The sequence below is a fragment of the Solanum pennellii genome, chromosome 5, assembly GCF_001406875.1.
Source record: "Solanum pennellii chromosome 5, SPENNV200".
NCBI lineage: Eukaryota > Viridiplantae > Streptophyta > Magnoliopsida > Solanales > Solanaceae > Solanum > Solanum pennellii.
In genome coordinates, this window is record NC_028641.1 from 28,075,885 (window position 1) to 28,147,973 (window position 72,089).

At 35.3% G+C, this 72,089-nt stretch overlaps 2 protein-coding genes and 1 long non-coding RNA gene across 3 annotated transcripts; all 3 read left to right on the plus strand.

Annotated features, from left to right (window-relative positions):
• The first annotated feature begins 8,317 nt into the window (after positions 1-8,317).
• LOC107019409 lies at positions 8,318-11,332 on the plus strand. Its single transcript, XM_015219919.1, has 6 exons — positions 8,318-8,669; positions 8,872-8,903; positions 9,800-10,146; positions 10,267-10,470; positions 10,594-10,792; positions 10,868-11,332. The coding sequence occupies exons 1-6, from the start codon at positions 8,318-8,320 to the stop codon at positions 11,330-11,332; spliced, it is 1,599 nt and encodes a 532-aa protein (XP_015075405.1).
• A 14,815-nt stretch (positions 11,333-26,147) lies between these two features.
• Positions 26,148-36,739, plus strand: LOC107020404 (ABC transporter G family member 32). Its single transcript, XM_015220751.2, has 24 exons — positions 26,148-26,425; positions 26,508-26,628; positions 26,709-26,797; positions 26,872-26,956; positions 27,027-27,186; positions 27,256-27,332; positions 27,451-27,504; positions 29,225-29,315; positions 29,410-29,711; positions 29,791-30,072; positions 30,240-30,556; positions 30,659-30,819; positions 30,904-31,007; positions 31,433-31,592; positions 31,737-31,859; positions 31,966-32,057; positions 32,194-32,526; positions 32,600-32,890; positions 34,833-34,916; positions 35,016-35,149; positions 35,227-35,454; positions 35,556-35,727; positions 35,819-36,073; positions 36,255-36,739. The coding sequence occupies exons 1-24, from the start codon at positions 26,148-26,150 to the stop codon at positions 36,525-36,527; spliced, it is 4,266 nt and encodes a 1,421-aa protein (XP_015076237.1). The 3' UTR covers positions 36,528-36,739.
• Positions 36,740-64,224: 27,485 nt separating this feature from the next.
• LOC114077294 lies at positions 64,225-66,065 on the plus strand. Its single transcript, XR_003578447.1, has 2 exons — positions 64,225-64,335; positions 65,996-66,065. It is a non-coding gene; the product is annotated as an uncharacterized LOC114077294 (long non-coding RNA).
• Positions 66,066-72,089: the final 6,024 nt, after the last annotated feature.

Genomic DNA, 72,089 nt, shown 5'->3' on the forward strand with positions numbered 1-72,089 from the left:
TTTAAAAAATATAATTTTTATAAGTCAAAGAATTTCACTTAGAAAATAGGCTAATATTTCATCTTATAAGCAATTTCAAATCAATTCGAAATTAATTTGAATATATTTTAGCTAAAGAAGTTAGTTGTCAGAAAATCGTATTAACGAATATTTTAGGTGCCTTAAACACCTTCCTAAAACATAAATAAGAATCCCCAAACCCCCTTAAGGTTTTCAATAGGTTTTCTGTTTAAATCTTTTGAAAACTAAGTTTTCTTAATTTTTCTTTAAAAATTAAGTAGCGACTGTAACAAATCCGAAAACAAATAAAACTAATTTTCCTTTTAAATATAATAGGATGGAGACTCCGCCAGGGATTTGGAGGATTATAACTTTAAAACTAAACTTATTTGTCTATGTGTAATCAACTATTTACTTGTTTGACTTATCGCTTTATTAAACTGTTGCATTTCGTGACATATCACATTCCATCAAAACAACAATTTGTTCTATTTATCACTGAAATGGCAATTATGCAGGTTCGCAGTCGTTCGTTCCTTAACCAAATTTTTGTTTGGGTACCCTGACGAATGTAGTTGGCTACTTGATAGACAACGGTCATTAAGTGTCCCAGCCTAAGTAGTCCGCTTAGGTCACCTATCCACTATAAACAAAACCACTCTTAGTCAAACTAAGATAGAGCATAACCAAATTCCGAAAATTAGCGCATTGGTTTAAAATGAACCAACACCCAATGCGTGTGGGGCCCATTAGATAAACCACCTTGAGTTCAAAGTACCTACGACACGAACAAACGATCATGCTTATGTGTTATTTGAAGGATATTTGCATTGTTTGACAGAATATTGTGTCTTGGGGGATGACATCTAACTTTTTGCATGTTTTTGTCGACGTCAAGTCAATTTCTAAGTTTCAAAATGGTCACCGAGACACTCGATCTTCTTTGTGTATGGTGGAGAAACCTCAAAGACTGTCAAAATAGAGAGATCTCGATTCACTTGGGTCTCCTCCCTTCGATAATGGACTTTAAAGTTTGGCCCGAGTTTATTAAGGTAATCACTCGATTTTGGGACGATAAAAAGATGATTTTCTATTTTGGGGATGTCAAAATAACGGACTTTAGAGGAGATAAAATACTGTTTGGACTCCATCGGAACGTGAAGCAAGAGGAAAAACATCTAAATCATAACATCCTGCTACCGGATAAGCCAACTAGTCTAGAACTGAAGAACGTGTTACTGCTGGTGAACGCGGACTGGTTAGATACTCAAAGTATGCCGGTCATGAGATTCTTTGAATAATGGGGACATGATAGCTATTTCAGAAAATTTCCAAACGAGTTCCATAATCATAGTACTTGGAGACAGACTCAGGCTATCGCGTTCTCCGCATGCCTCTTAGGAACGATGGTATTTCCTCAAGACGAAATGAATGAGATTGACACTCGGGTCTTGATGGTTACTAACACCATTTTCAGAGGGATTGGTAAAGGAGAACAAGTTAAGAAACACTATTATTTTTCCCCAGTTATACTACCCAACATTTATCGATCTCTGAGTTTGTGCAATAATGGATTTCCATATTTTTTAGGGTGAAACATTTTGCTTCAGTGGTTGATCACTGAACATCTGTGTAAGAAAGATAATACTCAAAAATAGGAGTTTTCCAAGCCGACCCAGACGAGTCCCCTTGACAACTACGAGTTTTATCTAAGCATTCGCAAGTTCTCAATTCATACCACGAGGGATGCATGGGCGAAAGTATTTTATGACCTGAAATAAGGAGACACACAGTGGATGTTTCAAGATTTTATGTTAGAGAAATAGTGGTTCGGGGGGCTAAGTGTCCTTTTTTGGTCCTTCCCGGCATTAGGGGGATGCGACCATACAATCCGAGCAGGGTAATGCATCAATTTGGTAGAAGACAAATTTTGCCTATCCAAGGGGATGCTAGCTCCTTCGTTATTGACTACAACGGGTGTAACCATACACCTCTCGCCAAGACCGTTCTCCAGGAATGGGCCAGGCTGGTCAACTTGAAAGAAAGTATGGTTGAAAACAGGTACGAAGCTGGGTATTTTGATGAGTACAAAAGATGGTTACAGGATAATCAGCGTGGCATAATGAACCCGATACCGTACATGGGCCGAGAGATTTAAGATGTCCAAGTAAGGCTGCAAATCCAAACTTACCTCTTCCAACAAGAACGGGACCGAAGAGAACAAGAGTTTCAGCAGAAAGAGCAAGAGTTCCAGCGTAGGGAGCAAGAACACCTATGCAGGGAACATGAGTTCTAATACAAAGAGTTTGAGAGCCAGAGTGCCTTAGCATTTGTCTCACAAAAGTTAACCAATGCAAGGTTCTTCCTAATGCGTCTTGTTTGGACGAATAACTCGACACTCTTGGGGTCGTGCCGCCGTCTTCCAAAGATGTGTTCACTGAACCGTATATGGTGACAAGCAAGTACCTTATCCGCTAAGAAGTAGAAAAAGCAAGAGGATGAACAGGACCTTCAACTTTCTAGTTGTCTTATTCCCCTGTGTGGAATTGATTGTTTATTGTATTTGCAATTTATTCCCCTTCCCGCAAATTGTATCCCGTTTGATTAATACTCTGTAACGAATTCTCTAATAATTTGTGAAGCTTATTTTTGGGGTACAATAATCTGTTTTAAGTGATGCAATACATTCTTCAGATCGCTAGGCCTACCTTTGGCACAAAAGGTTCACATGCATGATTAGGACACGACATATGTGTTTTTTAACTATTTATATTGCTTTGAATGAGGACTTCGCTAGCCCACTTCTTTCCAAAAATTTCCGAAAATATACACAAGTCACTATTACAAAATATCCGACCAAATTTCCCAAGTCTTAAGTTTCCCAACCAAAAAGTAAATTTTGAGCACCCAGATCCTAAACATTACTCTATTGTCTCAAGAATGGTAACTTCACCGCTATGGATAAAGGAAAGAATATCAAGATTGAATCAATAGAAGAGGACTTACAGTTGCTTGAACAGAGGCTCCAAGAGACTATGGAAAAGATATTCGCGATAAAGGTCGCCGCCGCGGCCTTTAAGGCATCAAGAACGCCACTAGATGAGGAGCTGACAGTTAAGATATGGAGACACGCTATGCTGGAGGAAGAGATGGTCGACATACAGAGGATACGCGGAGAATACCCTCCTCTATATAGCACACTCTTTTCCCCTGAGACCACTCTTTTCCCCTGAGAACATTAAGTATGAGGTAATGGAAGAAGATTCTGAAGAGGGGAGGTGTCCATAAACTTTATTTCCAAGCACGTCTGGCAGAAGGGGACCACAAAGTCACTCTCAAAATATATCTTTAGGCACATCGGATCAGTATGGAAGTCATCCCGTGCACCCACATCTATGAGCGTTTTCAGGCTAGGCATATTATGGAACCTAGCAAGAGAATCACCTCCCAAGCGGGATCGGAGGACATCCGCAAAACCTGTGCATATCATCCTACCAGAAGGGACACACGATAAAAGAGTGCGTGGAGTTCGAGACTGCAGCCCACTACATGCTCGATGTCGACATAGCCCCGAACAGGTGGATTTACAACATTATCATTGCATGTGATGAACCAAGGTTCGACATACCGGTCACTGAAAAGATCGAGTTTTGCCATTTCTCCTTCACGCTGTTCAAGAAAAAAAGCGAGAGGTCTACTTACAATTGGTTCGAAAAGGAGTCATTGTCCCTCTTCATAAGAACGTGGAAGTGTTATACTCCCTTGGAAACGAAGTTTGAAAACGTTTCCCCTACAACCAAGACGCTGATCATAGCATTGAAAAATGCCTTGCATTTCACCACGACTTGGAAGCCCTCTTCAACATGGGAAAAATTCAAGTTGAGTTTGTTCCCCGTGACTAATGCTACAACAAGGAGAAGAACGACTGGGATGGAGTCACATTTATCTTTAGGAGCTTTGTTGTTGTTTTTCAAATATCCTTGTACTCGTAATGTTTGAATGAATGAAAACAAATATTTCCTTTTGTATTTGAAGTACGTAGGGCCTGAATTCTCCTTGTGAGATACGTAGGCAACCTCCAAAGGCCCGACCCCTATCTTTCAGAATTTTCATTCTCCCCCTTTCATTCTGTAAGGAAATATGAGGCTCAGAGAAACGGACGTTGAAAGAGATGCAGAAAAGAAGACCTTAGCTCAACGTCATTTAACCTTTCTGAGATAATTCCAATTGAAAACGAGCAAACTTCTGCTTATTCAAAAAAATCAGTTTCCCCTTACTCGTGGGTTAGCATGTCCTCAAACAAAGCAACTTTGTGTGTTTATCTGTTCTCTATGTGATATCTTGCAATATTTATTCCGAACTCAAACTAACAAACTTGCTTTTGAGTTATTTTCCTTCCTTAGATACTTAAAACTGGTCTGTGTCGATAAGCTGACTGATCATCCTTACATCACATGATCTAAAGGCCGTGTAGATTCCTTTACTGGTAAAAGTTCAGATAAAGGAAAACCAATGATGGGGGATAATAATGCAGAAATCAGCTTGACGACGTAATGGTGGCTCAACCTACCATTGTAGATCAAAATGAACTGATCATGCAATTGATGCAGCAAAATCACTAAAATGAGGGTTGAAATGCAGAAGAGACAAGATCTGCCTCCGGCGGGATTTACTACTAATGCTTCGACAGATGGAAGGCATCCGTTGTACTTTCCCTCTTCAAATGTGGAAGAAGCTTAGAATCCACCGTCCACTCCTGCTCAGAATCCCTCAGTTATCGACTTAACCACACAATCCTCAATACGCCTCAGCCTCCTATCAAACTACACACCCTCCTCAAAATAACAATCCTCAAATGCCACTTCCCCCTCAAAATACCAACCACCAAACAACTCCATTCCCAAAAAAACAAAACATATATAACCCTCAAACGCCCCTCCATTACTAAAATCAACACACTAATCCCCAAACATACCCCTAAAATTACCAAAACACCCAAAATGCCCCAAGTCCCTATGTCGCTCCACTGCTTCATCGAAAAACCACTTTCCAAATTCCTGTTCCAAACGAGCACGGTGTTAACGGTTCTGAGCTCGACCATTACGAAGAGCAGGAAAGAGAGTGGAGGTTGAAAGAAGAAGCTGCTAAGTTAGATGTAAAAGAGAATATACGAAAGGCAATGAATGAGCTACAATGCCTTCTTGAGGTCGCCGGTTTCAACTAAGAGGACTTATGCATTCATCCAAATTTGGACCTCCCAGAAGGGTTCAAAGTGCCGAAATTAAACATATTTAGAGGAATAGGGAACCCCTTAGCGCATCTATGGGCCTACTCTGACCAGCTCGTGGGAGTTGGGAGAGATGAAGCTGTATTGATGCATCTCTTTAGCCGAAGTCTGAGTGGAGAGGCTCTGGGGTGGTTCACATCACACGAAACAAGACAGTGGCCTATCTGGAATGCCCTGGATAAGGAATTCATTGAACGATTTGCTTGCAACGTGGAGATTGTCCCTAATCGCTATTCCATAGAAAAGATGAAGCAGAAAACTAATGAGAGTTTAGGGAGTTTTCGTACAGATGGCGAAAGGAGGCAACCAGAGTTCGACCACCTATGTCTGAAAAGGAAATTGCTGAAGTGTTTGTGCGGGTTCTGGAACCCGAGTACTATAATAGAATCATTTTGCTCGTTGGAGAAAGGTTTTTTGAGATAGTCAAGGTAGGTGAGACTATCGAAGATGGATTAAAAATCGGGATGATTGCTCGTGTTGCAGCATCACCCAAATCATCGGGTTTGTCAAAAAAGAAGAGAGAAGATGTGTCACTTGTCTATTATGAGGGAAGAAGACCCCAAGAATATCATCATCATACCAAGGTTGTTCTCGACCTTCACAGAGTCCATAACAGGCTTGCTACACAGAATCCGATTACCAAAATACCCCCCCTCCCAATTATCAAGCTCCACCTCCCATATACTAAAATTCCCCTCCGTCTTACCAAACTCCCCCTCATCATTACCAAAGTGTCGCTCTCAACTATGCCAACGTGCAATCAACTTACCGAGCGTCTCCCCCAGTATATCAAAGTTTTCCAAAATACCCCTCCGAACTAGCAAGCTCCATTGCCAAATTACCATACTAATGCCTACCCAAGATATCAATCTCCCCATCCTAATGTCCAAAATTATCGTCTGATGGCTCATCCTCAGCAAGGAAACTAAGATCCTCCTCGTCCCAGATTCAAGAAAAAACCTGCCAGAATTTATACTTCACTTGCCGAAAGCCGAACAAAGTTGTACGAGCGATTAACTGCTGCAGGTTATATCTATCTAATGGGGCCCAAGCTAGTGGACAGTAGCTCCAGATTTTACAAACTTGACCAGAAGTGTGCATACCACTCCAACAGCATTTGACATGATACTTAGGATTATATTAACCTCAAGTACAAAATCCAGGATTTGATCGACCAGAAGATGGTCTCCCTCCAGACAGTCTTGCCCAACGTCAACAATATTCCTTTGACAAATCATGGGGGCATCAATATCAATATCATAGAGACAGATGACGATTGATGCGCGACAAAGATGATAGTTCCTATTGTTCAAAATGAACTAGAAAGGCTTGTAGCTTCATTGAGCATCAAGGAGAAGAAAGAGTTTGTGTTTGTGACACCCGAGAAGGTTGTTTCCTTGGTGCCAATAGAAACTCCTGTTCGACAAAGGTTCGTGATCGAAACTTCTTTTGCTCACGGTATGACGAGGTCTGGTAGATGTTATACGCCGAAATAGTTGGCTCACGGAGGAAAAAAGAAGGATAAGGCAAAGAGGCCAATAAGTGAAGTTTAAGCTGAAGAGTTCTGGAGAAAAATGCAGCCTAAAGACTATTTGATCGTGAAGCATTTAGAGAACCCCAACTCAGATTTCTGTGTGGGCCCTATTGATGAGTTCGCAGCTGCATAGGCAAGCCTTGATAAAATCTTTTGATGACACGTATGTGCCTGTGGGAATAAGTAGTGACAATGTAGCAACCATGATTAATGAGGTCATCCATGAACATCGAATCAGCTTCTGTGATGAAGAGTTGCCCTTCGAAGGGAGGATGCATAACAAAGATTTACATGTCACCATTCTGTGTCGAGACAAGGTCATAAATTGTTATTTGGTTGATGATGGATCTGGTCTTTACGTTTGCCCGCTATCGACTCTGAGGCAGTTAAAGTTTGACTTGGGGAAGCTTTAACAGAACCAAGTCAGTGTGAGAGCCTTCAATAGGGTGCAAAGGGATACATTGCGGCAGTAAAATTGGTCATTGAGATGGGTCCTGCAGATTTCAATAAGGAATTTCAGGTGTTGGATATCAACACTAGCTACAACCTTCTTTTGGGAAGGTCGTTCTTCCACATGGCTGTGGTTGTGCCTTCTACCCTTCACTAGCTGATGAAGTTTGTATAGAAGGAGCAAGAATTTGTCATCCGTGGTGAAGGAAGACATTCTGATGGGTATGCATCGATCGTCGATGAAGTGTCCTGAGGTTGTGATTTCTACACGGTGGAGCTGAAAATGCCACCGGTGATGATTTGGCTTCGCAGCCCCCTATGCGCTCTGTATACAAGATGATTGCTACGGTGATGCTCCAAAATGGATTCGATCCAGGTTTTGGATTGGGAAGGAATTTTTAGGAATTGTCGAGCCTATTCAAGTTCCCGCCAAGGGAGCAAGGTTTGGTATGGGGTACGTCCCCAAAGATGATGAGGCAACGATGAAGAACAAGAATGGTGATGAAGCATTGTCCAGGCCAATCCCTCATTTGTACCAGTCATTTTCAGTTCGAAAGTATGCCGATCGTGATGGCCTTTGGGGAAGGAATCTGGGGACTTTTTGAAGAGATTGACGCTGTCATAGAGAACTCGGTCGTGCTAGCTGGTATCCGCGATGCTGAGCCTGGAGAGTAGATATAAAATTGGACCTCCACGCTAATCTTGATTCTCCGAACATCTTGGTAGAAGGAAATTTTTATGCCCATTTTAAAAAATAGCGGTAGTCCGAAAGAGGCCCGAGACCCGTCCTTTTACAATTTTCTTTAATTGTTTGAATTTTGAAATTCCCTCGTAATGTTTAAAAAGGCAACATGACCCTTCGCCATGGCCAAAGTTTGCATTGTTTTCCAATTTGGTGAAAGCCTCTTTATTTAAGAACTTATCTATTTACTTACTTGCTATTAATTTTTCTCTAACTTCGTCTGTTTATGATTTCAATAATATTAATTTTAAACTTGCCAATGTCATGTCATGTAACGAGCCCAACGAACAAAATGAGGCAGGTGATGACGATACCAGAATATGTTGCTGAGGAATTTCAGCAATTTGAGAATCAACATAAGCCGAATTTAGAAGAAACTGAGATTGTGAATCTAGGAGACGAAGAGTGCATCAATGAGGTCAAAATTAGTGTCTATCTGAATGAATCCCAAAGAAGGGAGTTGATTCATTTGCTTACTGAGTACATTGATGTATTTGTCTGGGTTTACAGCGACATGCTAGGACTGAGTACAAATGTGGTGTCTCACAAGTTGCCGATTAATTCGGGATTCAGCCCAATGAAACAGAAGGCTCTGAAGTTCAAGCCTGAGTTAAGTATAAGATTAAAAAAGAGATCACCAAACAAATCGAGTCTCGGTTAGTGGAAGTGACGCAACATCCAACTTGGTTGACCAATGTTGTTCCGGTCGCAAGAAAGATGGGAAGGTCATAATTTGTGTTGATTACAAGGATCTCAACAAAGCAACCCCAAAAGACAATTTTCCGTTGCCGAACATTCACATTCTGATTGATAACTGTGCTAAGCATGAAATGCAGTTGTTTGTGGATTGTTACGCAGGTTATCATCAGATACTAATGGATGAAGAAGATGTAAGAAATACAACTTTTATTATGCCTTGGGGTGTATATCATTATAGGGTGATGTCATTTGGTCTCAAAAATGTTGGTGCTACTTATATGAGGGCTATGACAACCATATTTCATGACATGATCCACAAGAAGATTAAGGTGTACGTTGATGACGTCATAATCTAGTCCCCGCGAGAGTTCAGACCACTTGAGGCATTTAAGGAAGTTCTTTGATCGTTTGCGTCATTCAACTTGAAGTTAAATTACTCCAAATGCGCTTTTGGGGTGCCAGTCGGCAAGTTGTTGGGATTCATAGTCAGCAAAAGAGGCATTGTGCTCAACCCTTCTAAAATCAAGGCAATTCAAGAGTTACCTCCTCCAAAGACGATGAAAGAAGTGATGAGTTTCTTAGGGAGGTTGAACTACATTAGTCGATTCATAGCTCAATCAACTGTGGTCTGTGATCCTATCTTCAAGCTGTTGAAAAAAGATGCTTTGACAAAGTGGACCGAAGAATGTTAGACTGCTTTCGATGCCACCCAGAATTATTTGTCTAATCCACCAGTGTTGGTAACCTCTAAGAGAAGGCATCCCATTGTTGCTATATTTGTCTGTCTCAGATAAAGCATTGGGATGCTTACTTGGTCAACATGACGAGACAAAAAAGAAAGAGCGAGCTATTTATTACATAAGCAAGAAGTTCACTTCTTACGAGTCTCGTTACACTCTTTTGGAAAGAACATGTTGTGATTTAACTATTTTGGAAATTGAGACATTATTTGTCTTCTTATACCACATACCTCACTTCCAGGATGGACCCATTGAAGTATATTTTCCATAAGGCGATGCTGATCAGAAAGTTGGCTAAATGACAAATGCTTTTGCGTGAATTTGATATTGTGTATGTGACTCAAAAGGCGATAAAAGCACAAGCCTTGGCTGATCATCTGGCAGAGAATCTTGTCGACAAAGAGTATGAACCGTTGAAAACATATTTTCACGATGAATATGTATCGTTTGTAGGTGAAGATATTTCTGAAACATACCTAGGTTGGAGAGTATTCTTTGATAGAGCGGCAAATCACCAAGGAAGATGTATTAGAGCGGTTTTAGTGTCAGAATTTGGCCAGCATTATCCTATGTCGGCCAAACTTCTATTTAATTGCACGAACAACATGGCTGAATATGAAGCTTGCATTCTTGGGTTGAAGATGGACATTAACATGAATGTTCACGAGTTTTTGGTTATTGGAGATTCAGATTTGTTGATTCATCAGGTTCAAGGAGAATGGGACTTGAAAGACCCAAAAATGACACCGTACGTGTAGTATATACAGAAGTTGTGTAAAAGATTTCGCAAGATTGAATTCAAACACACTCCCAGAACACATAATGAGTTAGCCGATGTTCTCGCCACCATCTCTTCAATGATTAAACATCCAGATACTAATTATATTGATCCTTTGGATGTAGAGCTCAAAGAACATGTAGTCCATTGTTCACAAGTTGAAGTGGAACCAGATGGTTTGCCATGGTATTTTGATATCCATTGTTCACAAGTTGAAGTGGAACCAGATGGTTTGCCATGGTATTTTGATATCAATAATTATTTAGAAACCAGGACTTATCCTGAGAATGCGACGTTCAACTAAAAGAAGTTGATACGTCGTATGACTCTCAATTTCTTTCTATGTGAGGAAATCATTTATAGGAGGACTCCTGATTTAGGTCTTCTCAGATGTGTTGATGCTATCGAAGATGCGATGCTTTTTGAACAAATACATGTTGGAGTCTGTGGTATGCACATGAATGGACTCACTCTAGCAAGGAAGATCCTACAAATCAGTTATTTCTGGATGACTATAGAGCATGATTGTGGCAAGTTTGTGAAGAAATGTCATAAATGTCAAGTACACGGTGATTTGGTTCGAGTGTCGCCTCACGAACTCAATGCTATGAGTTCACCTTGGACCTTTGTTGCTTAGGTCATGGATTTCATCGGTCCAATAGATCCATCCGACTCTAACGGACACAAATGTATTTTGGTTGCCATTGACTACATCACCAAGTGGGTGGAAGCAGCTTCGTACAAATCGGTGACTAAGAAAGTTGTAGTCGATTTTGTTCGCAATAATTTAATATGCAGGTTTGGAGTACCGGAATCCATCATTACAGATAATGGAGAAAATCTCAAGAGTTACTTGATGAGAGATATATGTGAGCAGTTTAAAATTACTCACCTAAACTCAGCCGCTTATCGTCCTCAAATGAATGGAGCTGTAGAGGCTGCCAATAAGAATATCAAGAAGATTTTGAGAAAAATGATTGAAAATCACCGAGGTTGGCATAAAATGTTGCCATATGCTTTGTTGGTACAAAATGACCGTCATAACATTGATTGTAGCTACCTCATACTTGCTGGTGTACGGAACAGAAGCACTCATCCCTAATGAAGTTGAGATACCTTCCTTGAGAATAATTCAAGAAGCTGATTAAGTAACAATGAATGGGTCCGTAAGCAAATTGATCTAATAACATTGATCAATTAGAAGAGGATGGTTGCCGTTTGTCACGGTCAACAATATCGTGCTTTCCACAAGATAGTTAGAACCATAATTTTTGAAATCGGTCAGTTGGTCCTTAAACACATTTTTCCTCATTAGGATGAGTAGAAAGGAAATTTGCGCCAAACTAGAAAGGACCTTACATGGTTCGCAAAGCATTATCTAGAGATGCTTTGATCCTATCGGAGATGGATGGTACCGCATGGCCAAAACCGATCAACTCTGATGTTGTTAAGAGATATTATGTGTGAAGCTTTAGTTTGTATTCCTGTCATTTCCTTGTAATTGTTCTATTTTCTTGTATTCGCTTTGTTTAAAATTTAATCCCTCTTGTAATGAAATACGTCTGACCTGAATTCTCGAGAATGAGATACGTAGGCGGCCTATATCGGCCTCGGTCGATTTCTTTGTAAATTTCTTATTTTGTTAACCTTTTAGGGGAAACTACATTTGACCTGATTCCTACCTCAACGGGATACGTAGGAGCCACAAGGGTTCGGTCCTATCTCTCGTAAGATTTCTATTTTTCCTTTATAATAGAAACTGGGACAGAATTTGTGAGAGGGGCTCAAAAATTCTCGAGAAAAAGATTTTTCCTCAACAAAGCAAGACTTAAGTTACTGTGAGATTAGCAAATGGGACAGAAGTTTTGAGAGGATCTCGAAAATTGCATGATTTGCTCATCAACATTTTAAGATAAGTCAAGACGCTTAACTGGGACAGAAATTTTGATGATGGCCTCAAAATTTCGATATAGGTTTATCGGTAGTATAAAGCAACCTGAATGTTTTTTGGCAAATAATCAGATAAATCTCCAAGCATCAGACTCAAAGATGTTTGCTAGGCCTAACGTGACGTGATATTTTGCAGTGACCTTTTCCAAATACTACTTTGAAAAGCTATTTTTCATAAAAATTTTCCTTTATATTTTATCTATTCGTGTATGAAATATTTTGTCTTATATATCAAGAGTTGAGAGATCAAAAAAATCAACCGAAGATAATAGTATACAACCGAAGAGATCGACATAGATCAGTTCATTTTAAAAACTAACAATTTTTCTGCGGATACAGGATTATAGGTTTACCTCAAAATCACTAGGTTTCTCCATTCAAGGAGTACAGAGAAGTCAAGTGGCAAAGAGCTCCCCAAAACTGACAATTTTTCTTTGGGTGCTAGAAATATTTTATGCTGCTTACATCAAAAACCTGAGAACTGAATAAAATTATTTCATTCAATTCCCAACGACATGAAGTCTATAATGAAAGTCCAACTATTTTCAAAGATGAGTCAAATGAAAACCCCGAGAAAGACATTTTACGATTTTTCGTCAAGGACGTCATCTGCATCATATTATCAGACATGATAGTGTTACTACCCGTAAGGTCATTTTATTCGTATGATTGATTTATTATACACTAGGGTCATTTCACCGTATTGTCAATTGAGACAATATCACTATCCAGAAGGCACCTAGAAGGTCACTATGTTGCTTGGTTGAAGCACTTTTTTCATTTGGTACCAAGGATGGAATCAAGAGAAGATACTCATGCATTGCTGAAAATGCCATGCATCGTGAGAAGTTATTCATGCATCTCGGAAAGTCATGCATTGCGAGAAGATATTCATGCATTGCGAGAAAAGTTTTGCATCACGAGAAGATATTCATGCATTGTGGGAAAATGTCATGCATCGCGGGAAGAAGTCATGCATTGTAAGAGAAAGTTCATGCATCGCGGAAAAGTCATGCATTGCAAGAGGAAATTCATGCATCGCGGGGAAGTCATGCATTGCAAGAGAAAATTCATGCATCGCGGGAAATTCATGCATTGCAGAGAAGAATTCATGTGTTGCAAGAGAAAAGAAGTCATGCATTACAAGAGAAAATTCATGCATCGCGGAAAAATTCATGCATTGCGGAGAAGAATTCATGCGTTGCAAGAGAAAAGAAGCCATGCATTGCAAGAGAAAATTCATGCATCGCAAGAAAACCATGCATTGCAAGAGAAAATTCATGCACCACGGGGAAAATCATACATTGCAAGAAAAGGAATTCATGCATTGCAAGAGAAAAGAAGCCATGTATTGCAAGAGAAAAATCATGCATTGCAATAAAAGGAATTTATGCATTGCAAGAGAAAAGAAGTCATGCATTGCAAGAGAAAATTCATGCATTGCAAGAGGAAATTCATGCATCCCGGGAAAAGATCCATGCAAAGCAGGAAAAGAGTAGTGCACTGCAAGAGAAATATTTACCTATCATAGAAAAATCGATAGCGATTGCATCATTTTCTTTGCAAAAGTGACATCAAGCGAACCATTAAAATGACATGGACAACGACATCAAAGGAACTGTCGACATATTGCATCATCCTTTTATTACTTCGACGTCAAATGAAGAGTACATTGAAGATTATATCGCAAATATAAGACACGAGCTTTGTTTGATTTACGTCATATCTAAATGGAGTTGACATCAAATGTTGAAGGAGAGCAATTAAGTGTCGACACGGTACAAGACACTATCTCCCTTTTGAATTGCAATTTTATGCTAATGAGTTTTATCTTAGTCTTTGTCGAGAGCATCCGACATGATGTTCTCCAAAACAAACCACAGGTGCGGACGACATCAAAATGGATGCAGCACAACGTGAAACATTTTCTTAGCAGCGAACTGGGACATAGTCCAAGAGGGGTATCAAACTCTTAGGACACAAGCAGAGGAGCGACTTCCACCACAATCAAACCATACCCCTATCATAAGGAATGTGGGTTTTTCTTTAGATTTCTTTGTTTCAGTTTTGCATCCGGAAATTTTGGCCTCTGCCGGAAGCAAGTTTCTAATCCGAGTAACAATGCACCAAGAGCTTTGGAAATTATGTCCCTGTAAGTTCTTAATGATGGGTGTGAAGTGAACCACATTCATGGCTAAAAGGTTACAATCATCCTTTTCATCAATTTAACTGTCACTAATTATTTTATTTCGTTAAAATTAAGAAGTTCAATAGTTGATTATATAAATTCTTCCTATTTAGTTAGCCGATTCTAGATTCACTTTGATTAAGTTATAAACTTAAATTTGCTAATACGCAATCGATTGATCATTTTGCTAATTCAAAGCCAACCATCTCTTGGCCCCACCCTAAACCTTTTGGGATAAGGCCATTTGGGCTGTTTTCACTTAGCAATTGAAGCTCTTTTCTTTATTTATTTCACCATCAAATATGTCGTCCCAGCCCACTCCAACAGTACCCGACACATCACCAACCTGCCCATTTCGGTGACCCAATTTCTCCAGAGACAATACCCGAACTATAACCATTTTCATTTCCCTTTTCTCTTCTTCACGCGAAGGAAACCCAAAAGAGCATGATATACCGTAGTTTCACGGTATTTTTAATGCTTTTTCCTTAAGTTTAGTGTGTGTCCAAAAGCCTTTTTGTATTATTTTTATGTAAGTTTCTCTTTATTTGCAGGAAATATGTCCAAAGATGAACTAGGAAGTTTTTGAGCAAGAAATGCAGAAAAGTTACCACCTACGGGGCTTGTGACGGTCCGTCGAGCTTGTGACGGTCCGTAGGCGGCATCGTAGTGAAGCTGCTAAAGGAAGATGGGGAAGTCTGACCTAAGTGTGGGATTACGAAGTTCATGACGGACCGTCATAGCCACAACGGTCCGTCCTGCTGGTTCGTCGTGATGATCAGAGAGTAGTCCCAGTACCCAAATTCTAAGAAGTTTAAGTGTTATGGAACGGAGACCCGCGACGGACCGTCGTGCTTGGAACGGTCCGTCATACCTGTCCGTCGAGGGTAATGAAGAAAGCAGCAGAAGGATTTGTAAAGTATAGGATGATGGAGGCCATGACGGCCCATCGTGACCACGACGGCCCGTCACGAGGTCCGTCGACTCGGACGCGTTTTGACAGATTTTCAGCAATTAAGTCCTTCTTTTATTAGGTTTTTGTTTTTTATAAATAGTTGGAAAAACCTCGTTTTTGGGGTTAGACTCTTTGTTAGTTTGACTCTTTGTTAGTTAGACTCTTTGTTAGTAGACTCTTTGTTATTAGACTTTTTGATTGTTAGACTTTTGGAGAATCTTTAGTCCTCGATTAATTTCAGTAATTGAGACACTTTTTTTGGAATTGATTGTTGGTGCATTTGTTGATTAATCAAGTGAATTGCTGGATTTTATTCTTTCTCATTGAAGTAAGTGCATGAATTCTTATATTACATATATGAATATTGTGATTATGACTGTGGGTAACTAAACTCCATAACTAGGGTTGTGGGAACCATGAGTGAATAATGAGGTAAAACCTAACTGAAATAACAATTCTAGAATAGTGTTTTGCATGTATTGATAATTCTTTCGGTTAGAAGTCTTTTTAACGGATGGCCAACGTTAGAACTCGCCTTAATGCTACTTGCCGGACCAAGGAGGTAGATAATAGGAAAAGAATTATCAACATAGATTTAGTATATACTATCTAATAGGCTAGTGTTGATTGGTACGAGGTAATAACTTAGTCAAATATCGAATACAATGCTTAATATGAGGTAAAGGTAAGAGTTAGTAAAGCAACACACGTAGCCGGACCAAGGTGCGGAGTGAAATTTTCTAGATGCCGGACCAAGAATTTAGAAATACATAACTTATCACTTTGCACGCAAGATACTAGGAAAGAATTGTTATAGTTAGAATTATCAAGTTAGGAACCTGTGGGGAACACGTAAACCCTAGTTACTTTTATTAATTAATTAAACTCCAATATTTGATTCTGTTAGTTGGTTACTTTAATTTAGTTAGTTATTTTTCATTCATTTAGAAATAAAAACCCCCCATTTATTGTCTTTTGTTTTCTAAGGAAATAATTGACTAAATAATAGTAATAATAGATTAAAGTTAAGTCTGAACTATTTTCCTCGTGGGAACGATCTCAACCTCATTAGTTGGGTTCTTTACTTGATACAATCACTTTACTTCTTATTTGAGAAGTAAGTTTGAGCGTATCAGAGCACGACAATAGTAACACGTATCAAAAGACCCCTACTTATTTCTCTTTCTTCTTTACGTGTAGTAGCAACGAGTGAATTGCACTAGAGACCCCATTCGTTTCTTCTTCCAGCGAAGATCAATCACGAACTAGACTAGAAAATCGACATAGCTGAGAAGCGCATGAACGATGTGAACAAAGCCCATACATGCTTCACGCGAAAGAAAACCTGAAAAAGCAGTAAGCTGGTACCTGCACATTTTGTCCTCTTCATCCCGTCCCACTCAACTCTTACGGTTGCAGCGGCTAAAGGCACACGAAATCGTCCTTGCGGCTTCAAGATGGCACCGCGGGGCACTCCAAGGATGTGAGATGCACCAAATTCGTCCTTTTTCCTTTCCTCATCCAGAATAGAGCTAAACCGTCAGAAAAGTTTGTCTCTCCAAAATGGTGAAAGAAATTTTTTAGTTTCAATTTAGGATTTGTGGTTATTTTTCAATCAAGTTCCTATCCTTTTTATTTTGGATTCCCCCCAAAATTGTAAACCTAAATTCCCCCTCTATATATATTCTCTTAGTGTTCAATATTGGGGGAGGATCTTGAAGAGTGAGAGAATTTTTTTTGGAAGATAAGAATATAATAGAAGCAGAGTGTTGACTTTTCCTTTTGCAAAAATTGTATACTTAAGAAATTTTCTTACTGTTCTTGATTTGGAAGAAAGAAAATTTTTCATCTAAAGTTGGTGCAAATTTCTGATTCGGTCTCTCGAAGTCGAAGGTCGACTTTTAGGTCGTGTGTGTGGTCGTTGATCCCCTGCTCGCCCCGTCCTCAGTTCGTTGCACCCAAGAAAGGTAATCCGCCTACCCCGATAAATTTTTCTCCATCGTTTCTGATATTTATTTCTTTGATGTTAAAAATCACTATTAGGTTAGCTGTTCGCTGATTGATCTTTTTTTTTTGGATTGATATTTGTCTCAACATGAAGCATACATTCTTGATTATTTCCAAAGGATTAGTTGTAATATTGTTTTTTTAGGGATCTGCCAAGTTTCATGTATAGGATTGTCTCTATTTTCCTTTGCTCAAATGTGTTTGATGTCCCCCTTTCTTGAAACCGGTTCTTGAGTATCATCAAGTATGTATCACGTCATCTAGACTGCTTTGAGCTTCAACTATATTACGTTTAGGGTCATCATTGTTGAGGCTTCTCTCTTAATGTTTGGGTTTTGAGGTTTAACGAAAATGGTTAATGGACTTGGTTTAGTTGCATGCCTGTTTCTCATTAACTTGTTTCCTTTTCTTAGGTCTATAGATTCTTCCTGACAGAAGACTTCTTTGTCATTAAAACATGATTGACCTTTTGTTAGCATACTCCCTTCACATTTGAAGTTATTTATTGATTACTCATTGTTTTTTCACCTTAAAATGATTTCCTGCTAGAATACCATCTACAACTTCCTTTCATGGATTTTATTTTTCTGATTATGTAAATATTTCACAAATCTTCAAATATGCTTCCTTCCTATTAATAATTCAACATCCAAGTTCTGTTGCTCACTTAAGTGTCGATTACCTACATGCCCGTTTATCTTGTCATTCAGGAAATCTTAAAGTCTGACTGTTAATTATGTCAATAGTCGATTTTATTTTTTTCCTGGGAAGAGTAGTGGCTATTTATTTTTATTTTTTTATTTTATTTTTTGTTTTTTATTTTTTTTTATGAAGAGCTACAAGTAGATTATTCACTGCAAGATGGATGAGATATCTCATTGCTCAAACCCATTTTGTTTGATTTGTTTGATCGGATCGTGTTTAGTTGTGTTCCCTTTCGGATACTATTTCATAGTTGATGAATTTTGTTATTGCTTAATGTTATGGTTATTTTTATTTTATTTCTATTTATTATTTGAGTGATATTATGAAATACTAATTCTTATATTTTCTTGATGTTGCTGCATGAACTCTCCGAGTTTTATTGGACTCCTATTTTCCCTTTTTCTGCATTTCGAGAGAGTTGTAAAGGCTCAATTTCCTTCGTTCACAATCAGTCAATTACTAGATAGAGGAGCAGGTTATCAGAAAGTAGAGTCTGTATACTTAAGTACCTGATAAATCGAAGGATTTGGAAGAAGTTGAAGATGGTAGACCATAAGGGTCCAAATTTATTTTCTTAAAATGTTGTATTTTGTTATTTTCGGGCCCAAGCCTATGTAATTTTTTTTTTATTATTTTGCTAGATTTTACAGGTGAAAAGTTGGGTCTTAGGCCCAAAGAAGTAAAATTATCACCTTGATTAGTTTAGGACAGGTACAAATCAAAATGGGCCTACGGCCCAAACAACAAAATGGGTCCAAATAAACGGTCCATGCGGACAGAAATCGGATTTGGACCCAACTCTCTCCCTCTCTCTCTTTTACTTACCGCATTTATTTCTTGTCGATATTTATCGTTAGTTTTAAGGTTGAAACACTCAAATCCCCGCAAGACGCCTTATGTTTTAGATATTTAAAACTATCCACTCTTTACAGATTTAAAAAAATATAATTTTTATAAGTCAAATAATTTCATTTAGAAAATAGGCTAATCTTTCATCTTTTAAGAAATTCCAAATCAATTCGAATTAATTTGAAGATATTTTAGCTAAAAAATTTAGTTTCCAGAAAAAAATCGTATTAAAGGATATTTTAGGTGTCGTAAACACCTTCCTAAAATATTAATAAGAATCCCCGGACCCCCTTAAGGTTTTCTATCGGTTTTCTGTTTAAATCTTTTGAAAACTAAGTTTTCTATATTTTTCTTTAAAAATTAAAAGAAGACTCTAACAAAATCCGAAAACTAATAAAAATATTTTTCCTTTTTAAATAAAACACGAATGACAATTCTCTTATGTCTAAACTAAATTTACTCAAGCGACAAAAACTTTTAAAAATTTGTTTATAACTACTTATTAAACACTATAAAAAAAATTAATTACATTAATTAAACAGTTTCAAACAAGAAAATCTCACAATTTGGAAAGGTATCCCAGGGTTGTAGCATAGATCGATCTCTGGTATAGTATTGATTTATCCTATTATTCAATGGGTTAACCTTATTATGGATTTGTAAGGTTCATTTTATGATCACGATCTTCTGACCTCTAATCGCCTACCACTATTGACAGTCTAACTATATCGTTGAGTGGGGTTAGGTATGAAACAATGACATAGCATTATGCATTCATCTTGCATAATAACTAAGTGTGGTACATAAGTATAAGATTATCCTATATACGAAACATTTTAGACTTTACCCTAGAATGAACACACTTCTGACATTCTTTGGTCTATCCCTCTATTCATCTTTCGAGCTCAAGATCGGACAACAAGTTTATTCTAATGTTGATCATGCATTAAAATTTTAAAATAAGAATACAAGCACGAATCATAAGATAACCCTTCTCATACTAGAAACAAATTATATTACACCACTAATCGTAGCTACAACCCTAGATTAAGTGATTTTAGCTACCCATAGCACATAAGATGATGAAACAATGTTTAGGAATCATACAAAGTTTACCAAGATGAATAAATAGAAGAAAATTCCTAGAAAATTTAGCAAAATCGCCTAACTCCCAAGTGCTTCCGTCTTTTTGGAACTCGATAATATAAAAGTAGCACACTTAAACACATTTATAGTCTAAAAAAACATGTGGCCCAATTATGGTCGCCTAACTTTTCACACAAATGAAATAGGTCCGCGACGCGCTCCCAACATGGACTGCACTGTAAAGTGAAATTCCTCTTCTGCATACACAGATTAGCTACGCGACGCAGAGGTGCTTTTTGTAGTGTATTCTCCAACTTCTTGGCTCATTTTCTCCGCAACTTTGTCTTTTATTTTTCGACCTCTGTCCAGGTGCCCATTTTGGCTCATTTTTCTTTGCTTTTCACCCTGAAACATCTAATCATATTTGTTAGAAGAAGCAACATCAAAAGACTCTCAAAACTTAATTCCAACACCGAAAATGCTCTCAAACTTAGCTATATATATGGGTTAAATTGGTTATTATGTGCATAAATACACCCAAAATCATGTAGTCAGCCATGATGAGGGTTTTCTTGGGTACTAACTATGATTCTCGAGTGCCGGACAAGTCGTGACAATGAGAATCTTAGCGGTTGGCGTGTTTTCCCTTTTGGGTTTAGAGAGGTTCGCTACACGTATGACTATTGGGAAAGGGTAGAAGATGTTATTGACTGTTGCGAGTAGACTTTGGACAACATCAAGACTTATGATGCTATCTTTGCTTCTATGGTCACATATGAGCATAACAAAAATGGTCTCCATGCCTTTTGGAAGAATTGGTGTCCATCCACCAATACAATATCTATCTTTCTTGGAGAGTTATCTATATATTTATTGGATTTGAGAACCATTGCAGGCCTTCATGTTCATGAGTCTTGCTATGATGAAGTTGTACCCTTGGGTAAGAAGTTGACACACGTAGATGACCAAGGAATATATTTTTCTCCTAGGAAAATGCACTTACTTGTTTTCGGCGTTTTACTAACTTACCAAAGGTTTCATAGACAAAGTCTCCTTTTGAAACTGGACAAAGTTCCGATTTAGAGAACCGAGAAAATATGTTGATCCTTCACCAAGGACGTCTAAGAATCGTACAAAGCCAGTGATGAATGATGATCCTTTTGAAAATATTAACATGAGTTTTTTTTTACCGCGAATCAAAGAGGAGAATTCTCTTTTTGTCGAGCTAGGCATGGAAGACTCACATAGAGATGAGTCTTATCTTATGACTTTTCTTGCATGTGGGCTTTACAAGTTTTTGCTTCGTAACAAGAAAGTTGATTGCATTCGTGCTAGTATCTTCAAAGTTGCAAGGTTTATGACTCATCTGCAGAAAAATTCTTTGACAATTATGTTCATTGCAAGCATTTATCGTGCCCACAGGGATATATCACTTCTTAAAACTTAGGTGCTTGCGACATACTACTACTCATTCATTATGTATATGGATGGATAGGTGAGTATTTTGTGACCTATTATTGTGTTTCTAAACCCAACGAGGTGTATGAATTTGGCAGATTTCTGGAGAAAAGATGACAAAAAATATTTTGACCTTGTTGATGCTGCCAAGATATTTCATTAAGTGAATGTACATAACCTCCATAATTTGTCCATGTAACAAGCAAAAAAGCTACTTATTGATGATAGTGAAAAACTGTCCAATTTCTAGAGCGATTTTCTTATAGGCCTTTGTTCAAGTTTTGTCACTTTGAGGCAGGATGATGATCTGATTGTGGAGCCTTATAGCCCTCACCGGTTTAGTCGACAATTTGGGTATTGTCAAGATGTTCCTAGTGCTCTTCTAGAGTACCATTATTATGGTTCACTGCTAGGTTTGGTCTTTTGTTTTTAGTTGTTTTGAGTCAAGTATGTGATTATGCAAATCCTATCTTTAGTGTAGTTTTCTTGGATGCCAACATGCTTTAGAAAAATAAAGTTTGACGGATTTAAAGTAAAATATCACTAATTTACATCAACAAGGAAACTGACATCCTGCATGAACCAACAAGAATCTCAATGGCTAAACGCCAGCTTGAATAGGGCAAAACTTCCTCAGTACCGGCGCTGTAATTGGCGTTGTAATGCTCTTGTGAAAACTAAAGGTCAAAGCGGGGAGGTGAATAGCACTTCATAACTTCTGATCGACAATCTTTCGGTCTAATGCAAGTCTTAAGATGGAGGCTGAAGGGCAAACACACAATTATGAAAAATTGTGCTTTCCTTGGGAATGTTCCAAAGCTATAATATGGATTTGTCTAATTATGTATCACCATCTTCCCAATTAGGGATAGAAAGGAGAGACCAATTATTGTGAAAACTATTGATAGAGTATATTCAAGAGAGGAAGAAACTTTAATTTGTGTCAATCTAAGCTTGAAATTCAGTTTTTGCTTATCAAAATTAGCTTGGAGTGGAGATTTTCTGCCTGAGTATTGTCTCAGTTTAGCTTCTTTTATGAGCAGCTAGACTCTTAACTAAGGGTGTGTATGCTAGATAGGGGTGTAAAACACTGAATGAATATTCATTAATTGACTCTAATTTGATTGTATGACATGGATCTATTGTTGTCTTGAAGTTTTAATTTAAAATATGTGGTTGTAAAGATTGATTGAACCCTCCAACACTATTTTGACTTAAAATGCAAAATAAAGTTGGGTAAGACTCAATAGTGAGGACTTGCTGAAATTACTCCATGGGTTTGAGCCAGGGTTAGGACATTTCAAGTGATCTCACATTTAATGATATGAGCTAGCGATAGTCTATCTACTCAAGTAATGTTTTATGTTTTGTTTGAAATGATCTTGGAATTTGGAAGAATTCATAGGACATACACTTGATAGTTTGGGAGAATATCAAAGTGTAGCCTAGAATAAGTGTTATCAATGTATCAATTAACATTGTTTCACTTAATCATTGCCTATGCGGTTTGAAACCAAAATGGCAACTTATGAAAGTCCCAATACATAATTTGTGTGTTATAATTTGTAAGGATATACTTTTGTTTTGCCTATCATTCATCTTATTTGTCCCTTTCTCTATCATTTTGAATTCATACTCTTATGTCATTTCTTCATAATTGAGATAGTTATAACGTTAATAAAATAATAATGTTTATATTAATGTTGTAAATAATAGAATAAATAATTTGACAAGGAGGAAGTATTATCAAAGGTTTGAACTTTAGAAAGAAAAGGAAAAACAAGTTAAATGATAAGGTATCCGTAAATTGAACGAATGTGAAAAAAAATGTCTAAAATGGTCTATTAATTATATTTTTGTTGGAAATAGTTCTTTAACTATTTAAAAACTTATTAATTTTGGTTTCTTAACTATACACTTATCGATTTTATTCTTTTAAATATTTTTAAACTTGTCTTCTTTGTTCTCTCAACAATACACTTACTGATTTTAGTCCTTCGAGTATTCATAAACTTATTAGCTTTGATTTTTGTCCATATTTTTTTTTACAAATAGCTTAAGCTTATATTAACAGAACTCTTTGTGAAATTAAGTCTTTAATCCATTTTTAAGTTGCTTATCTATATTTGCTACTTTTTCTTGAAATTAATCTTATGAGAAGAACAATAAATGATTCAAAATAAAATTAATGACGAAAGAAGATATAATTTTATTCAATGGAGGATAAAATAGAACATATCATTGTTGCTAATGACTTGAATATGTCATGTTCCTTTTTTTAACGGTTAATGGGTTATAACAATGCGATTTTTTTTAGTTTTATTTTTCATACAACAGAAAAATAAGAGATTTGATCTTATTACTCAAATTTCTCTCTGTTAAATAAAATGAACAACATAATAAAATCAATCTATTAAAAAATGGAAAATGGTCTGAAATATATTTGAACTTTAATCGAAATTACTGTTACAATACCAAACTTTGAAAATGACTTTTTACCCCCCTGCACTATTTAATTGTGTATTTTAAAGGCATATATGTACTCACATGGACGTAAAAAATATTGCATAATTATAAGTAATATGATTCCACGTGGGCACATATATACCTTTAAAATATACTATTAGATAGTTCGGGGGTAAAAAATATACTATTAAACAGTTCAGGGGCAAAAGGTCCTCCATAAATTTGATATTGTAATAGCAGTTTCGGCCAAAGTTGGAGTATTTTTCAGACCATTTTTCCTTTAAAAAACTAAAAAAAAAGCTGCAAATCTATCATTTTATAAATTTCAACTTCTAAAAAATTAAAAAAAGAATTCTTCATTAAAGTTGTTGGAGTACAAATTTTGAATTCAACGGGTAATGTTTTTTTTCTTTTTATAATAAAGTTTATCACATTCAAATCATTAGTGGCAATAATATGCTTCATTTTATCGTTCGTTGAATAAAATTATGACTTATATCTTCTTTCCTCGTGAATTTTATTTTTAAATCGTTGAGGTTAAAGTTTTTTGCATAAGACTAATTTAAAGTAAAAATAGTGGAGAGAGAAACACAACAAAAAAAATTGATAAATGATTTAATTTCTTGAGACATAGATTCAGTTAATCTAAATACACAAGTACCTATAACTGAAATCCCAGAGACACACCTTAACTAAACTAATCTCCTATTACCCCCTGAACTTTTTTTTTTAGTAATTTGTACACCTTTTGACTTATGTGGCATCCAAATATCACCCACGTGCCTCAATTGCATGGAGTCACGGAGTGTGCCACGTAAGACAAAAGGCGTAGAAAATTATCAAAAAAATAAGTTCAGGGGGTAAAGTATGGACTTTTTAACAAAAGCAGGAGTCAAGTTCCGAGCCGGAATTCTTGGGCTTCTCTCGAGAAGATAAAAAAGATCAGATGTTAATGATAGCATTGTCGACATCTGTCCCTTGAGAAAGAGTAAGATAGGCAAAAAGGCAAGGACATTAGTTTAGTTAAGGTGTGTCTCTGAGATTTCGGTTGTAGTTTAGGGGGATATTTCTGCATTGTCCCTTAATGTAAACCTATATATATAAAAAATGAACAGAGATCAAATCCAATAAGAGCCTGTTTAAAGTGACTTAAAACAAATAACTTTTAAAAAATACTTTTGAAAGTGTTGAAACTTATTTTTAAAATAAGTAGTTATATGCTTGGATAAAAGTGTTGCAGTTGAAAAAAAAGTTGTTGATGTTTGACAAGTAAGTGTTGGTAAACATTTTTTTATCAAAATGTCTAAAATGCCCTTAAGGATGTTAACATGATAAAAAGTTGATTAATTTAAGACTTTATACTTAAAAAAAAATTAAAATAAAATCAATTTATATTTTACATCCATAGGTAATATTTTCTATCATTCACATATTTCTTTATCAGCACAAATTATTATTATTATTATTATTATTATTATATTAATAATAATAATAATAATATAACAATAATAATTAAATAATAATAATAACAACAACAACAACAACAATAATAATAATAATAATAATAATAATAAAAGAATTAAGGGCAAAATGGTAATATATTTGGTCAAGATAAAATGACTTTTAAGTTGGAAAAAAAAACACCTCTCACCTACCTTTTAGCAATTGGCTTAAAATAAGTTATTTTTGATTTAAAATAAATCACTTTGATAATTGACAAACACTTGTTTTTAAGCCCATCCAAACAAGCTCTAAATTTTTAAATAGTTAAAGAACTAAAATCAAATAAATATATAATTAAAAAACTAAAATCAATAAATATATAGTTAAAAGAACCAAATCTAATAAAAAAAATATATAATTAAGAAACCAGATTAGACTATCCTATAATTAAAGAGATTTTGTGTGGAAAAAGTAGGCATACTTGACAACCGTTGGAATTGAAATCCCGCCATGGATTTCTGGTCTTCCCGGCATTAAATGGATACTGTCTGTTTTTCACAGCATAATTTCAAAATGAGACAAAATATATTTGTTTTAGAGGAAAAAAGTTGATAATGCAGAAGAAGTGTGCTGGAAATAATTAATACAAAGAGAGAGATAAGATAGTCATAAATGCATACCTCAACTAACTCAGTAACTAGTTCACATATTTAGGTGTGTCTATCCAAATTTCATTTAAGCCTTTCTCCAACCAAATAAATCAGTAGTAATTATTGCATGCTTTGACGACTGACTCATCGATTTCATTCAATGTGGGGTTCCGCTGAGAATCTGTCGGTGCGATCAACCTCATTCCGGGAGGATCGTGATGATGAGGAGGAGGCGTTACGGTGGGCTGCGTTGGAACGGTTACCTACCTACACTCGTGTACGTAGAGGAATTTTCAGGAATATTGTTGGTGAATCATGGGAGGTCAATGTTGATAATCTTCAACATGATGAACGGAAAGTTGTGTTGGATCGTTTGTTCAAATCTGCTGATGATAATTGGGATAACTTGTTTAATCGCATTAGGCTTCGTTTCGATAGGTCAATTATCTTCTCTCGTGAATCAAAATTTTTGTCTTCTATGTCACATTTTATTTCACTCTTTTTTTCATTTCATTTGCAGAGTTGATTTGGAATTCCCAAAAATTGAAGTAAGATTTCAGCATTTAGCTGTTGAAGCTTATGTGCAACTTGGCAGTCGAGCACTCCCAACTATTTCTAATTTTGTCTTCAACATGACTGAGGTATTCATTTCCGTTTATCTCATCAATTACGGTAACACTTATACTTTTAACATCTGAAATTTATCCCTTCTCTATCATAGGCTTTCTTAAGGTATCTAAGAATATATTCTGGCAAGAGAACAACGCTCACAATTTTAGATGATATTAGTGGGATAATCCGACCTTCTAGGTATGAATGCATAAATCAATCTATTGAAAGTATGTATGATTTATTAACTAAAGCATTGTCGTGTTATTTTCTAGATTAACGCTTTTATTAGGTCCTCCTAGCTCTGGAAAAACCACATTGTTATTGGCACTTGCTGGACGCCTCAAATCTGACTTGCAGGTACTGTCTATTCATTGATTCTTCTGCGATATTATGGCAATATAGTACTAAGACATTGTTCAATTTGAAGATGTCAGGGGATATTACTTACAATGGACATGGTTTGAAAGAGTTTGTTCCTCAAAGGACATCCGCTTATGTCACTCAACAGGATTGGCATATCGCAGAGATGACTGTCAGGGAAACACTCGACTTCTCAGCACATTGTCAGGGTGTTGGATCCAAATATGGTAAAGTTGTATGAGATTCTTCTAGTTCTTTTGACATTTCCTTAACTGAACTGTTGAATTTTGCCACAGATATGCTTTTGGAGCTTTCAAGAAGAGAAAAGATGGCAGGAATAAAACCTGATGAAGATCTTGACATATTCATCAAAGTAAGTGTGATTTCGATGCAGATGTCAATGAGCGCTACTTTACTTCGTTAAATAAGTATGCTGACTTTTTTCTTAACAAATTTATGACAATTCATACATGATATGTATTCTTAATTAGGCGTTAGCTTTGGAGGGGAATGATGCTGGACTTGTTGTTGAGTACATACTAAAGGTATTTTGTAAATTTGGTTTAGATTCATGTGATGCTTTGATATTTGCATAGATTGTACTACTGGCTTTTTACATTAATAATGTGTTGGCTTTTTTAAAGATGGTGCAACAAAGAGAAGACTATCTCTCAATAATTTTACTAAGCAACATAATCAACAGAAATCTGCACAACAGGAATTCAAAAAAAAAAAAAAAGAATATCTAAACAAACTAAAAGGATCTAATAGAAATTTAAAATTGAAAAAAGTAGATTCATCCTAAAACTAAACAACTTATCATGCTAAAAAGATTACTGCATTCACTGAAAACAAATTTCAACACTTCTCCTTAATAACAAAGTTCAACTACACTCCCAAATTAGAGATCTAGGCGATCATCTGCAAAACTATACTCAACTTACGAGGTCAGGGTTGAATATTTTTTTTTGTGTGTGTGTGTGTGGAGGGGGAGGGTTTCAATAAGGGATAGACACTACACTAAGATAACAAAAGTAAAGATAGATTGATCAAAGACCTTTTGACCCAAGGATAGCAAATAAATTCTGGAATGGGAATTCAATTCATGCTCAAACATAACCAAATATCATCAAGATAATCGTGGGTAAGTCAACTATGCATTGGATTCTCAAGGACCCACTTGTATCTCTTGATCACAAGCAAGTATATCTGGACTAATTCTCTCGAACTTAGCAAGTATAACAAACTAAACAATTCAATATGGCAACACTAGGATTATCGTACCTATAGCGAGATGAGGGTTAGAAGGGATCTAGACTTTCTCAAGTTCTAGTCCTTTTGTCAATCCTCAAATCGTGCTAATCAATCTTTCCTACTCTTAATCCTCTTCCCTAAGCAAGATCAAGATAAATACAAGTCCTTGGGTCGATCACTCCCTTGGAAGACAATTAAAACATGAGATCAATTAAAGAATCAAAGACTCATATCATAAACAAGATAGTATTCAATTAATTGCAAAAGCACAAAACTAGAATCAAAACCACAATGTCCAAATCTGAAAATCAGACACTACAACTATGAACAATTAAGCAAAACCAAGAGTTGAAGAAAGATCTTTAAGGTTTGCAAATTTAAGCTCACACAATCTTCGCTCTTCAAGTTGAGTGGTGGCTCTTTCCTCCCAAATTAGGATTGATTAGCTACAATGTAGGTCAGTGCTAGGTCCAAGATATGAGATATATTCTCATGAGCTAGTGTCGGCTTTTATATGAATTTGAGGCTGAAACGATGAGATTCCAGTCATTTACAAATATCTCAACAAACTAGAAATGTGTAATAGAAATTTTGAAATTAAAAAATGTGAAAAATGCATCCTAAAACTAAAAAACTTATTATGCTAAGATAATTACTGCAATAACTAAAAGAAAATTTCAACAGAGAAAGAGATGTGATTCATCTATAATTCAAACTCGGCATACTTGTTTGTATATCAAACATCAATGTGGATCACTCTCTCTTCCTGTTCTTGTTGCTAAACTCCTATTTTTCTTTTGTAGTGTGATGATGCAATGCGTACTAATTTAATGTAATATATGCTTGGTATGCGTTTCTATTTCTTGTTGTTACAAGTGTCTTAGAATCATGATTATGCTATTGGCATTTCTGCAAGAAGTGCAACAAATTCATGTTACAAGTGCATAATATGTGGATGTTGTGTCGAGTAATTTTTAATTTCATCTGCTTACTAACATTTATCTAACAAAGATTCTAGGTTTAGACAATTGTGCGGACACCTTGGTCGGGGATGAAATGCTCAAGGGGATCTCTGGAGGCCAGAAAAAACGGCTCACCACTGGTGCATGGATTATTTATGTTTTTTTCATTTGGATTATGAAATGATCAATAGTTCTAACTTCTAAGCATACTAATATATTTGATGGTTGTTATAGGTGAGTTGTTGGTGGGTCCATCAAGAGTGCTCTTCATGGATGAAATCTCAACAGGGCTTGATAGTTCCACAACATACAAAATTATTAAATATCTTAGACATTCAACGCATGCACTCGATGGAACTACTGTTATTTCTCTTCTTCAACCTGCTCCAGAGACGTATGATCTATTCGATGACATTATTCTTTTGTCTGAAGGCCAGATTGTGTATCAAGGACCTCATGAAGATGTCCTTAACTTTTTTGAATATATGGGATTTCATTGTCCCGAGAGGAAGAATGTCGCAGACTTCCTTCAGGAAGTAAGTGTGTAGCTCTGGATTGTGAATAAATTTGATGGCGTCTTAGCTTCTTAGGTAAATGTTTTTTTTTCTCATACAGGTTGTCTCTATGAAGGACCAAGAACAGTACTGGGCTGTTTCTCATCGCCCGTACCATTACATACCAGTGACCAAGTTTGCTGAAGCTTTTCGATCATACCGCACTGGGAAGAATTTATCTGAAGAGCTAAATATTCCTTTCGATAAACGCTACAATCATCCTGCAGCCTTGTCCACTTCTAAATATGGAGCGAAAAAAACGCAACTTCTTAAAACTGGCTTTGACTGGCAACTTCTGCTCATGAAAAGGAATTCGTTTATTTATATTTTCAAATTTTTTCAGGTAGATCCAGCATGAGTGTTTTGAAGAATTACACCAAAAGAACTAAAACAGGATTATCATATATATATATATATATATATATATATATATAAATAGCTTTTGGAGGCTTCTGAATTACATTTCCAAAAGCACATTCGTGTTCTTACGTTCTCTATGTTGGTTTTCAGCTCTTCTTGGTTTCTTTGATCACCATGAGTGTTTTCTTCCGCACAACTCTGCATCACAATACAATTGATGATGGAGGCCTATATCTTGGGCAACTGTATTTTTCCATGGTTATTATTCTGTTCAATGGTTTCACGGAGGTCTCCATGCTTATTGTCAAGCTTCCGGTCATTTACAAGCATAGAGACTTGCATTTCTATCCATGCTGGGTCTACACACTTCCTTCTTGGGTATTGAGCGTTCCAACTTCCCTGGTAGAATCTGGTTTATGGGTAGCAGTGACATATTATGTTGTTGGATTCGATCCAAGTGTTGCACGGTAAAGTATAGACTTTCAGATTCACATTTTATCTTTATCTGAATTCTATACCCACTATCTTACCTGTTGTTCTCTGATTTTATTTTTTCGTTAACTCTGCAGATTCTTTAAACAATTTTTGCTATTCTTTTTTCTGCATCAAATGTCTCTTGCACTTTTTCGTCTAATGGGAGCCTTGGGTCGCAATATGATTGTTGCAAACACTTTTGGATCTTTTGCTATGTTGATTGTCATGGCTCTTGGGGGATATATTATTTCAAGAGGTGAAACTGAATACTCGTATTGCTTTTATCTTGCTAAGATCCACGATAAGTTGATGATTCATTTCATATTTTCTGTTCTGACAGATAGAATACCAAGTTGGTGGATCTGGGGCTTTTGGATTTCTCCCCTGATGTATGCTCAAGATGCAGCTTCGGTTAATGAATTTCTTGGGCATGCATGGGACAAGGTCTTCTTTTATGATGCCAAGTATTTTAAATTGGTCTTATGTTTGCTTAAGTTATTTACTTTTCTTGACATAACTGTAAAAAAGGCAAGAATATGTACTGTACTTGAGGTAAACTTAGAGCTAACTTTTGAAATGAATTCTTACTAGTATCTGCAAATTTCATTTTACACATTGTAAAAGTAGACAAAACAAAGATTATGAAATGAAATGATTGCATCGAAGAATGAATTCTATGTGTTCTATAGAAGAACTGAGCTGTAATGTTTTGATGAACATGGAAAACCATTACACCACCCTTTTACTTAGTGAGTATTGTCATTTCAACTGTTTGGCAATCATCCAATACATGTCCTTTAACATCATATCCACTGTTTCCTTGTATTAAATAAGAAAACAACTTAACAAGTTTTCTCTTATGCATGCAGAGAGAAAACAAGAACTCTGATTTGCGACTAGGTGAAGCTTTATTGAAGTCACGCAGTTTATTCCCCCAGAGCTGTTGGTACTGGATTGGTGTCGGTGCTTTGCTTGGATATACGATTCTATTCAACATGTTATTCACATTCTTCCTGGCCTACCTCGACCGTAAGACTCTTATCCTATATGTGATTCTCACATAGTTTGAATCATCAAATGAAAAAAGAAAAAACTGGACATATAGTGGCATGTTGCTATGTAACAACAAAAACCAATTTTGTATTTTTTTTTTCTCATTTTACTTTTCTTCAGCTCTTGTCAAGCATCAAGCTGTGGTTTCTAAGGAAGATCTTCAAGATAGAGGCAGGACTAAGAAAGACGAACCTGCTGTCATTCAGCTACAAGAGTATTTAAAGCATTCTGGCTCGCTGACTAGTAAGAAGATTGCTGATTAGTTAGGGCGTGTTGCATTTTACGAGATTTGAATTTCAACTCAGACTTTTCGGTATGTATAATGAGATTTCTACTTAATACTATTCAGGACAAAGTTTCAAGAATAGAGGCCTCGTTCTACCTTTTCAGCCACTTTCCATGACTTTCAAGGATGTCAACTACTATGTCGATATACCTCTGGTATATTCCTCAACCTCTTCTTTCCAAATTTATCTGAGCATCTTTTTATCTCTGAAGAACACAAATATCATGGATCTTGGGCCGCACTTTATGGCATTTCCACTATAAAAAAAATCCAATCCCAATGTTACTTCAGGAACTGAAACAACAAGGCATGGCAGAAGAGCGGTTGCAGTTGTTGGTTAACATCACTGGAGCATTCAGGCCTGGGGTTCTCACTGCACTGGTGGGAGTTAGTGGTGCTGGAAAAACCACCCTCATGGATGTATTAGCCGGAAGAAAAACTGGTGGTACTATAGAAGGGAGCATCCACATATCGGGTTACCCAAAGAAGCAAGAAACGTTTGCTAGAATATCTGGCTACTGTGAGCAAAATGACATCCACTCACCTTGCTTGACCATTCTTGAATCACTACTGTTTTCTGCTTGGCTACGTTTGCCATCAAAGGTTGACGTAGAGACACAAAAGGTAACACCTCGGATAATTTCTGATATTTTCTATACTGGACTCAAATAACTTATAAGGAGGACATCGGTTTCAGGCATTTGTTGACGAGGTAATGGAGCTTGTGGAGCTGAGTCCACTAAGAGGAGCTTTGGTTGGTTTGCCTGGAGTTGATGGACTGTCAACAGAACAAAGGAAACGGCTAACAATTGCTGTTGAACTAGTAGCTAACCCTTCTATAGTGTTCATGGATGAACCTACATCTGGATTGGATGCAAGAGCTGCAGCTATTGTAATGAGGACTGTACGTAACATTGTGAACACCGGCCGAACAATTGTTTGCACTATCCACCAGCCCAGCATTGACATTTTTGAATCATTTGATGAGGTATTTCTTTGCTATTCTAAATGGATTTCTTTTCTTCTTTTTCTCTTTTAGAACAGCTGTCCAAACATATTGGTTTTGCGCTGCACAAGCTGCCTGAGGGCCGTGACAGGGCACCCAACAATGTCAATTTTTGCTGAATGAATGTCTTCTATATTTGAAGTTCTCTCCATTAAATAGAAAGAATGCTGAATTAATGTCAATTTTTACACTCAACAACCCTATTTTTGTTGTGGCGTATATGGGCATGAGCATTGCAAGATGATTACTTTATCAATCAAGAAATTATTGAGTTCATGAGACATATATTATTCACCTGAATCAGATCTTAATATTTCGGGAGGGGGAAAACTCTTTTGGAAGAAGAAACGATTTGGTCTCAATAAAAGATCCTATGGAAAGAAAAGAAAATGGAATTGATTCAGGTAGAAAATTGAGTCCCAGAGTTAGCCAAAAATGTCTTGAATATGGAAAATACTTTAGATTTCGGACGGAGAAAATACACCCATGTAAACCGATTATGACCGCCTATGAATGTCACAAAGTACTAGAAATGAACATGAGAAATAATTGGTGAAATTCCCCAAACACCACTATGATTGACATTAAAACACTTTGTAACACAGCTACCAAAATTAGGAAAAGGAAGAGTTTTACTTTTGCTTAATTTACAAATAGAGAAATCATAGGAAGCTGGTGAATTTTGATTTTTATTTCTCAATGAACCGAGAGTGCCAAGTTTATCATATGAGTCAAATACATAAGGGAGTCACCCTTAGGAGTCGCTTTTAGATGGACCATGTGTGCCAAGTTTATCATTTCTTATTATGGTGTGGTTTCACTGCTGCTTGAAACTTAGAAGCCTTTCCATGTGGAGAGGCCAAACAAAGAGACCTTGGCCCAAATATAGACTTTCAACATGTGGACGTCAAGGACTGAATCATCAGCACATACACCATTGCGCTGAATTAGCCATGAGAACTTACTTCTCTGTCTGAAGTAAGTTTAGCAAGAAGTTTTGAATACTTCCAATGAGTTCCGAAAAAAAGTATCTGCTAGATGTTACTGAGAGAAATTAGGAGTCTTGGGCTGCTGTTGTGATTATAAGTATGGTGTTGTGTTACTGGAAAAAAAAAAAGGAAAAGGTGTTCAATAAGTACCGAAGATCGGCCACAGCTTTAGAAAAGAAAAAGAGGTGGTATAAGTTTGTCATTACGACCAATAAAAGAGGTAACTGAAGAGGACTTGAAACCAGTAGGCTGAAGAGGACAAAGAGGCATAGAAAATGTAGGTGCTCATTACAACATAATGCAGTCGAGGAGTTCATCTACAGGAAGCCAAAGAGGGATAGAACCAGCATGAAGACAAGAAGCAAGTGTTGCGGAAATATCGTGGATTAACTAGCACACAATCACAAACAAAGAAAATATAGAAGAAAAATAACAGATGGATTTAATGAGGTTCGGCTAGGCCTAATCCTCTAAGCAAAAGCAGAGAGTTTTTCACTACAAAAAAAAAGGTTTATACTGTCTCAAGCCTCTAAGACTATATTGTGTCCTTTACAATGCTTTAGAATCCCCAACTATATCCCCTATATAGAGATCTCAAGTAGTCTCAAACCTATATGGAGAAGGTTCTCCTAATCCTAAATGGACAACATATTCCTTTCCCAAATCTATGAGCACAAAGGTTCCTATGCCAATAGAGATTATGAGTTTCCAAAATATACGAGAAAAAGTTCAAGACATAATTAACAATATTCTTGTTGGAAGCTTAGACAGCATAGAGAAGTACAAAATGACAGACTGAATATACAATGCTTAACTGCTTATTCTCATAATACGATAAAATCAAGGAGTATCAGTCCGTTGTACAGAATATAATAGACAAATGTATTGTTGCTTGCTTCTCATTATTTGACTATTGATTTCTATTGTAATGGCAGCTTTTGTTTATGAAGCGCGGAGGAGAGCTCATTTATGCAGGACCTCTTGGTCCTAAATCTTGCAAGTTAATAGAGTATTTTGAGGTTATATACTTACAAACTTTTTGTTTCCATCGTGTGCATTTTGCTATTTCTTGACATATGATCATCTAAAAGTAGGTATATATTACACTTGTCGTGTAGGCAATTGAAGGAGTACCCAGAATAAGACCTGGATATAATCCAGCTACATGGATGTTGGAGGTTACTTCGTCAGTAGAAGAAACTCGACTTGGTGTTGATTTTGCAGAAATTTACCAAAGATCAAACCTTTTTCAGTACGAACAATTTTCTCATCTCTAACTTACTCTATGCTCTTTTCCCTAACTCTTTACTTCTTTTCTTGTGTATCCAGATATAATCAAGTTTTGGTTGAAAGGCTAAGCAGGTCAAGTGGCGATTCAAAAGATTTGAATTTCCCTGCTAAGTATTGTCAGTCCTATTTCAGTCAGTTCCTAGCTTGCCTTTGGAAGCAAAATCTCTCATATTGGCGCAATCCACAATATACTGCTGTTCGCTTCTTCTATACGCTCATCATATCTTTGATGCTTGGGACAATTTGTTGGAGATTCGGATCAAAAAGGTTTCTTTCTACATTTATTGTAACCTGAACATGTTTTGTACTTACACTCCTTTGTCATCATCACATATTGGTCATCACTATCGATATGTTACTCTCAACAGGGATTCACAGCAGGATTTATTCAATGCAATGGGATCCATGTATGTTGCAGTGTTGTTCGTTGGAGTTACAAATGGCACTGCTGTCCAACCAGTTATTTCCGTTGAAAGATTTGTCTCATACCGAGAGAGAGCTGCAGGGATGTACTCAGCTTTACCATTTGCATTTGCTCAGGTTTCCCCGTATTTCTGTTTCCTTTATAAGTAGTTAAAAACTTGTTTTTTTTTCTTAGGTATTCTTAACAGTGTTCCACTTCACTATACAGGTTGCTATTGAGTTTCCGTATGTGTTTTCACAAGCAATAATCTACAGCATTATATTCTATTCAATGGCAGCTTTTGAATGGACTGCATCGAAATTTTTATGGTACCTGTTGTTTATGTACTTCACTATGTTGTACTTCACCTTTTACGGTATGATGACTACTGCAATCACACCCAATCACAACGTGGCTGCCGTTGTTTCTGCTCCTTTTTACATGATTTGGAACCTTTTCAGTGGTTTCATGATACCTCATAAGGTAATGAAGTACTCCATTTGTCTCAATTTATAAGACTTACTTTCCTTTTTAGTCAGTTCTACAAAGAATGACAGGTCTATGTTACCCATACTAAAATGATTTATCGTCACACAAATTTTGTATCTCACATTCTTATGTGACTCTGTAAACTTTTTGTTTCTAATTACAAATTTTGAAACAGAGGATCCCAATATGGTGGAGATGGTATTACTGGGCAAACCCTGTAGCTTGGACTTTATACGGGCTTGTCGCGTCCCAGTATGGTGATGATGTAAGACTGGTGAAACTATCCGATGGAATTCAGTCACTTCCAGCAAACCTTTTGGTGAAGAATGTATTTGGGTACAGGCATGATTTCATTGGGGTTGCTGGTTTTATGGTTGTTAGCTTTAGCCTGCTGTTTGCAGTGATTTTTGCATATGCAATAAAATCATTCAATTTCCAGAAGAGGTAATTTGAAGGAAATGAAGATGATACCACTCAATTTATAATTCACCAATTATGGTCTTGGATGATTCCTTTTATACTAAGCAACATATAGTTAATTAACTATAATTTGTCATTCCATTTTTAAAGAATTGACTTGTATATAATATAGTATATTATTTGAACTGAAAATCTAGTTACCAAATTGGAGAATGGAGTAAATTTGGCTCATTTTTGATAGTGTTTTGTTGGTTCAAAAGTGATTAGGGCGTCATGCAGAAGCTTATAGTTTGTAAATTACATGATTGATAAATTAGATGACAAATATTTATATTAAAAATGAATATGAAGAAAAATATTAAAATTGCAGAGAGAAAAATTCTCCACAAACAAAATTCTCTAAACAACTACATTCGGGATGTTCTTGTGTTCTTTATGAAAATACTCATCTTTAATCTATAGTTCTCCAAACTTTTCTTATGAAAAAAGAATAAAAATCAAATATGGAACAATCTTATATTTTTCTTTCCGAGAAAGTAAAAATAAATTAATATTTTGTCTTTTTTAAAAAAAAAATCTCAATTAAGATAAGAAATCAGAGCAAAACCCTAACATGTTCCAAGTTTGTTAAATTGACCACATGTTTGATTGTAAAATAATTGTAATCTTTGTGCTTCGGAAAAGAAGTAAAAAATTTCTACAAATGCAATTGTGCCAATAAGAAAAAGTGATCTGGTATAAAAATGGATAGGAAAAAATTGTAAAAAATTTAGGAGCCGTCAAAAGGGGTTCTGTAGAGTGGTCTAACCCCAAGGTAATCTTTTTGGAGTTGTTTCCATGTCCGACAAAAAAAGCTTGGTGTGAATTGAGGTAGCTAGCTACCAGCTAGTCTAAGTAATATATTGATGTAATTCCATGCAAATCTGGATACACGGCGAACATGAGGTCCCGCTCACTATTCATGACCAGACAAAAAGGGACCACTAGCCTAGAGAATCAAATAGGGAATAGGCCCTGCGGACTGGCTATCTTTCTCTTTATACGTAATATCTTGAAAAGCAAAGAAAAAGATCTACCGTGACTTTATGTTGGCATGGGATTTGGGTTACAAGCAAGTCATTCTTGAAACAGATTTTGAATATGGTTTGCATGGTAAGAAACAAGTTACATATGATCCCTACTCCTTTTTAAATTACAAATCCCGTAAAATTGTTGTCATCTGAATACATCCCATTTGATATATTATAAAATTAGCTTATTCATATTAAAAATAAATTGAATATAAAAATAAATGCCAGTTCCCCAGATTATACATATCAAATTGATATCAATCTCTTTCAAATAACAATTTCTAACAACTCAAATTTCAAATCCTTCTCTTGAATCTCTATATACACTGTTTTATTAATAAAATCATGTTGCAGATAATTAACGATACTTAATGAAGTGGAAAGAAAAAAATTGGTGAAGATGAACGGTCTCTTCAATAACTTGCAATCATAAATTGGAAAGAGAAAATATTTGAAATTCAAAAATAAAGAGATTGAGATAATTTGTGATACCAAGGCGTGATTTTAGGCGTGAAAAAAAGGGATGTGTTTGAAAAAAGTGAGAGGAATTGTGGAAATTAAAGAGAGATTTTTATAATTTTTTAGAATGATAGAAAATAATTTAAGAAAAAATAGCAATAAAAAAATGCAAATAACTACAGTATCCTATTTTTGATTAATTTTAATTTCAATGATAAATATATTTTTAATAAAAAATGCAAATAACTACAATATCCTATTTTTGATTAATTTTAATTTCAATGATAAATAATTCTTTTATGAAACACGTGATAGTTTTTGTCTTCTATTATTAGACATAAAAGATATATAATAATTTGAATTTTAAAAAATCAAAAGTTTGAACGATTTTTGTGGTGTTGACACAGGACAATTTTGTCTCTCTTATTATATATAAACATAGATGCTAACACGCAATACATTTGTTTATCTTTTTATATATAGATAGAGATATAGATTTTACTAAATATAATTTTGTTTATTTTATTAGCTTTCTGTTAATCAGATATTGAGCAAGTGTAATGGAAAGTTTTAGAACTGTCTAATTAAATTCTAATTCAAATTGTAATTAAAAAATTAATATAGAAAAAACCGGTAATCTTCGGTTAATAACTCAAGTTCAATATTTATGTTTTATTCAAATAAAGTATTTAATTTGTTTTAATTTTAAAAGAGATAGTATAAAAAAAATACCTCCAAACTTGACGCAGATTATTTATTTCGTCTCAGAACCACTGACAAGCTTAAAAACACCCTACAGTTGACGAATTAAGCTTGGTTTTATTTTGATTAGTGGATTGATTTTAATGTATGAGCAAGTTAAATGATTTTAATAATATTTAGATTTAATTATATAAAAATAAATGGGAAAATTGTATATAATAGCAAACTAATAACCTAAAATAAATGGAGTAGCTAGGGTTTGATTTAATTGTGCTCTGTAGCAAACGTTTGCAAAAAATTGTCAGGCGTCTCTCTCCCAAATATCTCGCTCGCCACTCTCCTCCAATCTCTCGCTCGCTTCCTCACTTTTTATACAAACACAAGTGTATAAAAATTATTTCTAATTGTATAAAGCAGAGAAAATTGTATAAATACATATTTTTTTGTTCCCCTCTCTCCTCTCTCCCAAATCTCGCTCGCCACCCTCGCCTTTCTCACTTAAAAAAAGAAGCGAAATGTATAAATTGTGTTTCTGTTTGTATAAAGCGTGAGAAAATTGTATATACACATGCAATTACATATATTTTTATCCTATACACTTATAATTATACAATAAAAATAGTCCCCTGCCCAGTTTCTTTTGCCTTTCTCTCTTTCTCGTTTTATACAATTTTCAAATTGTATCTAATTTCTCTTTTTCTCGTTTTATACAATTCGATTCAATTGTATATTCCTTGTCAAGTCTCTTTTGTCTTTCTCTCTTTCTCATTTTATACAAATTTAAATTGTATATACTTGTTCTACGCACTTATAATAATACAATTCATTTTATGCACTTCGTTTTTATACAGTTCTCTGCCCAAGTGTCTTTCTCTTTCTTGTTTTATACACTTCGTTTTATACAATTTGTTTCAACTATATATGTATAGCGAATTATACAGTTTCTATGTTTGCTATAGAGCGCAATTATGCAAACTTTGCTATAGCATACAAATATGAATTTTTTATTTACTATATGTGAAAGTTGCCCTATATATATAGAAATGTTGCAACATGAGAGATATTTTTGTAAATATTTTTCCATTTAATATCATAGTTTAGTTTTTACATTATTGAAAAGTAAAACTACTTTTTCCTTCTTTCTCTATTTTTTCGCGTAACTTCCTTTGATTTCTCCTTTTTCCTTGAAAAGGACAATTTATTTCTTTATTAATCCTTTTTTATGTTCTTTTTATTTTTCAACCGAATTAAAAGCTTTTCTTTTGGGTTTTTTGTCTCCCTTTTCTCTATCTAAAATTCCTATATTGTTATAAACATATTTGTATTATAGTGAATTTCTAATTATGTTGAGTCTTTTTATGATATGGTTAGAAATCCTACTTGGGACAAAGTTAGGTTTCCTTTCTTTCATTGTAAAGAAGATTTGAGAATCTATAAATATGATAAGAAGTCTTCTGTCTTCACCCTACTGTATTCTTCTTCTTGTTTATATAGTTTCATAACACGTTATCAACACGAGCCAATGATCGAGCTTTGATCTTGTTAAGTACAGGCTTTAAGACATAAACATATAGGGTGTGTAAAAATGCAGAAACTTTCAGTAATGGGTTTGGTAAGTATACTTTGTATTTTGTGAAATTCTTTTTGTGTGCACATAAAGGGAAAACGTACACATGGTTTATGCAATTATTCTTTCTCATCAAATTGCATGTTCTTTAATTCTTTTCTGACTGTTATAAGGCTTACAGAAATACTTTTTAAAGATGTGCTAATTTTATCCTTCAACTCAAAGGCTGAATTTTATGTATTTTGACTTATTAATTTATAAGTTGAGGGTAAGACGATAGATTCACATTCAATCACAAAAAGAGGGTAAGATAACGGATTCATGTCTAATCGCACTAAAAAGGTAAGATATCAGGTTTAAGCCTTGGTGTACCGTGATAAATTAAAGATGTTGAGTTCAAGTCTCATGATTTGTGGCTTTAAGTCCTTTTATATGGATAAGACGTTGAGTTTGAGTCTCGGTGCACTATATTGATGATATAATTATGACTAAAGAAAAACAATATAGTTTTTAAATGAAATTTAGTCATAAAACCTTATTCAATTGAAACAGCTCCATTCCCTAAAGTGAATGTGGTAGTCGTGCATATTATGTCTTAAAAAAGGCAAGTGATTGAATAATGCACATGAATATGGAATGAGATACTAAAGTTATCATAATTTGATATGCTCACATGTTTGTGTTCCATTCATGAAGAATGAGAACTTTTGATAAATGCTAAAAATCTAGATCCATTCTTTAAAGTGAATGAGGCGTAAGCCACAACGCTAGACGTGAAAAAGATTGTAACATTTGATTGTAGATGTGGTATATATCATCAAGAATGTCTCTGGGCAGACATATGTTGAAGAAAATTTCATACTTTATCTTTTGATTTTTATTGAATAACAATTAGTGCAATTGAGACACTTTTAATAGTAAATAAGAAGTTTACTAATTTTCATACTTTCCTAGTTCGACATGATCGTCTGGGACATCATGGATCTATAATGATGAGATGAATTATAGAAAACTACAATGGACATCCAGTTAAGAATTTAAATATTCTTTTAAATGATAAATTTTCTTGTACTGCTAGTTAGCAAGGAAGCTAATTGTGAGACTATCACAAACAAAAGTTGAGATTAAGTCACTTACGTTTTAGGAACGTATACATGAGGATATATGTCTCATATTCACCCATTTAGTGGGTTGTTTAGATTCTTCATGGTCTTAATAGATGATCCTTCTATATGGTCTCATATGTGACTGTTGTCATCTTGCAACTTGGTGTTTGTAAAATTGTTGGCACAAATAATATGATTACTAACACAATTTTCTTATCAGATTAAGTCCATTCGCCTTGATAATAATGTAGAGTTTTTATCCCAAGCATTTAATGATTAATGTCTATCAATTGGGATTGAAAAAACTCAATTAAAGTGAATGTGATAGTGAAAAATAAAGTTCTTTGATACAGATTTGATTTTATTGTGATGGGATCACGATTCACCTTCAGAAAAGGTAGAGAAATAGAGAAGAAATAAATAAATCTAAAAATTACTCTCGGAGTAGTAAAATTGAAATTTTCTCATATAATAGTAAAGAAGAAATTTATTAAATCAAAATGCACATAACATAGTAAACTTGGAGTTTACAAATACTAGTAATATTATTCGTTGACATGAATAATTTGGTCATCCCAAAGATGTGCTTACTAAGTAATAGACATACACTGACGAACTAGAATATTCTTCAAGAATTCTTTTGTTTCTTGTTTTCATGATAAGTTGATTGAATCAATTAATGCTAGGACTAAATCCTTAAATTTTGAATAGTATGTGAATTTGGGCCCGTTTGTAACAACCCTAAAAATGGATATGCTAAGTAATGCTTAATGTGTCTAGAATGCCTACGATTAGACCGGATTCACACGGATTGATGCGCGTAGAATCAGACCTTTGAACCCTTGCGACAGCCAAGACAACTAACTTGGAGAGTTAGTTGAGCTAGGAAAGGTTGGGTTCAGCCATGTAGGACTTCTGAATATGAAGATTTACCCGGATGAGTCTTTACTAGACTTAAAAAGGGAAAATCTTAAGTTTGGAGGGTCTAGGGGTAAAATGGTCTTTTTCCAGGATAAGGGTAGTATCGTAATTATCCTAAATATGTAATTAATTATTTAAGTAATAAAGTGGAGGGGCATTATGGGGAGAGAAGGTCGAAAATTGGCCTTTGAGTGAAGTCTTGCTTCACCCAGGTTCGAACCTAGGTGGAAGCAATGATCTAAATTGTTTTCATTTAAATTGGTAAATTAACTTAATTAATTAATATTTATTATCTGATTTAAGAAAAAGGAAAATAAGATTTTTAAAGGGTTGAAAGAGTCCTAGTTTGACTAAGTCCTTACCTAAGCCTAAACTATCTTTCACGTTTCACTCTCTCACGTCAATATCTCACCTTCACGATCATTCTTTTTTTTTCATGTTTCTATGCAAAGCAAAAGTACTAAAGCAGAAAAATTACTAAAGTTCTTCACACTTGAAGAACTTACACAAAAATATAAGAAAAATAAGCTAATAAAAAACGTTAGGCAAATGGAAGGATTATTCCGTCGATTTGGTGTTGAAGTTGAGGGGATTTGGACGTGATTTTTGGAGAAGGTTTTGGGCAGAAAGTCAAGGTTTGAACTACATAAAAGGTATGAGTTTTCTTACTCTTGGTCCCTTTCACAACGGACCCCTAGGATTCAGTCGATTCTAATCCAAAAACTAGGATTGTTTCCCCGTTGCATGTCCCTGTCACTAGCTCCTATCGATGGTTGTAGGTAGGTATGTCTGCTGGTAGATATTAGGCATGTAATGTATTTTCGTGATGAATATGTTCATGAATGCGTGTTTGGAATCGTACGAATGATAACCTATGTTTTTCGAAAATTGTGTTTATGTGTGTGCAATGTGTAGCCGTGACTTTGAACACGGATTGAAGCATGAAAATGATTTATTTTATGGTTATATTTCACGTGCACAAACTTTTATAAATCTGATGTTCATATGAAGTATAACGTGACTGATTTGAGTGGAAACTATTATCTAAGTGAATCCATTAAATGCACCCAAAGATGTACCACATGATCCAAGAATTACCCTAAGAACTAACGTGTAATGTTGATGAAAAGGATGCTGAAAACGTACATAATTTTGAGCTATATGTTGATGAGTTTCGGTCAAGCTAAGTGGTTTAGTATGTTATGAATTAATAAATTAAAATAAATGAGGTCACTGAGGATCGAACGCGTGACCTCACCATGTTAAAAGTCATAGAAATAATGTAAGTTAAAAAGAATGTGGAAAGGGGAATTCGAACCAGTGACCTCGACCGAAAATGAAGTACAAAATAAAAGAAAATGAGAAATGAGAAGAGTGGGGTTCGAACCCACCACCTCACAGTCAGATTTAAGGAAAAGTTAAAAGAAAAATAAAAGGTTGAGGCATGTGGGAATCGAAGTCACGACCTCTAGGTAGAATGAAGGGAATTTATGGAGAAAAATTAAAGTGGGGCTGTGGGAGTTCGAACTCACACCCTCTCGGCCAAGAAGGAGAGAAATTAAAGAAAAGAAAATAAAAGGAAATGATGTTGTAGGGGTTCGATCCCACATCCTCTCAGTCCCAATGAACGAAAAATGAAGAGAGAAATTAAGAAAAAATAAAATGAAGGCGTTGCGGCTCGATCTTGGGTCCCCAAGCCGTGTGAATCAAACCAAAATAAATATAAGTGTTGTCCAAGGGATTCAAAATCGGGTTCCCTTGCCCAAATTCCGTATTGATACATAGGTTATATGTGAATAAATGTTCAAAAATAATGTTGCCTACATAGATCAAAATCGAGATCTTGGCACACTTACAAGATGCATAAGTCTTGTACCACATAATCTTAGGAAGATATGAACCACTTAAACGAACTATGAATGAAGCCTCATGGCTTGTATGTATAAACCCATAAGTCTAGCATACGTTTAAAGTAAGTGAACCTAAGATGTATGTAACGAAATGATAAACCCTAGAAGAGTCAAGTAAGAGTTGAAACACACTAAATGGCCAAGTGCATTGGCGTACGATGAAATGAACATTCACGTAAAGGGGTGAGTAATTATGAAAAGCAAATGTGCAAAAGTTAATGAATGAGGTGACAATATGATAAGAGGATAATGTGAAAGATGAGAGCAATCTCAAATGAGCCTAAGTAAATATTACCAAAATGTACTCACCTATGAGAGTGTAAAGTTAATAAAGAGACCAGTCTCTATGAACACTCTAATGAAAGTATTGAAGTTAATGCATACTTAATACTAATGATGAGATGAGAAATCATATAATGAGCTATGATGTCCTCATACTAGAAGTCAACTTCCATGATGTATGAGTTGAATGTAATGAAACTGTATGCTGAGCATCGATAGGCTAGCTATTATTGGTGATGCCTTCCTTCGGGAAGGCGGAGGTTCACGTAACTCGCATGAGATGAGACTGTACGGCATGCCCGGTATGGGTCTCCTTATATCTCCTCGTCTTTAAACCAATACTGCCAATATAGGAATCTAGTAGGGTTCAATCCCCTATATACACTAGCATGTTTTGGGTCACTTTGGCCGGTGATTCCACCTCTTTACGGTGTGGGGCAGACACTGGATTTCATGATACTCACATGATCTATGTTGGTTAAAGTTAAAGTTCCCCATGAATGAATGAGGTCAGCCTCAAATGATGCACATAATGAAATGAATGATACCAAAGGTGTTAGGATAGGATAATCAGGAGGTCATCTAGACTTAAGTAATGACACTACGTCATTCTTGATCATTGCACAGCGAACCTGACGAAAGTCTTAAACTACATCCTAGGTATAGCTGGTGTTTACACTAGCTTATGAATGTATAAAGTGAAGTACGTATAAATGAATAAAGCAGACCCTGTGTTTGCTAAATAAGGCTCCCTAGTTGAGCCCTCATTTTTGGGAAGTCTTGATGTCAAGTCCATGATTCCAAAGTCTCATGGCATATGAACGAATGATATGAAAGATGTTATGTGTTATATGCAATATGTTATGTGCTATGTGTAAGACGTTATGTGTTGTGTGCAATATGATACGTATTATGATGCATGTTACTCTCATAGCATGACTTTCCTAATCCAAATTTCGCAAGTCCACTAACTTTCCTAATTCAAATTTGGCAAGTCTACTGACTTGACTTTCCATAAATCATGTTGTTAGGAAAAAGCTATATTAACTCATGCAGGTCCTTGGTGTGTGCTTGCATATACCCATACTTAGTACAAATGTGTACTAATCCCATACAATATCTACTTTTAGGTGCAGGCACAGGTGGACGTTAGATTTTACGGTACGACGTTCCAGCTATCCGGACGTGGAGTTTACATCCGGACTTGGTAAGCCCTCATGCTCTCGAGGATGTCTACCATTATTATCTAGCTTAGATGTAGGCTTTAGCTAGTGGAGCATGTTCCACTAGTGTTTCATTTCCCATTTCATTTTAGACTTTGTATTGGTGCAGTTTTGGCAAGAATACGTTCAATGCAATTATGAACTGCTTCTTCATTTGATTATCTCTATATTAGATGGTTGATTTGTGAAATCCTATGATGTTAAGTATAATATGTTTCTCATGAAATAAGAAAACAAAAAGTTCAAATTTTCCGCTAAAATTACCCTAGATGAAGTAAGTATGACGTATGTAGGCTTGTCTGCGACCTCTGAGAGGTCAACGACGTCGGTCTCGTCTAGGTCTAGATTCCGGCCGTGACAGCGTTCACCTATCATGTGATATGATAAGGAGATGCATCTATAAGATAATCACACGTGTGTTTGTTGTCAACGTGTAGTTTGACATTCGCAAAATTGTTTGTGCAAAATAATTAAGTTAAGAGCACAACTTTCAGAATATGGAATCAAAATAATTCATCTTGATAATTTGATAAATATCCAAGTTTATGTGACATTAAATTCCTCAAATAAATAGTCAATGATGTCTTATGAGAACAAAGTTTCACGGTGTGAAATATAAAGTAGTTGTATACATCAGACTAATAAATTATGATCACATTTTATTTCAATTGATTTATGTTCAGATGCAGATATTTTTTCATCTGAGTATTTTAATGTGTAGTATATAATCAATGAATATACAATTATTCACAAAGATAGATTCTTCAAAAGATTGAGGTATATGTTAGTTTGTCTAACATAAGGGGGAGATTAGAAGCAAAACAAGAGTTGTAAGTACTCCTATTAAATGTCCCTTAAGGATAGAGTCTACGAGATGCATGAAGCATGATAGACTAATCGAATCTGAGTAAAACAATTCTTGAGAAAGGGGGGAGGACCAAAGAATCGAAATGATCATAATAAGGAGACAATGTGTTGTTGAAGAGCTTACGACATAACACCTCATGAAACCTCATAAGAGGGGTACGTACCTAAAAATAATGAAGTGATGAGATCTCAATAAGTTATATCGTATTGTGAATCAATGCAAAATGATATATTGTTGATGATATCTAGATGCAATAGCGCGCAATATCGTAAAAGAATATGAGGATATGAATTCTACATCTATTAAAGCATGCCGGTGTAGAAATAATTATCAAGTGAAAAGTGGAATAGTGCATCTTGGTAAGCATAAAACTTATTTGACTTGCAATCTAGGCACTAGAAAATATAATACATTTGATATTGAATGTTGTCACTTGATAAAACTCATATGAAGATATCTGATGGGTTTCAAAATCTAAAGCATATACAAGTTTTTGGAAAACTTATTTCTAATCATCATAAGGATTAAATAGATTCAAAATGCATAAATTATATACAAATATTGCTATGCAAGTTGATGACTAGAATTGAAACTGTTGAAGAGTTTTCAAAAGGCAATAGATTGTTTGCATAAAGAAGTTGAAGTAAGGAACTTGCAGAAATCTTTGATCCTGCATGGAAGATTCATATGAGGAGATAAAAGGATGCACATTTCGTCAAAGTTTTTCTACACTCATGAGCTCCCAAGAATGATGATATCAACATGCAACATGTTTGTTCAAGTAATACTATAATTGATTTATTCACCAAGTCTCTACCAACTACAACTTTCAAGAATATGGTGCACAAGCTTGAAGAACGAAGATTCAAGTCTGTGGCTTGATGTTATCATTATGGGTAGTTAATACGTGATGTACTCTTTTTTCCTCACAAGGTTTTGTCCCATTGAGTTTTCCTTGTAAGGTTTTTAATGAGGCATCCAGAATGCGTATTATTATATGTATACTTTTTTTTTCCTTTACTAGATTTTTTCCTACTGATTTTATCTAGTAAGGTTTAACGAGACACATAATCTATCGACATTCAAGGGGGAGTGTTATAAACATATTTGTATTATAATGAATGTCTAATTATGTGGAGTCATTTTAGTAGATGGTTAGAATCCTATTGGGAACAAAGTTATGTTTCCCCTATAAATAAAGGGATTTTCCTTCGTTGTAAAGAATTTGTGAATTTCTGAATATAATAAAAAATCTTCTATCTTCTCTCTACTTTATTCTTCTTTCTTGTTTCTATAGTTTCACAACATACATGTCTTTTTCTCCCCTACAATTTCTCTTTCACTCCTTATTTCACTATGTGTATGCAAATGCATATGACTATATGTTTATTTATTGTTCCCTCTTCCAATTTCTCTTCTACATATAATCTTGCAACGTCCCTCATCCAAAAAAAAATGTGTGATTTCGTGATTTATGAGATTAAAGTTTTTTCAATAATTAAGTACATATTTTTGATAATTTTGTAAAATATTGAATTTCATTCGTTGAATTTGATAATTAATATTAATTTGTATTGGTTTGTTAATGAATACAAACTGATGTATATACTATATTAATTGTTGATTAATTTTGTTGATTGTATCTCAAAATAGTAATGGAAACAAATGTATACATATTTATTAAATGAATATATATAGATCAATGTATACCAATGAATACCCATCTCTATTCAAATAAATGTGTACAAATTTGTTAGGTGAATACAGATCAATGGATACCAATTTCGATGTAACAAATGCATATACATTTGTAGATGAGTACGGACCAATGTATACCTATGTAAAATTAGAAAGATACCAACTGCAAACAAATGTATACCAAATTTATTAATAAATACAAATGAATGTATCAAATACGAACGTATATCAATTCATTGGATGAATACAAATCAATGAATACCAATGCAAACAAACGTATATAAACTTGTTAAGTGAATATGAATTGGATTTCTCACCATAACATCTAGCAAACAGTTGGAGAAACTAATTTATAGATGGGAAAATTGCACGGCTAAGCAAACTTATGCTATTTAATTACTCACCATAGCTATAGTCTGCTATAATTATCACTGGCTACTAACATTATACATTAATTACTTCGAGTTTGTATAATTAGTCACGTATGTATATGCATAAATCGTTAGGATATACAAATACATATTTATAATATACAATTATTAAACTTATATACATATACAATTCACCTCTCTCCCTATCTTTGCCCTATCTCGCTCGCCTATCTCCTCCCTCTCTCAATCTCGGTCGCCTCACTCCTCCCTCTCCCAATCTCGCTCGCCATATATACAAATGCATATGTATAATATACAATTATATACATATAAAATTCACCTCTCTCCCACTCTCTTCCCTCTCTCTCTCCTCTCTCCTCCCTCTCTCGATCTCGCTCACCACTCTCCTCCCTCTCCCAGTCTCAATCACCTCTCTCCTCCCTCTCCCAATCTCTCTTGCCATATGTACAAATACATATATAATATATACAATTATCTAACCAATATACATACACAATTCACCTTTCTCCCACCATTTCCCCCTCTCTCTCCTCTCTCTTCTCTCTCCCAATCTCGCTCGCCTCTCTCCTCCATATAACATGTAGCTACGAATTGTAATTATCAAACTATATATATGAAGTGTAATTAGACTATTTTTAAGTGGTTATATGTGAAAGTTTCCGTTTATAGATAGTAGACTCGTAGGAATACCTTTAAAAGAAAGCATAGCCATGATAAAATATCTTTTACTAAATTCAAGGGGAGAAATAATTATAAATAACTTTTTACTAGTTTCAAGGAAAAATGTTTGGAAGTTGAAAAGAGAGATGATATTAAATATTTTTTTTACTATTTTTAAGAAAAATAATTTGAAGATAGATGAGTGTGAATAGGAATCCCTTCTCCTATTTTTGTGCAGAATACACATATGACTATTAATGCTTAATCTTTTAGGCCTTTTGCTAAATACTTATCTGGCTAAAAATGTCAATTCAATCAAAAAATTGTATATATGTATCAATTCCACCTATTTTTGTGTAGAATAGACATATGACTTTTTTTTTTTTGCTAAATAGTTGTATCATACCAAAGTGAGAAATGAAGTACACGAGGTGAACATGATACCCAATAGTCAGTTCAAGCTACTAAACCAAGATAGCTAATGTATTGTCATTGCTTCATTATTACACATTAAGATTTACTAGCCAAGTTGCTACTCTAGTCTCGCTTTGTGCCTTATAATGGATCTCTTGAATGATCTTTTTTTTATAAAGATCTTTGGTTGTTGAATCTTTTGCTGGAAGATACGCATGTTCCTCTCTCTCTAAATGTGGTATTTTGCTCCTGCTAACTTCATTATGCACCTAGAGTCTCTTAGCTTTCTTCCTGTTGCACATTTCTCTGTCCATGTGATGTGAGTTTTTGTTAGAAAATTAAGATTTGTCTAGAAACTTCTAGATTGAAGATATTTTGTATTAGATATGTTAGAAAAGTAAAAATGTCTAGAAATTCCTAGCTTGGAGACACTTTCTAGTAGATATTTAGTCTTGATTTAAAATGAGTGGTGGTTAGTGAGCCACATAGGTATATAGTTTTGTGTATGATATTTTGCTTATTATGTGGTTGTGATTATCACACTTTATCTATAAATACGCCATATGCAATGAAACATCATGTAAGAAAAAATAATTTAACTCAAGAAAACCCAAGCCTTCTTCTTCACTTTCAGATTTATTGTTGCAATTTACGGTTGCGATTTCCTACTGTTTACACCTTCTAGACTTGAAGTTCTTCCTTTTTTATTGTAACTTGCTGAAAAATTACATGGCACCTGAATATCAACCATCGATAGGTCCTCCGACTTTTACCGGAGAGAATTATCACATATGAGCCATCAAAATGAAGGCTTATCTAAAGGCTCTCAACTTATGGAAAGTTGTTGAGCTTGGAAAACCTGTTGTCCAGCCATTGACAAGTGAATGATACACTCAATGAATTTAAGAAGTATGATGAGTTGGTGACTAGATCTCCACGAGCTCTCACTTGCATACATTCAAGTCTTACAGACGTGATGTTTACGAGGATTCTGACTTGTGAAACAACCAAAGAGGCTTGGGATAAGTTAAAGGAGGAGTTTGAAGGCAACAATAGAGTAAAGTCTGTTAGACTCTTAGCATTAAAGAGAGAGTTTGAGCTTTTGAAGATGAAAGACTCAGACAGTGTGAAAGAATACTCTTCAAAGCTGATGGAGAATGTGAACTAGATAAGAATCCTTGGAGAAACCTTTCCAGATCAGAATGTTGTAGAGAACATCTTGGTCAGTCTTCCAGACAAGTTTGAATAAAAAATCTCAGCTATTGAAGAGTCATGTGACTTGACTACTCTTACAATAGCCGAGCTAATCTCCAAATCGCAAGTACAAGAGCAACGAGTCACTATGAGAAGTGAAGGGATAGTAGAATACGCCTTTCAAGCAAGGCATAAATTCAAGCATCAAAAGGAAAGCAGAATAGTTTGGTTGGATAAATTTGGAGAGGTAAAATCTGGTGAAAATCAAGGTGATTTGTCGATAAAAGGAAAATTTCCACCTTGTGGCATCTGTAAGAAGACAAACCACTTAGAGAAGAATTGTTGGCAGAATTCAAAGAGGCCTCCAATTCAATGTAGATATTGTAAGAAGTATGGTCACATTGAGAAGTATTGTAGGCAAAATCAAAATCAAAGTGGCCAGTCTTCCCATCGAGTGAATTTCGCAGATGATCACCAGGTTGGAAAATCAGAGAAGGAGGTTTTCATGGCCTCGCACACATCACATATTGACCAATGTAATAGCGTGTGCACAAGTCACATGGTGATTGATGAGAATCTATTTGTTACCTTGGACATATCTGATAGAACCAAAGTGAAGCTTGGAAATGGCTCATTGGTGGAAGCTCATGGTAGAGAGTCAGTAAATTTCCAACTGACGAAGGTACGAAAATAATTAATGATGTTCTTTATGTGCCAAATTTGACTCAAAACTTGTTAAGTGTTGCTCAATTGCTTCATAAAAATTATTCTCTTAATTTTAAGGACAAACAATGTGTTATTTATGATCATAAAGGATGTGAAGTAGCTAAAATTAGCATGATTGACAATTCCTTTCCAATTTCACGCTATTCTATTGATAGTTGCTCTTTTAATGTTGAATTGAGTGATACTCGGCTTTGGCACAAAGGGTTTGGTCATTATAATCTTAGCTCACTGGTGTATATGCAATCAAAGGGTATGGTGCTTGAAGTACCCAAAATTGACATGTGTAGAGATGTTTGTGAGTCATGTTAATTTGGTAAAATGCATAGAAGATCCTTTCCTAAAGGAAGTCTTTGGAGAGCTAAAGAAAAGCTAGAGTTGGTTCATACAGATTTGTGTGGACCAATGAGGACGACTTCTTTGAGTGGAAACAAATATTTTGTTCTCTTTGTAGATGATCTGACTCGAATGACTTGGGTCTACTTTCTAGTAGCAAATATCAAGTGTTTTCCGTTTTCAAAGAATTCAAAGCTATGGTTAAAAGGGAGAGTGGCTGTAAATTGAAGTTTATTAGATTCGATAATGGAGCTGAATATACTTCGTATCAATTCAACAAGTATTGTAAATATTTGGTTATCCAACAACAATTCACTGTTAGCTACACTTCACAACAGAACGGGGTTTCTGAGAGGAAGAACAGAACTGTGATGGAGATGGCAAGATGCATATTGGCAAAAAAGAAGATGTCTAAATATTTTTGGGCTGAAGCAGTCAATACTGCTGTCTATTTGCTAAATAGATTACCAACTAGAGCAGTCCAAGACATGACACCGTTTGAAGCACGGAAGGGTATCAAGCCGTTTGCAAGACACTTGAAGGTATTTGGTTCGGTATGTTACGCACATGTTCCTGATGCTAAAAGAGGCAACTTAAACAGCAAGGCACAACTGTGTGTTCTGTTGGGCTATAGTATAATTGCAAAAGGATACAAAGTGTACAATGTTATTAGTAAGAAGGTGATTGTTAGTAGAGATCTTGTAGTGGATGAGTCTAGCCACTATGATTGGGATCGAGATACTGTTGTGAAGAACCAAGGTAGGAATACTTCAGCTGCAACTCCAAATCAGCAAAAAGGTGATACTTTCTCTACTCCTATTGCTGGAACAAAAAACAATTCAAATGTTGAATTGACTACAGACTCTCCTGTTTTGAAGACCAAATCACTAGCAGAAGTTTATGAGCAATGCAATTTTGCTCTTGTTGAACCATCCTCATTTGAAGAAGCAGCAAACCACAAAGTGTGGATTTCAGCAATGGAGGAGGAACTTTCCATGATTAATAAAAATGATACTTGGGAGTTGGTTGATAAGCCAGAAGAGAAGAATGTAATCGGTGTCAAATGGGTCTATCGAACAAAGTACAATCCAGATGGCTCCATCTTCAAGCATAAAGCTAGACTTGTAGTTAAAGGTTACTCTCAGCAGCCTGGAGTGAATTTTGGAGAAACGTTTGCTCCTGTTGCGAGGCATGAGACAGTAAGGTTTCTACTCGCTCTCGCAGCACAATACAAGTGGAAAATCTTCCATTTGGATGTAAAATATGCATTTCTCAACGTATTGATTGATTAATACATATATGTGAACAACCTAAAGGTTTTACAGTTGCAAGTGAAGAAGACAAGGTGTACAAGCTTAAAAGGGCTCTCTATGGTCTTAAACAAGCCCCAAGAGCTTGGTATAGTAGGCTGGATTCTCATTTTCTGTCTCAAGGCATCAACAGAAGCCTAAATGAGCCTACTTTGTACTTCAAAAGGCAAAAAGATGGAATGTTGATTATGATACCAGTTTATGTCGATGATTTGATGATTACCTGTGAAAATCCTCTTGCGGTTCAAGAAGTTAAAAATGAAATGCTAAAAGTTTTTTAGAAGACCGATCTAGGAGAAATGAAGTTTTTCTTGGGAATGGAGATAACTCAATCTTGTGAAGGAATTTTCTTGTCCCGAAAGAGGTATGCCTTGAATCTGTTAAAAAGTTTCATGCTTGACAAGTGCAAAGTTGTTCCATCTCCACTTGTTGTGAATGAAAAATTAATGAAGGATGATGCAAAGAGAGGGCAGATCCAAAAGTTTATAGAAGTCTAATTGGAAGTCTATTGTATCTAGCAGCTTCTAGGCCCGACATAATGTTCGCTGTCAGTTTGCTATATCATATATGCAAAGTCCCAACACTAAGCATTTTGGAGCCGCTAAAAGGGTGTTAAGGTATATTTGAGGGACGATTAATTATGGAATCTGGTATAGAAAAATGTGGAGAATGGATATCTTATTGGCTATTTAGATAGTGATTGGGGTGGATGTTTGGATGATTACAAAAGCACTTCTGGTTATTGTTTTTCGTTTGGTTCAGGCATTTTTTCTTGGAGCACAAAGAAGCAAGATATTGTAAGCACAATCTTCAGCAGAAGCAAAGTATGTGGCTGCTACATCTGCTACACATCAACCAATCTGGTTAAGAAAGATCTTGTTGGAATTGAATTTGTTGCCAAAAGAACCAACAGTGATCTACGTGGACAATAAATCAGCCATTGCGATGGCTGAAAATCCGGGGCAGCATGGAAGAACAAAGCATATCAACATAAGGTTTCATGCTTTAAGAGATGCCGAGAAGAATGGTGAATTTAAGTTGGTGCATTGCATCAGTGAAGATCAGCAGGCCGATATTCTGACCAAGGCTCTTTCGACTAAGAAGTTTGAGTTTCAAAGGTTGATGCAAGGAGTTTCAAATAAAAATCTTAAGGAGGAGTGTTAGAAAATTAAGATTTATCTAGAAACTCCTAGATTGGAGATATTTTGTATTGGATATGTTAGAAAAGTAATGTCTAGAAACTCCTAGCTTGGAGATATTTTGTAGTAGATATGTTAGTCTTGATTTAAATTGAGTGGTGTTTAGTGATGTTAGGATCGAATTCACGCACACACACTAGATGAATGAAGAACACAAGAAGTTTCAAGAGAAGAGATGAGAGCTCTAGAGAGAGAAAGAGAAAACTCAATATTTCGTGGTAACACCCCGTGAGTAAACTTCCACGGCGGTGAGGTATATTTATATTAATAAATCAGAGTATTTTTGGTTACAGAGAATAAATAGGAAAACCTAAAATAGAGAATAAATAGGAAAGCCTAAAATAGAGAATAAATAGGAAAACCTAAAATTAATCAGGCTCTACTACCTAACAATTCTCCCACTTGGAGACTGACTCAGTCATCCAAAAAATACATTCTCAAATAAAATCTCTTCATCATCAACATTTTTACCACACCGCAACATCTGTAGCAACAACTACAGAAGACCAACCGAGGTTTTACATAACCTCAGTTTCCCAACATCAACACATTTCGTCAACATGTCTGCCGGGTTCTTTGCACCCTCTATCTTCTCCAAGCACATATCACAATCCTCCACTGCCCTGCGAGTGAAATGGTATCGCCTTCTGATGTGCTTTGTCTTCGAATGATAGACTGGATTTTTCACCAACTGTATGGCACTCTGGCTATCTGAGTAAAGAATCTTCTCGCTCTGCTTCTTGCCCAATTCCTCAAGATAATCTGCCAGCCATATCATCTCTTTCCCAGCTTCAGCTATTGCCACATACTCAGCTTCAGTAGATGAAAGAGAAACACACTTCTGAAGCCTGGACATCCAACTCACTGCTGTTCCACCTATGGTGTAAATGTACCCGGATGTACTCTTGCTCGAGTCAACATCCCCACCAAGATCAGCATCCACAAAACCCTGTAGAGTCACCTTGCCTTTGCCAAAACAAAGTGAAGTACTGGATGTACCTCTCAGATATCTCAGAAGCCACTTCACAGCTTCCCAATGCTCTTTCCCAGGGTTCGCCATGTACCTGCTAACAACTCCCACTGCATGTGCTATATCAGGTCTAGTGCAGACCATAGCATACATCAAACTACCAACTGCTGAAGCATATGGAACAAGTGCCATGTGATCACGCTCCTCGGCAGTCTTGGGTGACTGCTCCTTTGACAATTTAAAGTGATTTGCCAATGGAGTAGTCCTGGGTTTAGCATCATTAACCCTGAATCTGCTCAGCACCTTCTCAATGTACAACTCCTGAGATAGATTTAAAGTGCCAGCAGATCTATCCCGAGAAATCTTCATCCCCAAAATCTGCTTTGCTGGACCCAAATCTTTCATCTCAAACGCTGCAGACAACCTTGTCTTCAGATTGTTAATCTCCCTCATACTAGATCCTGCAATCAACATATCATCCACATACAAGAGTAGAAAGACATATGAATCAGTGTATTTCTTGAAGTAACAACAAGGATCCTTTTCAGCTTTGCAGAATCCACTCTTGGTCATGAAGGAGTCAAACTTCTTGTACCACTGCCTTGGTGCTTGCTTTAGTCCATACAAGCTCCTGGTGAGCTTGCACACCATGTGTTCCTTGCCTGGAACCACAAATCCTTCCGGTTGCTGCATATAGATCTCTTTGTCCAGATCTCCATGTAAAAACGATGTTTTTACATCCATTTGCTCTAGATGCAAATTCTCCGATGCAACAATACTCAACAGAATTCGAATAGAGGTTAACTTCACAACAGGAGAGAATATTTCAGCATAATCAATACCTTTCCTTTGTGAATATCCTTTAACCACTAAACGAGCCTTGAACCTTCTTTTGCCATCTGGTTCAGTCTTGATTCTGAACACCCACTTGTTCAGCAAAGCTCTCTTCCCTGCAGGTAGCTCAGTCAACACCCATGTGTCGTTCTTCTCAAGTGACCTCATCTCATCATCCATGGCTTGCTCCCACTTGATCGAATCCTCCACCTGTAGGGCCTCATCAAAAGACTCTGGTTCCCCCTCATCAGTCAGCAATAGATAGTGTAATGAAGGTGAATACCTATCTGGTGCCCTGATGGATCTGGATGATCTCCTTAACACCTGGTCAGGTGTAACTTGCTCCACTTCAGATTCTTCAGTAGGAGTTGGTTGAGTATCTGCTTCGACATCTCTGGGGTTACTCTTCTCCAACTCAACCTCAACTCCCACTTGCTTTGTAATCTCTAGAACCTTCTGCTCTCTGTCCTTGTACAGGACAGACTCATCAAATGTCACATCACAATGTCTCAGGATCTTTCTGTTCTTGTCATCCCAAAACCTGTAACCAAACAAATCAGAACCATATCCTATGAAGTAACACTTCACAGCCTTGGCATCAAGCTTGTCTCTCTTTTCTGGATCAACATGAACATAAGCAGTGCAACCAAAAGTCCTCAAGTGTGAGTACTTGAGTTCTTTTCCTGTCCACACCTCCTCTGGAATCTTGAACCCTAAAGGAACTGATGGTCCCCTGTTGATCAAGTATGCAACTGTGCTCACAGCATCCGGCCCAAAGTGTTTTGGGCAGCCCACAGTGTATCCTAATACTCCTTGCACGCTCATTCAATGTTCTATTCATCCTCTCAGCAATTCCATTCTGCCTTGCCTTACCAGGAACTGTTCTCATCAATCTGATTCCCTCAGCTGCACAGAATGCCTTGAACTCTGATTTGTCATACTCTCCTCCATTGTCATACCTTAGGCATTTGACTTTCAAACCGGTCTGATTCTCAACTTCAGCTTTCCACTCATGAAAGTTTCAAACACATCTGACTTATGCTTCAAGATGTAAACCCATACCTTTCTGCTGAAATCATCAATAAAGGTAACATAGAATCTGGATCCTCCAAGTGATGATACTGGAGATGGTCCCCAAACATCTGTATGGACCATTTCCAACCGCACTTTCTTTGGCTCTCTAGGAGTCTTTATGAAGCTTACTCTTTTCTGTTTGCCCATAACACAGCTCTCGCAAAGACCCATATCAACAGACTTCAGACCCTCTAATGCTCCTTTTGCAACCAGCATCTTCATTCCTTTAGTACTCATGTGTCCAAGTCTGTTGTGCCACAGACATGAACCGGAAGCACCTTCAGCAACATCGGCCATGTTTATACACCCTGCAGTGGTGTACAAGGTTCCAGATTTGGTGCCACGAGCTACTACCATAGCACCTTTCACGATCTTCCGCGAACCTTTCCCAAACTCTGCTGCATATCCCGTGCTATCCAACTGACCAACAGAGATCAGCTTTTTCTTGATCCCGGGAATANAGATTTTTCTTGATCCCAGGAATATATCTGACATCCTCCAATATCCACTGGTTTCCCGAGGTGGTCTTTATGCGAACATCCCCCTTTCCTTCAATCTCTAAGGCTTTATTGTTAGCAAGATATACTTTTCCAAAATTTCCAGATTTGAAATTTTGGAACAACTCCTTGCTTGGAGACGAATGGAAAGATGCACCAGAATCCAAAATCCATGATTCAACCGGGCTGTTCACACTAAGGATTAGAGCATCCCCAATGTCCTCTGCTGAATTTACAGAATCATTGTCATCTCCAAATTTTTTGATTCTGTTTCTTCTTTGGCTTTGTACAGTTCGTCCGAAAGTGCCCTTTTTCTCCACAGTTCCAACAAGTCACGTTTGATCTGTTCAGGGATTTTCCTCGATTCTTTGATTTTGATCGACCGTGTTGATTTTGGCCTTTCGTCTTACTTCTCCCCCTTCAATCAACGCTGAGAGCACTGCCCGATGAATCTCCCACTTCTCGTTTGTGAATACTTTTGCTAAGAACAACATCACGGATTTTATCAAACTTCAGTTTCTCAGATCCACGGGAACTGCTAATCGCAGCAACAACAGTATCCTAAGACTCGGGCAGAGATGATATCAAAATCAAGGCCTTAATTTCATCTTCGAAATTAATATCCACAGAATTGAGTTGACTTACAATCATATTGAACTCGTTTATATGATCAGAAAAGGATCCATTCTTAGACTTCTGTAAATTGAACAATCTACGCATCAAATATACCTTGTTCATAGCCGATGGTTTTTCATACATGTTTGACAGTGCCTTCAATAGACCGGACGTAGTCTTCTCCTTCACGATGTTGAACGCCACGTTTCTTGACAAAGTCAACCGGATCAACCCTAGAGCCTGGCGATCCTTGAGTTTCCACTTCTCCTCCGTCATGGATTCCGACTTCACCCCGGTCAACGGTTCGTGAAGATCTTTCTGGTACAGATAATCTTTGATCTGCATCTTCCAGAAACTGAAATCGGATCAATCAAACTTTTCGATTCCAAGCTTCGAACTATCCATCTTCTGTGATCGTGTTGAATCTCCTTAGCTCTGATACCAGTTGTTAGGATCAGCCACATAGGTACATAGTTTTGTGTGAGATATTTTGCTTATCATGTGGTTGTGATTATCACACTTTATCTATAAATACACCATATGTAATGAAACATCATGTAAGAAAAAATAATTTAACTCAAGAAAACTTAAGCTTTCTTCTTCACTTTCAGATTTCTTGTAGCAATTTATAGTTGCGATTTTCTACTGTTTACACCTTCTAGACTTGAAGTTCTTCCTTTTTTATTGTAACAATTTTTCATTTGATTGCATAAGGTCTCTATTGATGTTCATTCATTGCACCAACATCTTTCATACATGACATTCAAAGAATAAGTATGCAATGGTCTCATTTTTCTTTTCCCATTTATGCAATCTATCACGAGTAGTAAGTCTCTTGTGTGCAGCATGAACACATACCTGAGAAAACCCATACTATTACAAGTTAGCTATCTCTATGAAACTTCTGGTACTGCCTCTCAACTTGTTATAGAATTCTTTGTTCGAGAAGTATGACATGTGGTGGGAATATGTTACAACATGCCCTTCTCTACTTAAATATTTGTTGCTTTGAGAATCTTTTGTGCAGACAAGGTTGCTTGCCTTGAAAGGTCCTACATTAAGTTCCTCCTCCCTCCATAGTAGCTATAGATCCATTTATCCAAAGCTTTGTCTTTTTATTGCAAATGTTCCATACGAGTTTGTTTATTGGTGTCTTATTCTAAGTAGAGATATCAAGAATGTCTATACCACCACCATACTTAGAATGGCAAACTCTATACCAAGCTAATAAAGCTTTCTTTGACATTTCAGTGCCTCTAGCCCATAGTAAGTTTCTGCAAGTTGCTTCAATTAGCTTTACTATTTGTTTCAGCAAGACAAAGATCTGGGACCAAAAAACTGTTAGGTTGTGGAGCCTAATTAATATTTGATGTACTGTCATATATTAATGTTTACGCGGTAGTCCGCACGGCCATACAGACCTCGACATTTGGAACCAATACGATGGGATCGCTTCTATGTAACTATCGGTTCGTTTACGAATTAGATAGTCCGAGGATGGAAGGATCTTTTATGGTTCCAACATAGCCCAAAAAACGCCTCACACATGGCTTAACATGGGCCCTTAACAGGAACTCTGGACTAAGCCAAGATCTTCCCACTCTCCAACTACACTGTTTCGACCATAGAAATATCGGAACAGTCCAAGTTCCATGTTATCAATAGTTTAGGTTGATATTAATTTGTCACTAAGTGTTTAGCCTATCATTTAGGCTAGACAAGAATAAAAATAATTTTGAAATAAGAATAATAATAATAATACCTTAAGTAGATCTGCAAAAGCAGATAACAAGAACAGCTGAAATTTTATTTAACATAAATGTAGAAATTTACAAGAGTAGAAAGAGGAATACAAAAGATGTGTGGCTTCGTGTCTGCTTTAGAAAATAGAAAAAGGATCCTTTTATGGAGAAGGATCTAAGAAAATGTTAAAATCTATGACATAAGTGCTTTCATCATATTACATTATTGAACCGACATAGGGTCCCATTGCTTTATAAAAGTTTGAAATTATTAAAAACTTATTCCAACTTTTAATTCATTGTTGTTCTCTTGTCTTTGGACTATTTTGAACTAGAAAATTCTTCTATTTGGTTTTGAAATTGTTGCAGAAATGCTTCTATGTTCATTTCTTCAGTACTATTCATACTTTGAGATTCTCCTGCTAAGCAATTGTCTTCATCTTCATTAGATGTGGCTACTGACATATCATCTGTGAAATTTCTTCCCAAATGTTTTATTAAATCTTTTTTAACTTCTTCCATGTATGAAGCAAGAAGTTCAGATTTAGATATAACTCCTTTTTTCATCTGTAACTTTCTAGATATTTGTTTGAAAGGACTAATTTCTTCCTTCCCATATAGTACTTCGGTTTGATTTTTATTAACCTCTATTGAAATATTTATTGATTCTATTATTTCTCTTCCATGAAGCTTTCTTTCGCATCCTTGTGGAGTAACTTACTCCAAAATTTTGTATGAAATTTTTGCTTCAAACACGGAAATCCCTGTCCATCTGTTTGGACCTCTATCGTCCGTTTCATTATCCATGTGATTGAGAATTCTATAAAAAAAGTACATTAATGATATTCCTTTGAAATATATATCTTGTTGTTGAAGTTATATAATTTTGGGTGAAACATCTACCCATTCAGCATATAGTTTTTTGTATTCTTCAGGGAGAATAATGTAGGACCATATAAAGTCCACCACTTACAAAACCAATTTGGTATATGTTGTTTGAAATTATTAGAACAAATTTTAGAAATCACGAATGCTTTCTGTTAGCATTTTCGTATAATAAAGCTTTATTAAATCTTTCAATATAATCCCAGTAATTAAATTTAACCATGGTTTTTTGTTCTGGGTGAGTGTATTCTCGTTCCCTCATAGTGCTCGTTCCCCATTCTTCTGGGGTGACAATCTTTTTTATTATAATCTTTGAAAAGTTATAAACTTTTTTAGTATTTGCTAGGTAAAAGTGCTGGAATTCAGCAGACCCTATTGATGAGAGTACAGTCTCATAATGCATTCTGTATTTATAAGTAGGTACAACATATGATGTTGTATCAAAATACCTTGTCATTATTTGCCAAGGATCATCTTTCCATTGTAAATCCCTTGGTTCTAAGATGAATATTATTTCATCTATTGCATTCTTATCATATATTTCTACATTTTTCATAGCTTCTTCATTGACTATTTCTGAATATGATGGCTGTGTTTGTTGTTTGGATTGTATAAAATCCATAAATTCTTTGTACATTGGGTGATTAGCATCAATTCCTGATATTCCAATAGATGTACCTGCAATATTTGCGGCTATTAGCCTTTGATTTCCTAGTTGAGCCAGAACATTATTACTGCCCATATGTATCTCCCTCGTCCTCGTCTTCTTCCTCTATTAGAGGAAGAATTCCAGGATGGCCGCATTATCCTGTAAAAGAGTTTATTGAGTTAAATATTCTCTAGTAAGAAAGTTAGGGAGACTATTATCTGCTCCTTTTTATAATGTATTTCAAAATCAAATGGGGCTAATAAAGCTTGCCATCTTGCAAATATTTGTTTAGAAACATCGTGTTTTACATCTTTGCCAAAAATAAAACTAGCTGTTTGGCAATCATTTTTTATAATAAACTTTTGATTATATAAGTCTCCTTGAAATTTTAAAACACTTTTTACTATAGCTAAAATTTCTTTAGCGATAGTAGCATAATTTTTTTGACTATTATTCAATTTTCCTGAATAAAATTGTACAAGATATTCCTTCTGGTCGACATGAGAGATTTGCTTTAAAATTCCCCTATAGACAATATTAGAAGCATCTTTCTAAACTATTTTTTTCAAATTAGGATTGGCTAAAGTGAGATATGGTAGGTTATTAACCTTTGTTTTGATATGTTGGACTGCTTTAGTATGGTCCTCAGTCAAAGCTTTAGGATTCTTTTTGATTCTATCATATAATATTGTTGTTTCTTTGGCTAAACCCTTTATAAAAGGAGAAATATAATTTAAGCTACCCAAAAATCGTTGAAGTTGAACTTTATCAGTAATAATATTAGGAAATTTTGAAGCAAACTCAATACTTCTTTGAATAGGAATAATTTTTTCTTTTTCAATATTATGACCCAAGAATCTTACATTTGTTTGAAAAATATGCCTTTTTGGTTTAGATATAACTAATCCATTTTGGATAATAATTTTCTTGAATAAATCCAGATGTTTAAAATGCATTTCTAGAGTCTTTGAAAACACTAGAATATCATCTATATACACAATGATAAAATTGCTAAAAGGATTTAAAATATCATTCATAATTTTTTGAAATTCTGAGGGAGCGTTTTTTAATCCAAAAGGCATGATATTCCACTCATATTGTCCTATTGGGACGTTAAAGGTTGTTTTATATTTATCCTTTTCAGTGATTTGGACTTGCCAGTATCCTGATTTTAAATCGAATTTTCAAAATATGATGACTTCATGAAGTCTATCTAAGAGATCTTTTTTATTGGGAATGGGGTATCTAATCCATTTTAAAACTTTATTTAAAGATTTATAATTTATTACAAGCCTAGGTACCCTCTTTCTTGTTCTGCTTGTTTATTAACATAAAAAGCAGTACAAAACCATGGTGATTTTGAGGGTCTTTTATTAAACCCTTTTGTAAGAGAATATTAATCTCATTTTTAAATAATTCTAAATATTCTGAATTCATTTAGCAGGGTCTTGCTTTAGTAGGAATATTATCCTCCGAAAATTCTTCTTTATAAGGAAGACTAACTATATGCTTTTTTCTTTCCCAAAAAATATTTGGGTGATCTCCACATATTTGCAAGGAGAATTGATTTTTCAGGTACTCAATTTTTTCTTGAACCTTAGAATTTTGCAAGGTTTCTTCTATAGTAAGGCTACAAATTTCATTTTTAAGAAAATCAATTTGCTTAGTTTTTAAAGAAATCATATCTTTAACTTCATTTATAAATTTGGAATAAGGTGGAGCTATAAAATCTATCCTTTTTTTTTCGAAAGTTCCGATAATTCCAGTATGATCCCAAGAGGTAATAGGGTAAATATGTTAAAAGAAAGGCATTCCTAATATAATTTCATTAGAAATGTTTTTTATTAAAACAAAACTTTCAGGTATACAAACATTATTAGTGCAAATATATGCTTTAGGAATTTTATATTCAATATCTATTTTATGACCACTAGCATTCCTAAGGGTATTAGTAGTTTTTTTGAAATATCTTGAAGGAATCAATCCTTCTTGAATACAATTTAAATCAGCTCCGCTATCAATAAGAGCAATAAAATCTTTTTTCAAATTATAATCAATAAAAATAGTTATTTTAGCAAGTGGTTTATGAGCGGTAATTAATTCAATTGTTAGGTTGTGGAGCCTGATTAATATTTGATGTACTGTCATATATTAATGTTTACGCGATTCAATCTTTTTTAGGCTATACTATTTGTTCTCCATTTATTCTCTGTAACCAAAAATACTCTGAATAACTAATATATATACCCCATCGCCGTGGAAGTTTACTCACGGGGTATTACAACGAAATATTGGTTTCTCTCTCTCTAGATCTCTCATTTCTTTCTTTTGAAAGTTCTTGTGTTCTTCATTCATCAAGTGTGTGTGGATTCGATCCCAACAAAAACTAGGATGAAAAACAAGACAGACTTTATAAGCATAGGAAAAAAATCAGTGGTCCAAGATTTGATTCTGCTAAGGATCTTGTCTAAGATAGGTTGGCATTGAACAATGGGGATTCGTTTTGAACTCAAAGGGACTCCCGAATATCTGAAAGGTAAGCACACATACTAAGCCCCAAGATATTGTGGATATGTATTTGCATCTGAGTTAACACACCAACACAACAGAGAGTGCTTTTAGAGGGATTAACAATAAGACCGGAAGCTTTAGAGAATTCTTGAAATTTAGTAAGAGTAACTAAATTGATTTGATATCTCCTTCACAGTATAATAGGGGATGGTACTTCAATATGGGCTGAAAGAGAAGATAGGGGATCTCTATGTGGCAACCCCCTTTTTCGCATTGAAAGGACTGGTAGGATTACCATTGAATATGATAAAGTGGTGTCACACATTAGAATCCATGCCACAAACACCTTAGGAAGTGCAAAACAGTAAGAATTTGCTTAAGAAAATTCCATTCTAGAGAATCATAAGCTTTTTGCATGTCTATGTTAAGCATACATTTCGGAGACATGTTCTTCCTCCTATATTCTTTAATTAGTTCATGGCTCTATAAAATGTTATCATTGATTGCCATCCCTAATACAAAAGTTGTCTGATTATTATCTATCAAAGTGTCCATAATTATTTGAACTCTATTGGTAAGCACTTCAGAAATTGACTTATACAATATTATGCAACAGGTTATAGACTTATATTGCTTTATGGTACCTTTGGTAGGAGAGTGACATTTGTGCAATTGATGGTTCTAAACATCTTGTTCTGTTGAAATACTCAGTCTTCCAAGCTTTCTTGAAGAAAAAAACATTGTATCTGTCACATCCTGAATCCTTTTAGTCCGCACAACTTTTTAAAGCCAAAGTTATTTTTTCATTCCTAATGTAAGATATTATTGTTGTTCTGTATTTAATTAGCACATGTCCACAGTACATGATCATGCATGGGATCAATAGCATGTATTTCAATAGAATTTAATCCTAGCGGTTTCATGTAGAAACTCATTACTTCTTTATCTATCTCAGTACTAGTTTCCACTCATTCTTTTTACGCAATTCTGGTCAATCATGTTTTTGATGCTAGCATGCATGGAAATATGCAAAATTGAAGTTTTCCAGTCTTAGCGATTGTACTTTAGACTTATGCGGGAGGATGTTTTCTTCCACCGAGACCCATTTTTCAAGCTTGAGTATCAATCATCTCTCTCTTTTCCAAATAGCTAAGCATCAGCATACTTATCCTTTAGTTTCATTTGAATCTCAATGAGTTGGTTTCTAGCTAGTTTTATCTAAACTTCAACCTTTGGTTAAGCATGTGTGTGTAGTTGTCCGAGCTTTATTTTCAACATCTTCAATTTTTACATAATCTGTCCATTTCCCCTCCTCCTATTACTTGTTGGTTCCATATATGTCTTACTATCTCTTGGAAATCTTGGTGACCTGCCAAATGGTTGAAAATTTTGAATGGTCTAGAGCAATTCAGTTGTTGATTTTCCATATTGACACACTACATGTAATGATCTGAAAGTTGTGGATCAAGGGTTTGTGCATCCATTTGATCTTTGAGAGATGATTAATTACAAACCTGTCAATTTTGAGTTGGTCCATGTGCAATTCCTTGCACTTGTTCTCATCTCTGTGAGCCCATGATATTGTTGCCCAGACATTACTCAAAGTCCCTAGTTTCACTATTTAGCACATGACTGTCAATTCTGTCTTCTCCTCTTAAAATAGCATTGAAGCCATGGGTGTGTAGGTCATTTGTGGCACGCAGGAAGGGCTCGTGCAGCTGCAGCAGGATTTGTAAAAGGAATTGATCGCGACTTTGAACCTGTTCTTTCCATGACCCCTCTTAATTGATATGAGACAGGAGATCCAATGCTAGATGATAGTGTGTCAATCGCAGCCCACAATCCTTTCGTATCTTCTATTGTGGTGTAGTCACTATGTAGTGTATTATTTGATTGTGGGTGTGTAGTACAGTTTATGTTGACTATACTGGGGTTCCATAATATCCAGATTCTACCTCTTTCAGAGACCAAATAGTTATGATACCACGACTATCCAGGAGCAACCTTCTGAATTATTTTACTAGCATGTTTCCTACTAACTTTATACTCAACAATAACAATAAGATCAATATGTTCCTCTCTATTATTTTGGATATTCATTAGAGAAAATTGTGCAGAGCAAACATTCAAATCATATTAAATGTTATACCCCTATTGTTTAGGGAAATTCTAATTCATAGCTACAATATCGTTGATCTTACTATTAACCTGGTTTTTTAAATTTAGAATTTGTATAAATCGATTTCTAATAGTGAATATTCAAAATTTATAAATGCTTACCATAACTATTTGTATATGATTTATGAAAAATCTTAATAAATTACCCTATCTGTATCTTGGCAAGAGAAATATACAAAAAAAGTTATCAAAAATTCCTAACTATATAATTACAGAATTTAGATACTTACCTTATTTGTATATTCACAACAAAATATACAAATAGGTAAAAACATACCATTGTAGTTTCTGTAGCAAGCAAAACTATAGCTATGGAGCGCAATTATGAAAACTATAGTTATAAAGTCTTATTATGCCTGGTATGTTTGCTATTTTTGGAATTTTCTCTATTCTTATGTTTAAATAGCTTGCTGAATCCCCTTATATTCCATGTTGCAACCTTCATAAGGACTTTTTTTTATGATTTGGGGATCTTCCATGTTGATCCTCCACTATGCTGACCTCTATCAGCCATATAGTTAAATGGTTTGTTGGAAAGTGTTATCCATAAGAGTATTAAATTCACTCATTGTGGCAATATCCTCCTCATATAAGCCAGGCTTTTCCCCTTCACAACTGATTTCCTTTTGTATTTGTCCATTGTCTCAGGTTGTATAGGGGTAGGGACCTCTATAGGCACAACTTGTGAGCTTAGAAGGAGGTTTGTTGGTGTGCATGATCCTTGTTGTCCTTGGCATTCCACACTTGTTTCACCTTCTTTTGTCCTGCCTGTGGACCGACTTGTTTAACTTTAGGTTGAGGTGGTTGGCTTTTGCAAAGATGCCCAATTTGGCAACAATTTGGGCAATACTACATGAGGTTTTCAGTCATAGATAACCTTTTGTTTAAACAGAGTATCGCTTGGATCCATTACTCTTGCAACCTTTGGTAATGATCATGTAACATTAATCTCCACTAGTACCCTAGCGCATGATATGAGTTCTAACTCCGTAGTGCACATATGGGGTTTCTGTTGGTTCTTTTAATAAAGAAATTAAGAAAATAACAGAGAAAGACTTTGACAGAAAAGGAATTACTTATTAATAATTCAGAGACATACATTATTTCCTAACTAAAAAATAGAAAAATATGCTAGTAACTTATTAGTAAAATTTAAATAAAGAATTAACTCATAAATTCAAGTCACACAAGACTCTAAAAGAATAATTTTAAAACTCTAACAGCAGCTAACTGTTTTATTTATGCAATATCCTGAGACATATTCTCAACACTCCTTGTATTCGGAATTGTAGATTTTAATCTCGAATGAAATTGACCTTGTGAACAAGTCTGTCAATTCATCTTTTGTCTAGCAAGGCATGTGTGCACCTTTTGTTGGATTAAATGAGAAGCTCTTAACTCGCATTTCAACTTGTAAAATCTCTCTTAGTAGAATCAAGATTTCGATAATATTTATCTCCAAATAATAATTTAAATTCTTTTTCTATTAACTGACCAACACTAAACAATCTTTTACCAATATCAGACACATAAAAAACAAATCGAAAATTATTTTGTGTCTCAATTTATTTTAATTGCAACATATCCTTTTTCTTTTGTAGGAATACAATCACCATTTTTAATTTTGGCTTTCTTATTTTTCATAAGAATGAACTCTTTAAAAAGAATTCTTTCATATGTCATGTGGTTTTGTATAACCATTATCAATGATTCAAAAATCATATTTTTTGGTTGATAAACAAGTTGCCACAAATAAATGGTCTTCTTCTTCAGTAGTGACTTGGTCAATTGTTTCATCTTTTTGAAATTTGCTTTTGCAAATCACAGCTTCATGACCAAGTTATTTGCATATTTGCATTGTGCATTGTGCATATGACCCCTTCCAACATTTATGTGGAGGATGTCCATTTATGCCACAATGCTGACAAGGTGGAAAATTCTTCAATAACTTACCCTTGCTTTGAGTTTTGTGGATGACTATTAATGCTCCTTCAACCATGTCATCTTGTCTCATAAGCCTTCTTTGTTTCTGTGTCCGCAAAGAATTTAACAATTCTGACATGATAATTTTAGATCATGTGTGTTTTCAAAAGTTGTAATACATGTTTCATATCTTTTGCGTGCTGTAACAAGAACTATTTCAGCAATCCTTGTATCTTTAAATTCAATTCCTAGTAATCTTACCTTATTGACAATATCAAGCAATCTGACAGAGTGTTCCTCGACAGTTTCTGACTCTTTTATTCTCTGCAATTCAAATTTTCTAATTAAATTTAATACCTTCATTCATCATATTCTTTCATCTCCAACATATTCTTTCTTCAGATAATTCCAAATTTCTTTTGATGATGTGAGAGTCATGATTTTCATAAAACAGTTGGCGAAACAACAATGTGACTCTTGATTTAGGTCACGGTGGAATTATTTGGCAGTGGATTAATTTCATAATCCTCTTTCACGAGTTTCCAAAGATCAAGAGTCTCAAGTAAGTTTTCATTTTCACATCTCATAGTTGATAATTCTCACCATAAAAAATAAGAGGAGTCATTCGTGAAAAACTATTTTCAAAATCTATTGTTCTCCTCATAGAAACCTCAATAAGAAGGATAGAAATACCAATTGTTGATTTTTTAAATAAAGAAATTAAGAAAATAACAGAGAAAGACTTTGAGAGAGAATACTGTTGTATTATCAAAGCGAATTATTTTATTAATAATTTAGAGACATACATTTTTAGATATAATTCCTAATTAAAAAATAAAAATCAAATACTACTAACTTATCACTAAAATTCAAACAATGAACTTAATATAAAAATAAAATAACGAATCCCAGAGATCCATGGTGAGAAAAATATAAGGCTTAAGTCATCAGCGACCCCTTAAAATTGTTTGCGTAATTCACTTAGTCACCTCAACTAATTAAGACTAATACCTATTGAATACTTTTACCTATTCAAAAATTGTTCCTATTAGACATTTTTTTATAATCAGTAAATTTTTTTGAAGATTATGTGATACATTTGCGGTGGCATGGCAAAATGGCTAAGTAAAAAGTAACATGTGGCATTGGGCCCCAAAAAATATAAAAAGAAAATAATTTTGTTTAAAATTATTTCAAATACATGTTATATCTAATTATTTGAAAAGAAAAAATAAAAAAATAAAAATGTCAACCTATTCTACTCAACCCCAACCCCACCTATCCCCCTTTCATCTTCATCTTCTTTCCAAAACACATTCTTTCTCAAATCGCAAAACCTTATTCTTTTCAAATAACTTCAAGATTAACTTCTTTTTAAAAATAATAGTAGTAATAATAATATGTGTGTGTGTGTGTATATATATATATACACACATTCTAAGAGTGCAGGAGGAAAGAGAATTTTATCGCCGCTTATTCGTTTCTACATCGATGACAAAATGAAATTGATAGCTCAAAAATTAATTATTTCAGATACTTTAATATCATTTTAATATCATTTTTGATAAATGTAATGGGTTTATATATGAATTTGAGTAAAAATCTTTATTCGAAAATTGTGATATACAAATATCGTCTAACTTTTTTTATATGTAAAAATCATTTATCCGCTTTCTTCTTCTTCTTCTTCTTCTTCTTCTTTATATTGTTCCTTGTTTTTATGAGATTTGAAACAAATCATAGGGTTTCAAATCTTAATAATGGATTTTCATTTATCTTCATTGGAAGAAATAGTATTCCTTTTTTATAAAAAAGAAAGAAAAACAATGTTGGAGCTAAAATGAAGAAAATGTTGCAAATTAAATTATGAAGAAGATGATAGATGTTGACACTCAATTTTAATCCTCCCCAATAATAATTAATCTATGAACAATTTTCAAACGATTTAGAATAATTAGGCCCTTGTAAAACTCAAACACTTTTCAAAGCTACTTTAAGCGGTTTTCGTTAATTTTATATTATTTTTTTAAAAAAATAATGTATTTTTTTACAATAATGTGTATAATTATGTGGGATAATACACAAGTACCCCTCAACTTATGCCCAAAATCTCAGAGACATACTTATACTAGATTAAGGTCTTATTACCCCCATAAACTTATTTTATTAATAATTTTCTACCCTTTTGGGCCTACGTGGAACTATCTTGTGGGCCCAACGTTGATTGACTTTTTTTTTCAAGTTAGTACCACGTAGGCCGAAAAAGGGTAGAAAAATAATTTATAAAATAAGTTCAGGGGTAATAGGACCTTAGTATAGTATAAGCCTCTCTCAAATTTCGAGCATAAATTGAGGAAATACTTGTGCATTTTCCCTAATTATGTGATAATATGAATATTTGAAATCATCTCAAAAGATTTTATTTTTTTAGGTAAATATTTGGGATGATGCACAAGTAACCCCAAATCCAATTCTCTGAAGAAACTCATTCCAAAACATTACCCAAAAATAATAGTAATACGTACAGCAATACCAAAAGACACCACGATCGTTGTACGTTTTCTTCTTCTCATTCACAGCAAGTTCCAAACCCAACTCCAACAAATACCCGACCCAGCAATCCAGCCGTACTCGATTTTTTTCAGGTGTCTCGATCTTGCGCCTCAATCAGACAACTATCTTCATTTTTCCGTTGAGGAATTTGTACAAGATTGTGTTAAATCCAGCAATCTTTATCCTCTAAACTCAAAATTCACCTGATTTCACTATAACAAAAATGATCATTAGGGCATTTAATTTTTAACTATCGCTAAATATGTATTTTTTGCGGCAATTGTCACTCGTGTATATGTCCCTAAAACCTTTAGCGACATTGGTTCTAATAACACTTAACTAATGTCGATAAAGACCATTCTTCATAGTGTCAATATTTAATGCCGCTAAAAGTTGTTTTTGTTGTAGTGTTTCCACCCATTATCACCCTTAGTTTCTCCTATATAAACCCCACGTCTTTTTCTGGGTTGGAAGAAAAGGTTTTAAAAAAAAAAGAAAAGGTTGAAAACATGTGCTCTTCCTCCATCTTCTAAGCTTCTGTTCGTCTTATCACTTAGAGTATTGCGCTTGAATCAATTATGTGCATTCATGTTATAATTGTATGTCTACTTGTTGTCGGCCTATTTCTTAAGATTTTAGATTTCTCTTAACCTCAGTTGTTCTTGTTAAACTCGGTGATATCGATTTCAATCATGAGAAGCATGTTTTGGTCTTTTTGTTATTAGCAGAGTATGTTTGCGTGCTTGGTTCTCATATATATAGTTACTTATGGTCTGAGTGTTTTGTTCAAAATCATGAGGGCATGAACTTGTTTGAAGCTTATTTTCTACCTGCGATGGACTTGTTATCGACCTCTAATTGCTTAAACTTGTTTGGATTTCTCAATGACATCCAAGTCTAGGCATCATATTGAAATATATTTTTCTTTAGACATATCGAATTAGTGTGTTATAGTGTGCATTTGTTAAGAGCTAAATGAGCGTTTAAATTGGTTTTAATATCTAGGGTAGTTGTTGTCCCATTTCACTGTAGATATTAGCCTGAAACTTCCCTGAGAATCCATGCTTTGATGTCTTGTTCTTCCTGTCCTAAGTTTATATTGATTAATGGTTGTTTGTTATATGA

What these genes read in the sequence shown, in the direction of transcription:
- LOC107019409 (XM_015219919.1), top strand. Translation starts at nt 8,318, where the DNA reads ATGACGATACCAGAATATGTTGCTGAGGAATTTCAGCAATTTGAGAAT. An exon ending in TACTAATGGATGAAGAAGAT is followed by an intron (nt 8,904 to 9,799) that starts GTAAGAAATACA and finishes GTGACTCAAAAG; the next exon opens with GCGATAAAAGCACAAGCCTT. An exon ending in GTTATTGGAGATTCAGATTT is followed by an intron (nt 10,147 to 10,266) that starts GTTGATTCATCA and finishes ACACACTCCCAG; the next exon opens with AACACATAATGAGTTAGCCG.
- LOC107020404 (XM_015220751.2), top strand. Translation starts at nt 26,148, where the DNA reads ATGTGGGGTTCCGCTGAGAATCTGTCGGTGCGATCAACCTCATTCCGG. An exon ending in ATATTTTCAAATTTTTTCAG is followed by an intron (nt 30,073 to 30,239) that starts GTAGATCCAGCA and finishes GTTGGTTTTCAG; the next exon opens with CTCTTCTTGGTTTCTTTGAT. An exon ending in CTTCCTGGCCTACCTCGACC is followed by an intron (nt 31,593 to 31,736) that starts GTAAGACTCTTA and finishes ACTTTTCTTCAG; the next exon opens with CTCTTGTCAAGCATCAAGCT.